This window comes from Gossypium raimondii, chromosome 8 (genome assembly GCF_025698545.1).
Source record: "Gossypium raimondii isolate GPD5lz chromosome 8, ASM2569854v1, whole genome shotgun sequence".
Classification (NCBI taxonomy): domain Eukaryota; kingdom Viridiplantae; phylum Streptophyta; class Magnoliopsida; order Malvales; family Malvaceae; genus Gossypium; species Gossypium raimondii.
This window is the reverse complement of record NC_068572.1, coordinates 3,206,519-3,275,589: the sequence shown is the minus strand read 5'-3', so window position 1 is coordinate 3,275,589 and position 69,071 is coordinate 3,206,519. Positions and strand designations below refer to the sequence as shown.

Sequence of the window (69,071 nt, the reverse complement as noted above, 5' to 3'; positions counted from 1 at the left end):
TAGTGGATCTGCAATTAAGAGTCTTTCAACTTTCAAGTTCAAACGTCGATTTGGACTTGGTGAGTATCCTGCAAAGGTTTGGATAGGCCTATGATGGTATCAAAAAAGAAGGTGTGAGAAAATACGAGTCAAGATGGATATTTGTGTAGTATGCCTCGTATTTACGAATCGACGTTGCGACATGGAAGAGCTAACGTCCCGACAACACAACACTCTATTTCCCGACGAGAAGAAAACGATGTCTCGACGACGCGAAGAATGACGTCTAGATGAGGGACATACGATGTTACAACATGGCGACACGTTCCTCAAGTTTCTCGATTTTCTTCTCCTAGTTAAACTCTGCTATTGTTTCTCAGTTAAACTTTGATTAGTCTAGGGTTATTTTAGTCATGTTTAAACTATGAATTTAGCCTATAAAATGAGCTGTTGTAACCTATATTAATAATCATCATCATATTTGATATTGGGAGAGTTTTGTGAGTTTTAGGAAATTTCGAGTTTTAGCCAGAGTACTTTGTTCTTTCGGGATTTAAGGTTATTTGTTGAGATTATCTCCATCTTGTACTCTTTTGGTTTTTGCTCACTTAGTGAAACATCCTTTGGCCGTGGTTTTTTGTCCTCTTCTTTGGAGGAAATTTTCCACGTAAATATTTGTGTGTTTGATCTTCTCTACTTTTACTTTTATTTTCTTGTTGCATATGCGGGTCGATCCCCAACATTATTGAGTCCATTTCATCATTCACAGCTTCTTTCCAAAAAACTACATCTATTGATGCCATCACTTCATTAAAAGTCTTAAGATTTTTTTCTACATTTAGAAGTATTGATGTTTTCTTTAACATTGTGGTTTTATCTCTTTCAATTAAGAAGATAATTGAATCTAGAGAAACAAAGTCAAAATGTAAGTATTGTTCTTTTCTCATTCTATGACTTCTTAGCTCAATTGGTTATTTTCTTTTATTACCAGTTGTGGGTGATAATTCAATTTGTTTCTCATTTCTTTCATCACAAGTAATATTATCGAATTTCGTTCACCACAAGCAATATTATCAAAATTTCTTTCATCACAAGCAGATTATTAGAAACAAACTTATTTTCAAGAATATGTATGGATTCAATAATAACATTAGATCTCAAATCAAATTATATGCCTTTGAATTTTTGCATAACCAACAAAGACACTTTTAATACTTTTAAACTTGGTTTTCATCATTGACTCATTGTTCCATAATTCATATAGTGATTCTTGTAACTTTTTAATGGAACTCTTTATTAGTAATATGACATGTTGTTAATAATACTTCACCCCAAATATTATTAGGTAACTTAGCATTTAACATCATATGTTAACCATATTCACTAATGGTCTATTCTTTCTTTCTGCAATACCATTTTGTTAGGGTGCATATGGTCTCATTCTTTGATGAATGATTCTATTCTCTTCACAAAACATAGAAAATAAATCTAGGAAATATTCATCACCTCTATCACTTTGAAGAATTTTAATTTTCTTCTCCTTTTTATTTTCAACCAGGGTTTTGAGTTCTTTAAATTTCTCAAGGGCTCCATATTTTGCTTTAATCAAGAAAATATAGGTGAATCGAGAATAATCATCAATGAACATCATAAAGTATCTTTTTCCCTAGATAGTTAACATACCATTCAACTTACATATATCATAATGAACAAGTTTTAATAAATTAAAATTTCTTTCTACTTGTGGAAAAGGTTCTTAGTCATTTTAGATGCCACGCAAATTTCACATTTATCAACATGATCTTTCCTACAAGATATATAACCATGCTTGGACATATATTTCAAAGATTGATAATTCAAATGTCCTAGTCTAGCATGCCGTAAAAAAGAAGTTTGCTCAACAGTATAAACAAAAGCAATAGTCATATTATTAATACTTAGTTTGAACATACCATCACATGACTAACCTTTTTCAGCGAATTCAAAATTCTTAGAAATAATGACTTTATCAAATTCCAAAACTATTTTGAATCTGTTCTTACACAAAAGATGTGTGGATGCAAGGTTTTTCCTAATTTCAAGAACATGGAAAACATTAAGCAATTTCAACTTTTGTCCTCAAGTAAAATTAAGTTCAACAATTCCTTTGCATATGACCTTAGCACCACCATTATTTCCCATTAAGATCTCTTCTGGTTTCTCACGCTTTTCATATATATTGAATTGTTCTTTGTTGTTGTACACATGAATAGTTATAACAAAATACAGTCACCATTCAGAAGATTTTGTTGCAGTAGCCATATGAGCTTCAGCAACCATGCCAATTTGCATTTCAGATATCATTGTAACAAGTTCCTTCATATATTGTTCAACAAGATTGGCTGAGTTTGTGCTTACTAAACCAAAAGTAGTCTTATTTCCAAAATTTTTGAACCCACAATCCCAAATAAAATGTCATTTCTTTCCATAATGGAAGCACATTTTATTAGTCTTCTTTTTCTTGGTTCGATTGATTTCTTTCTTCTGAATTCGGGGTCTTTTTTGTGCCTTCCCATTACATTTTTCTTAGACGAAGTTAACACTCGAACCAAGAATAAGTGCATCACAAGTTTGATTTTCTACCTTTGTAAGTGAGTCAAAAAATTCTATATAGTATAGGATTTTGGAGAATGTTGCATCTTTTTCCTACATCCATTCCAAAAAGGTGGCAATTTGGATAAAATTGCATTTACTTATGGTGAATCAGAAATATTGATTTCTAGTTCACTTAACTTTGAAACTAGAACTTGCAACTCATGCACTAGATCCATGATTGGTTTTGTATCAGTGATGGTAAATTGAAAATACTTAAATGCTAAAAACTTATTTGCGCCTTTCTTTTTGTTTCTATATAAATTCTCAATTGTTATTCAAGAAAATTCCTTTGGTGTAGTCATGTTTATGTAGAGGCCATAAATACAATTTATGAGAGAATTCAATATGTAACCACAGCAAATGCACTCGTCTTCTTAGCATTTATTTATTTCTTTGATAACATCATCCGAGTCTATAGGTATTGTTTTTGGTAATGATTGTATGTTTGGATCAAGGACATAGAAGATCTTCATTACAGTTAACATGAATACCATCTTATCTTTCCACATTGTATTATTGGTTCAATTGAATCTATCTTCCGTGATCATGTCTTGATGGATCTTCAAACTCGAAGTTAATTCGACCTCCATGAATGTAGCAAATAAAGGTAGTCAAAATAAAGCCGTAAGATTAATAGAAAAACTTGTGGTGCAATAAATGAAATTAAGAAAAAAATAAAATGAGACTTGAGGCGTAAATCACTTTCCTTAAATGCTTAATGCTATATCTACTCCCTTTTGTTGGTGACAGGTGGCACGCATTTGAACTTTTATTGCTTAGTGCTACATCCCCTCCCTCTTGTTGGTGGCAGATAATTAGAGTTACAGTTATTGAAATTTTTAAAGAGCTCGAGCTAATGATGTTATTCGACCCATTGTTACTTAAATGGTTCTTTTAAGTTTTTCTTTTTAAATTTTTTTACATCCAATTATACTAATTTCTTAGAAAAAAAACCCCTTAAATTTTAAAACTTCAAAATATTCAGAAGTTGATATTATACTATAATGTAGTTATATCATTCATTTTAACAGTAATATCTAGATTTTTGAAGCAGCAAATTACAATAAGAAATACAGATAATTATATATACACCCTCCAATCTCCATTGATATTTCCCTTATAAAAAAAAACCATGCTTAATTGTTTGCCATGATTCCTTACATGACATCTTAATAATGCTGTAAAAATTCATTTACATACAAAAAAAATTTTCCCATTCTTTCTCTCTCATTCCTTTGTGTGCACAATAAAGATGAAGATTAAGATTAAACCAAAGAGAGTTTTAGACGCATGGCTTTGAGCTTTGAGGGTTTGGTTTTCTCTTTCTCTTTCATTTATGCTTGTGCCTGAATTCTCTCTTACGCAATTTCAACTCTCTTTCTCTGTCATTTTTCTTCCCTCCCATTGAAGCTTATTCAATCAAATCAGATAAAAAAAGGGGTTCTAATTGATTTAATCTGAACGGTTCGAGATTTAAGGGTTTACCCTTCGTTCCCAGAAAGACTGAACTCTCTCAGGTTTGAGAACGACGATCGATTTTTCTTCCCTGCAAATGCATTTATCATTCTAGATTTTGATTGGGTTTATATGAAATCGGACAATTTGATTATTTGTAAAGTATAAGAATTTAAGGTATCTTGGTGTTTGAGTTGTGACATAGATACAATTACATTGTTGGTTTTGAGTTAGGGTTTTTGGGGGACCTGAGACCATTGCTTTTTTTGGTCTCTCTATGCTTGCTAAGTTGTTTTGTGAATTGGGTATTTGAGCTTGAAGGGCGTATGTACTTAGTTCCATGTGCACTTACAGGTTATAGGGTTTAGTTGCTTTGAGGTTCAAAGGATTTTGGTATTGGAGTCCTTTTTAGATTTGATTAGGAATGACTCGTAGGGTGCGGCGCAAGGTGGCAAAGAAAGGGAAGGACGACGCTGTTTCACTAAGTTATCTTGAAATTGAAGTTGAGGATTTAGGTCTTGAGAGAAATGGCAATGTTGATTGGACAAGCTTGCCTGATGATACAGTGATTCAATTGTTTTCATGTCTGAATTATCGAGATAGGGCAAGCCTGTCGTCAACCTGTAAGACATGGAGAGTTTTGGGTGCTTCTCAGTGTTTATGGAGTTCATTGGATCTTCGTGCTCATAAATTTGACACCGCAACGGCTACATCACTTGCTTCTAGGTGTATGTATCTTCAAAAGCTTAGGTTTCGTGGGGCAGAGTCTGCCGATGCAATAATTCATCTTCAAGCTAAGAATTTGCGTGAAATAAGCGGTGATTACTGCAGGAAAATAACTGATGCTACTCTATCTGTGATTGTTGCCCGGCATGAGGCTTTGGAAAGTCTTCAGCTCGGGCCAGACTTTTGTGAGAGGATCACTGGTGATGCAATAAAAGCAATAGCCCTTTGCTGTCCCAAATTGAAAAAGCTCCGGTTGTCTGGAATAAAGGATGTTTATGCTGATGCAATCAATGCTTTGGCTAAGCACTGTCCAACTCTGGTTGACATTGGGTTCCTTGATTGCCTAAATGTTGATGAGGCAGCATTGGAAAATGTCTCATCTGTTCGTTTCCTCTCTGTTGCTGGGACATCAAATATGAAATGGGATGTGGTTTCGCATCTCTGGCACAAGCTGCCTAAATTGATTGGGTTGGATGTTTCTAGAACTGATATCGGATCAGCTGCTATTTCTAGATTGTTATCCTCATCCTTGAGCTTGAAGGTTTTGTGTGCACTAAATTGTCCGGTTCTTGAAGAGGAAACTAGCATTAGCACCACCAAAACCAATGGCAAATTGTTGCTTGCCCTTTTTTCAGATATTTTTAGAGAACTATCTTCTTTATTTGCCGAAACTTCAAACAAAGGGAGGAATATGTTTTTGGATTGGAGGTGCTCAAAGAACAAAGATAAAAACTTGAATGAGATCATGACTTGGCTTGAGTGGATCTTATCTCACACGCTTTTGCGTACTGCTGAGAGCAACCCACAAGGTCTTGATAATTTCTGGCTTAAGCAAGGGGCAGCATTATTGCTAAGCTTAATGCAGAGCTCACAAGAGGATGTTCAAGAAAGGGCAGCCACTGGACTAGCAACTTTTGTTGTTATTGATGATGAAAATGCAAGCATAGATCGTGGAAGGGCTGAAGCAGTTATGCGAGATGGTGGCATCCGGCTTCTTCTGAACCTAGCAAAGTCTTGGCATGAAGGACTTCAATCGGAGGCTGCAAAGGTTATTATCCTATTTTGAAAAATTACAGTTCACATCACAGTGCTACTGTTATCATATTCATTTCTTTTAACTGAATTGCTTATTCTAGTGATCATAGAATCGTTTGATGCTTTCTGCTTAAATGAAGAATTTGCTATTCACAGCACTTTTGTGCTTGTTATCATTTTCCATCTATTTTCTTAAATACTGAGATTGCTAGTTTATTAAATGAAATTTTAGTTGATTTGGACTTTGTAATGCCATAGGCTCTAGCAAACTTGTCTGTCAATGCCAATGTCGCTAAAGCTGTAGCTGAAGAAGGAGGAATTAATATCCTCGCCGCATTGGCAAGGTCCATGAACAGGCTGGTTGCTGAGGAGGCAGCTGGTGGGCTATGGAACCTTTCTGTTGGGGAAGAGCACAAGGTTTTATGCTATACTACTATTCAGTGCTTTTTCTCTAACCTGGGAACATAAGTTTTCTGTTTGCAGTTCTAACCACATTTTCTCTTAAAAAATTAGGCTGCAATAGCTGAAGCTGGTGGTGTCAAAGCTTTGGTCGATCTTATATTCAAGTGGTCCTCTGGCGGTGATGGAGTTCTTGTATGCTTCTCCTTATGTGATGTGTTTGCTTGTGTACTACGTTTAAATATCATGTAGCATCAAGTTCACTCATGATTGAAGTTGCTTTCAGGCTATAGTTTGTTGGTTGGATCATGATTTCCTTTTGTGTTTCCAGGAACGCGCAGCTGGCGCTTTGGCAAATTTGGCAGCTGATGATAAATGCAGTATGGAAGTTGCCATTGTAGGTGGTGTGCATGCATTGGTGATGCTTGCTCGTAACTGCAAGTTTGAAGGAGTGCAAGAACAGGTGCCATTACTTTGAATTCAGTAGGAACTTTGAACTGTGCATGATTCAATCACTGCATTTCCTTTGAATTGTTTCTATTTGAAATGGTTAGCATGGCTTTTTCAATTATTTGATTTTTGATAGGTTATTTACACCCAGTCACAACAACTATCTAATTTGTAAGAATGTTCTAGTTTGATGAAAATTTCTGAGTACCCTTATCAATGTCATATTGCATTCTTTTGATGTTAAGCATGGTGCTATGCAGATGTGCTTAATTATGCTATCTAATTTGTAAGAATGTTCTAGTTTGATGAAAATTTCTGAGTACCCTTATCAATGTCATATTGCATTCTTTTGATGTTAAGCATGGTGCTATGCAGATATGCTTAATTATGCTATGCATTCTTCTAGGCATGGAAATAAGTAATCTTGTAAATTAAATACTGATGGCTTCAACTGTCTACTTGCTTGTCTTATGATTTGTATTGGAATCCAGTCTTCTTCTTTTTCAGCATTCAACGATTACTCATGTCACATTCGACATGTTTGTTGAGAGTTTTAATTTCATGTCCAAATATGCTAGGCTGCTCGTGCCTTAGCAAATTTGGCTTCTCATGGTGATAGCAACAGTAACAATGCTGCTGTAGGACAAGAGGTTGGTGCTCTTGAAGCGCTAGTTCAACTTACACGTTCTCCTCATGAAGGTGTCAGGTAGCTACAATCATGTATTTGAGCTGGCTCCTTGTTCCAGCTATTAGATTTTTTGGTGTAAATAAGTTCAGTGTTTATATTTTGTAGTTTTTGTTTCAGCTTTATCCATTTTCTTTTCGGTCCCAAAATTATGGATTCAGTCTGTAACTCATAGACCATAAAAGTTTTGTCTTAAATGCACAAAATTAGGTTGGGTTTGTTTTAACATGTATGATGATATCTACTGAGTGAAACAGGCAAGAAGCTGCTGGTGCATTGTGGAACTTGTCCTTTGATGACAGAAATCGAGAAGCAATTGCAGCAGCTGGTGGTGTTGAGGCATTGGTATGACATTTTTTTTTATGCTTCTATTGTTTTCTCTGTCGAAGCAGGGGTAGCCTCAGGTACCATTATGTGCGGCAAAAAGTGAATAATTTTTGTGTTCTACTAAAATACCTCCCAAATATCCTTAACTCTTTTGGCCTACAGGTTACAATAATTTTTGCTTAGACATATTCATTTTTTGTAGACATTTAAATCATTTAGTATGTTGCCAGCATTGAAATGCAGATCTACCGGATTATGTTTAGATATGGAGAGGATGTGCCTTGGTCATCTGAGGCTTTCTCTTTCTTGTATCCCGTGGATTCAAACTGATACCTTTAGTGTTTCATTTGTTTTTTAACCTTCCCTTGTGTGGTGTCATGGTGCAAAATTCTGAATCCTGAAATATTAGTAACTATAGTGAAGTGCTACCGAAATTACGTAATGTTAAAGATTTGTTGAATTATGTTCTTTGCTTCACTATAATTCTTTGGAAGAGCTCATGTGAAGAAAACTTCTGTTGGTAAGATTTCACTACTTCATAAAGGTTTTTATTTATTTTATTTTGTGTAGGTTACTCTTGCCCAATCCTGTTCAAATGCTTCCCCAGGTCTTCAAGAGAGGGCAGCTGGTGCTCTTTGGGGATTGTCAGTGTCAGAAGCCAATAGGTAATGCATTTTTTACTTTTGAACTTATTCAAGAGTTGGTGACAGAAACCCTGGCTTCTGAGCACATTATGTGAGAATTTTTTTAACTTTTGACCCACATGGGGTTTTATGCATATGGCATACAAGGTTTAAAACAACAGGAGCAGAACCACTCTTATTTTTGCTGCCTTCTTGTTCTTTTCCATTGTACACTGCTGTCCAAATCCTTTGCTATTATCCAGCGCTTGGCCTTGCCAAAGTGGGATGATACTATCAGATACAACCCTAGCATATTGCTTTCGTTAACATGCATTTTTGTGCTAATCATTATTATTCTGGACAATAATTTCTTCGTGCTAATGGTGCAACCACATTTTTCTTCTTGTTCATGAATTTTTCCTAGAAAAATATTCTCATTGATCATGCTATGAAACTCTAATAGGAAGAATGTTCATGCTATTTATCTTTGGTCTTTGTTAGCATTGCTATCGGACGAGAAGGAGGTGTTGCACCCCTGATTGCACTTGCACGCTCTGACGCTGAAGTAAGCATTTCATAAGCCAACCCTTGCAGTTAGTGTATGATCTAAATTTGTCAGGTGACATCTCAATTGATTTTAACTTATGCTTTTGCTTTCAGGATGTTCATGAAACTGCTGCAGGGGCTCTTTGGAACCTTGCTTTTAACCATAGTAATGCACTTCGGATAGTGGAAGAAGGTGGGGTTCCTGCGCTTGTTCATCTTTGTTCTTCATCATTATCCAAGATGGCACGCTTCATGGCTGCATTAGCACTGGCATACATGTTTGATGGGAGGTAAATATTTCCGTCTTAATTGCATAAACCCAACACGCCTTTGTTGATTTTTATATATCTAAATATTTTCTCAGGACCTTGTCACATTAAGTTTACTGTATTCTTTTTCTGTAATATTTAGTTGGTCTATAACGTTTTAGCATGCCTTATCATGATGAAATCTCTGGTTAAAGGCAATTTTTACCAATGTCTGAAAAGTCAAACATGTATAATCTCTATCCTGAAAAAAAAAAGGTTAAATATCACCAAGCAACTAATGATTTATTATGCATGCACAAGATATCATATAATGCGAAAAAGGGACCTAAAGCATTTTGATTCTAATTCGCTTCAAATGATATTTTTAGCAGAATCGATGAATTTGCACCAATGAGTTCATCATCAGAAAGCACATCAAAGAGTGTAAGCTTGGATGGGGCTCGAAGAATGGCTTTGAAGCATATTGAAGCTTTTATTCGTACTTTCTCCAACCCACAAGCATTTGCTGCGGCTGCTGCTTCATCGGCTCCAGCAGCCTTGGCACAAGTGACCGAAAAAGCTCGTATTCAAGAAGCAGGGCATCTGAGATGCAGGTTTCATTCCCTCATCCTTTTCCCTCCTGGTTGCATTCCAGATTCATTTGTGCTTTTCACATAATTATTGTCACAACTTCAAAATTAAGTTGCAGAAAGAAAATGGCCACTATAGACGTCAACAAAGATACACCGTTGTAAATTAATAGAACGAAATACTTTATGCTTTTAATAAAATTAATAAAAGCTAATCTCCGATATGGTATTTGTCCATCTTTGTTGAGATTGATTAATCATGTTGTTTCGTGCTGAGTGACTCTAAGTTGATCTCTATGAATTAACATGACTTCTATATTCTTTAGTGGGGCTGAAATAGGAAGATTCGTCTCGATGCTTCGAAATTCTTCTTCAATACTCAAGGCATGTGCAGCATTTGCTTTACTCCAGGTAAACTATGTGACTACCAATTTCTTTTGGGCCCGAATAGTCCCAAAAATCCTCTTCTTTCTGAAGTAAAATAGTTACAGCAAAGGAATCCTCACATGAATACTTTTTCAGTTCACCATTCCCGGTGGTCGACATGCAGTGCACCATGCTAGCCTTATGCAGGGTGGTGGAGCAGCAAGGGTTCTGCGAGCAGCAGCTGCAGCAGCAACGTCCCCTATCGAGGCCAAAATCTTTGCGAGAATTGTACTTAGAAACTTGGAGCATCATCACCAAGTAGAACCATCCATTTAAATTCAGGAACCAACTTAATTATTAGTCAACTCATGAGTTTCATTAATTTTATATGCCATAAATTACATTTCTAAGGTCTTCTCTCTTTGTCTGTAACCTTTTGGAATATAAGAACTATCAAAGTTCTTATTTTTGTAGTTCATCATTTTTGTGTGTCTGTATTCATTGCAACAATATCTTTTATATATATATGAACATAAATGTCTTTTGAGGGCTTAAAATTGTTTCAGCTCCCTGTTGTGTCTGTATTAGCTATCTTGGAGAGTTAATGACAGCTTCTTTTGCACTTCTATTATTTCTAGTAATTTTCTTTTAAAATTGTTTTTGTTGGGTTATTTTATGAAAAAGTTCCATTGAACTGTGTCTCCCAAAAAAAATTAAAAATGTGAGATAATAAAAAAAAATTTCTTTCCAAAAATCAGTTCTCATACTTCCAAAAAGTGTGTTTTTTTACTTTTCATCTGGTTTAATTTGTACGATTTGATTAAATAAATCATTAAAATTATAAAAAAATCAGCTCAATCTATTTTTAACTTGGTTCAATCAGTTCGTACTAATGTCACGGGACTAGACTATTTTAGCCCGTGACACTAGTTCACAATTTAAATTATCTGATGTCTCTCTGTGGACTAATACCTCGGCCAATCTAGTCCGGTTCAAACAACCATGACTCTAAATCTCTACACTTTGTATATTTGAAATTTAGTCTTTCTACTTTTATTTTCAGGAATTTAATTCTTTTACTTTTTAGATTTAAAAATATGCTTTCAAATTATATATAACCGCGTAACATTTTAATTGAAAAGTTAACTATATTAACTATTTGAATTAATCAATAAAATTATAAAAATATAAAGATGTAATTATGTTAAAATTAAAGTATAAATATTAAATCTCAATTTTAAATGTATTAGGACCAGAAAATTAACCATTGATATAAAATGAAAAGAAAAAAAAGAAAATAAGCTTGGTGGGTGTGCCACGTGTCAGCATAAGGTATATAAATAGATATATTTAAATTTTAGCATATTTTAAGGACTAAAACTGAAATTATACCACTATTTTAAAATCTGACAAAAGGGTGCTTTATTTGTTTTTTGACAGATGTCGTAAAAAAGCATGGTTTGAACACTAGTTTAATATATAATCATAGATAATGGTAAAAAGCAAACTTTGACAATGTGTTTACCAACAGATATATAAATAGAGGCAGCTAAAACGTTTGTATTAAGTCTAGTAATTAATTTTGTAAGTTTATTAAAAGAGTAGATTCTGACCACGAGTTTTAAAATTGTTCTATGCCCAAGGCGAGTATCGAACTCTCAACCATTAACTAATGGTAAAAGAGATCATTACCATCTAATCTAATTCCCATAATTTAATTTTAATTAGAATTTTATATTAATGAAAATCTTTTATCATTTCACTACAAATTCAATTTATTATAGACTGTCTTTTTTATTTAACAACAAATTATAACATTGAAAAACAAAAATGGAGATAATATGTTTGACTTATGAATTGAAATCTCCATTGGAGTATATATATATATATATGTATGTATATACAGTTATTTGGATAAAAGTGAATGTCAAATAAAAATATGTATTTTATACGAGTATATTCAATTAATATTTTGATTGTTTTGTTTTGTTTTTGCTATGTAAACAGAGTTGTTTGTCTGTTCCATTAAAATGATACTTACTTTTATACATTTTGATGTTCGAATCTGTATCCAACATTCATCAGGAGCATTTATTTTTTGAAAAATGAGATCATAATTACATGTAAAAAAATTAACTTCCATCATCAACTGCAATTTTATTTATAAAATATATATTTATATGAATCATAATTAATTGAACAAAGCACTTAGGATGATTGAAGGGTTTCTGTCTGTTCTTGAGGGCTTCAATCCTTAATGGATGCTGCAAGATAAAGGAACCTGTAAGTATTGAGTTTTGATCATACAATAACAATACCATAATTAATAGGGTAAATTATCAAAAGTTACTTTTGTTTGCCTCATGTTACATTTTAGTCACTTATGTTTAAAATGTTACGTTTTAGTCATTTACATTATCGCGTTGTAATATTTTAGTCACTGAGCTGTTAATTATCGTTAATGGTGTAATGGTAAGTTGACGTGGCACGTTAAATCATCATTTCAAATAAAAATTTTAAGTTAATTTATACAATCGGTCTCTATATTTTTTGTTTCGAGCAATTTAATTTTTTCCTTTTATATTTTTTAAACTTTTCTTTTTTTTTCCATTCTCTTCTGCTTCTCCCTCTGTTTTCCTCCATTCTCCATTTCTTTTAACGTAGTTTTTCTATGTTTTCCATTTGCTAAAACTAATCCCTATACTTTTATTTTTTTAACAGTTTAATTTATTTGAGTGAGGCGAGCTTGTGGATTAGTTTTAACAAATGGAAAATATAGAAAAACTATGTTAAAAGAAATGAAGAAGGGGAGAAAACAGAGGGAGAAACAGAAGAGAATGGAAATTAAAAAATAAAAAAATTAAAAGAACATAAAAGAAAAAATTATATTTTTCAAAATGAAAAAATATAGGGATCAATTGTAGAATTTAACCTAAAATTTTCATTTAAAATGATGATTTAAATTGTCATGCCAGCTTACTATTATACCGTTAACGGTAATTAACGGCTCAGTAACTAAAATGTTACAACACGATAACGTAAGTAACTAAAATGTAACATTTCAAACAAAAGTGACCAAAATATAACTTGAGGCAAATAAAAGTGACTATTTTAATAGTTTACCTAACTAATATTTTAGACTGTTTTATTTAAGAATTTGATTTGATTTTCTTGACGTTATTAGATCATTGTCGAATATTTTAACATATCAAATTTAAGTATCTTAATCCTTAATTCAACCACCGTACGAATTCAATTATTTTTAAAAAAAATTATTTTTAGTTAATATTAAAAAAAATCTATTCGAATTCAATCTAAAAATTTTTTTTTTTTTAAAAAGCCCTTACTCGTGGCTGTTGGTGTTCTTAGAGATTGGTTAATTAATTGAACATTGCACTTATTAGGAATAGATGAGGCCACTGTTAGAGTAATCAATGAATGTGACTAAAAGCACGCGTTAAGCAGTTAGTCAGTTTTGGTGTCAGTTACAGCACATGCTACACATGCTACGTACTTGTATAAATACTTAGCCAATCTGCATGGTTAAGATCAAGTTAATGGAAGAGAATTATTTTCCCATATTTGCTGTTCTTTGTATAAGTCTAATAGCCACATCTTCCTTAATACTGGGGAATCCAGCGGCGGCCTGTTTGATACAGCTACAGGCTGTTTGCTTCTCGGCAGTGGTGACGGCGATTTTCTCGAGTTTCGCCAGCCCGCCACAGCAGAGTGCCGAGGGATAACCTGTCCTTGAGGTCAGGTAAGGAACACAGTAAACTAAACATTCATCCACTTCGTCACAACTTACGACGGCCGTTTCTCCTGGCTCCGCCATGAATTGCACCATGGTAACCACCACAATAACTGAGATCACTAAACCCTTCATCTCAAGCTTTCATCTTCGTGTAGTTTGTTTTAAGCTTGTGCTTGAGTTGCTGAATGGGAATTTATATTGGGTAATGATATGTATAGCATTTTGGTGACATTGGCATGGATAAAATATGTGGGCCACGCTCACAAATGACAGTTAAATTTTTGGGTAAGTCTCACCTAAGGTTATTAAATTAGTAGTAACTTTATGCTTTGGTCACTTAACTTCAAAAAATAACAAAATGGTCACTGAATTATTCAAAAGTTTTTATTTAAGTTCTTGGGTAATTAAGTTTTTTTTAAAAGTTTGGCTAGTGAACTCTAAGCAACAATTCAACGAACAGTGCAGTGGATTAGTATCCATTGACAAGTTGAAAAATATACATTAAATCCAAGTCGACCTGAAGGTCAATATCAAATATTGTAGAAGAAAGTTGTTTGGATTTTGCTTCTTAGATTTGTGACATTAAAATTGTTTCAAGAAAAAAAATTGAACTATTGAAGTGAAAGGGAAGATGAGTTTTTTATTGGTATAATCAATGCGAAAAGAAAAAGCCATACAATAGCGGTTTTAAAATCATTAATGACTTAAATGAAAACTTTCGAAAAATTTAATGACTATTTTGTAACTTTTTGAAGTTGAGTGACGAAAACGTAAATTTACTGATAGTTTAGTGACCATGAATGTAATTTACTCCTTAAATTTTGCCTCTAAGTGAATGAGATAAAAGAAAGTTGAGAAATAATCACATGACATCAGGGGTGAAGCCAAATATTTTTTTGGGCGGGGAGCGGAATTAAGTTGTATGTTTTTACGATAGTAAAAATACAATTTCACCATTTTAATAGCCTATATCTTTATAATTTTTAAAGGATTAAATTAAATTTTTATCATTTGGGAGGACCAAAGTGTAATTTTACTATTACTAATTTAAAATTTTATAAATTATAAAGTAACCTGAATGGAAAATTTTCACTTTAGGAGGGTCGGGCCCCTGCCAACCCTCCCTGGCTTCGCCACTACATGACATTCTAGGAGATTGAGTTGTACTTTAAAACCGTAAATAGCTGAACTTTGCTAGGTAGAGTGGAAAGGAAATTGAGGGATGGAAAATTGAAGGGTAGAAAACTAGAAGGATGAAAAACATAATTCTTCTTTCTAGAGGTGTGCTTGGTAAGAGAAATGGTTGCTTGGTAGAATTGAAAAGTGAAAGGAAAAAAATAGAACATTTAAAAAATGCATAATTCTAAACATACATTTCTTTCTATTTTCTTTTCAATTAAGCGTACTCACCTAGGACACCTTCAAAGCTGAATGGTTGCAACATAAATGGCAATAACAACTTGTGAGATGATGATGATCATTGTAGGTATTGTTTGACGTATGTTACTTGCAGCAGTATTGAAGACAAGCTTTGTGGAGATATCATTATAAGCTCTTTATCAACCCCTTTGCTTTGCAACTTGACATTTCACTTTTTCCTTACACTGCTCACACATTTCCCATGAAAAATTAGATTTGAATGATTATATTCTTACTCGTTTGATAACATTGTATTAGTTTGGGTTTTATCAAATTGGATCGGTTCGGACTTTCAATTTTGAATAATTTTAGTTTAAAACAATTATAGATTCCATCATTTGAGTTCAAGTTGACTTAAATAATTACAAGTTTGAATAAATTATCTCATTTTGAGTTATTTGATTATTTCGGACTTGATCAAATTGACCAAATCCAATTTAAATTGCTAAATTTTTATGATCAAGTTTGAATTTTTAAATTCGAATACATTAGATGGAATATTCAAAACAGGTGTTAAACATAAATGTTATTTAAAAAAAAAAAAAACTGGATAAAATTGATACTTAATACTCAGAAGCAGATTCAGCTTAGTTTGCAATTTTTCTTTTGGTCCATAATTAGATTTCTGCTAAAATGCCCAAAACCCAATTTTGAAGAATTGAAGTTTTGTTTTCAGAAGATTAAAACAAAAAAAGAGAAAAGAAAAAGAAAAGGAAAGAACAACAACGAATAAAATCTTTGTTCCTTGTGTAGTATCAAATAAAAAGCGCGTAATATCTTTTAAATTAATTAGATGTATAAAAATAGAAAGCAAAAAAAATCAATATATTAAACTTCACCAGGTAATATTAGACATGAGTACATAACACAAACACGACATGAAAGAATAACATAAACATGACACAAATACACCAACGTTAGAATTTATATATAATATAAATTATTAAAATATCAAAATTTATATAAATATAAAATATCTTAAATGACCTAACAAAACTATACAAACATAATATAAACACACATTATCACTCAAAAAAGCACATACTTAAAGCTTATGAATTAAATTATCAAAAAATTTACTTACATGATTTCCACACAACTTTAAATTGGTCATATGACTATTTTTCTTTATTTTAAAAATGCCACATAATCCAATTTAACATAATTCCTTTTATGATGTTATCCAAAAGAGTAGAGGAACTAAATCCCAGTACTAAAAGCAGAGGGATTAAATATGCAAAAAATATAGGGACTAAGCCGTAATTAGAACAGATTTTTTTTTCCCGTGCACGCTAATGTACATGATTCATCCATGCATATCAACACCATATGTACGCAACATTAACATAATAAAACATGGTAGCTAATAGCTATTGTACATGTAGCATCGCTATCAAATTTGGGAATATGCGAGAAAATTAGTCGCACTTTTTTCCGTATAGGGACCAAAACAAATGTAAAAGCAAAGCAATTCATATGATTACAATTAGCTTTAGGAAATTCTTATTAAAATAAAAACCAAACACAAGAACAACACCATGAAGCCAAGCCACCGGTAGATTCATGAACCCATGGACAGTTTTTTCAATGGTGTTCTCAACCACCATTGAATCAGTGAAGAACAAATAAGAGTTACCAAAAACTACAAAATGAAAACGAAAGGAAGATAGAAATGAGAAATACCATGAATCCCGAGCGTTATAAAAGCAAAGTGGCAGCCAGAGAATGATCAAAACTCCAATGCCGTATGACGCAAGTCCAAAGCAGCTTCCACTCGGTTTCCTCCCTCTGGGTGGTTTGAGTTTCTCAATGGACCCTAGAATGGCCGAGTCATACTGCACTGTTGCATTCAAAGATTAGATCAGGCAGCCCCGATAAACAAAGTATGGGAAACAAGAACGCTCAAGTCCAACTTTTCTAACATAATGGAACTATCAGCCATACAAAGCAATAAGCAATGATATAATCTTCATGATGCAGCATGAAGTGCATGATTAAAAAGTGAAATAACTTGAATTTGTAAATCTTGGATATCTAAGTGTTCTAAATTTTGGGTCTGTGTTTTGTCCTATCTTTCCCAACTCAATAGGAATAGCAATGGGTTTACGATATGCTAACAATTCTGAAATTATAACGCCACAATTGTCAAATTCACTACCAAAGCAGCACTATCACTGCCTGAAAAGCAGAATCATTGGTTACTGGGACTATCGTGAACAAAAATCTGGTTGGTCTTCTAAACGCCGTCCAATAAGTTGCATGTTCTATCTTCAGGACATCAGATGCCTTCTCCTGCATTTTCTCCAAACCGTTAGTTATCAACAAATGCAGTCAGTTCAAACAATGCACTACAATTAGAAGTTCTGTGAATTCAATAAATAAATATAACTCTACAACTGGTGATAACCAACCATCCACAGCATTAAAGAATGGGTAAAATAGTGACCAAAATCAAACTGTGGAAGACTTAAAGAAAAGAAAAAGCAGAAGATATCATGAAAAGCGTAAAACCTCTTCAGTAAAAATATTATTCAAGGATTAGAACGAAAGTGGATTAAGTTGAAAAAAGTATTAACCTCTTGTGTCGGCTCTGGTCTTCCTCAAAGTCCATCATTCCACCAGGTTCAGAGTTGATTTCATTGAGCCCTTGGAAGCCAGTATTGGCCTGCTTGCAGTCTGTAACTTCTGGCACAATATAAGCCTCATCGACCAACATACCTCGATATCGAACGAGTAAAGTCATGGCATGCTAATCCTAGATCCAGTTAAGCTCACTCATTTGCATCTTAACAAGTTGCAGCTTTAAGCTCCAAACTTTTTCTGTCTAAGCATTTTTGGAAGAATTAAAGAACTCTCTTTCCCATGACCACCCCTCCTACCAAAACAATTTCAATATTTAAAGAGATGCATTCATGTCTACGACTAGCACATTCATGGAAAGTCAAACTAGTTCTGCTATCTTCAATGCTTATATAGAATTAGTTTAAAAACTAAAAACACAACAATAGAAATAATGATAACACTTTCAGCTGCATTTTGCATCTCATGCTTTGTAATGGTCCAATCAATCTATTTAAGGGAAAACTGGGTTCAACTGACCTTGACGGAGACAGCTTTCTTTACTTCCAGCACCCTATCTTCAAGCTCCTTTCGGTGTTTCTTGTCCAACTCACTCATTGTATCAGCCCATTTTATCTTGTCTTGAATTGTGACAAGTAAGTTATCTGACGTAGCCAACCTAGGTTCTCATCCATAGATAGATGGTAGTTATATAAGCTGATATCAATCAAATTTGTGTTTGCATTTCTATCAAACCTTGTTGAACTAGCCAGCTCTAATGAACAAAGCCAAAAGCTAATATGACATCAGACAGTAGCAACTATTAATGCTGCAAGCACAGAGGTCTTAATCACACATTTAATTAGAACCAGGATGTTACCAGTTTGATAGTGTTTGTATCATACTTCCAAGTTGTCCTGGCCTCAAATCCCTCCCAGCAGCAAATTGAACCTTCAATAGCATATATGAGAAACATTAATAAGCAGGGGAAAAGAAAGGAATACAGCAAAGTATAAAAAACTTCAAACTTGAAGACTGCAAATTGATACCTCAAAATATCTTCGCAGCTGATCCAGCTTTCCTCTAACTAGACCCTGACAAAATGGTTGACAAAGAACGAAGAATCAGCAAACTTTCAGTTCAGTAGTGTTACTCCCTTAAAAAGTCCAACAACCCCTAAAAGCTAAGTTTGATCTCGGGTTTCAGGGCCAAACACCAAATGACAGTTCAGATAGTTGTAGGTACATGTCTGAAGGGCAAAACATATGAAATGTGAAATTGTATTGAAGAAGCTTATTTGCCATGCTGTGTTTGATGCAGAGCCACCTTGAAACTAACAGGCATGATGCACTAGCAGGATGATTCTTTCAGTCTGTTGAATGAAAATCATCCTTTAAAGACAAGTGGTATAGAGAATCACACTAGGAGACTACGTACAGCATACATGCAGTCATTGATTAGAAAATCTTCAAGTTCACGGACATTTGTGACATCTAACTCCAGCATTAGCTGATCATAAGATAGTACCTGAACAAGATATTTAAAAAGTACTATTTAATAAAAGATAAAAGAACTTGATGTAAACCTACATAATAATCAGCATACAAGGATTCCAATCCCCACGAATTTGACATTTATCCCTTTACATTAGAAAGTGAATTAAATGAATTCTGAAAAAGATTAAATTTTCAAGAAATGCTAAGCAATTTGTTCAATCATTTTATGAACTCAGTTACCTAGAGGACAGAGATTTAAAAGTTGCATGCTTGTTAAATGTCAAAATGTGCTATAATGACTAAAACAGAACTAGACTGAGAAATGGCATGTGTAGAAGTGCAAAGGCGTCTTTCTAAGCTGATATGAGGGTGAATCTAGTCATATCTAGGTTGTAGGCATTTCAGGGTATTGTTCTAAGGTGAATTTGGTTTTATCTAGGTTGTAGGTGTTTCGGGGCATTGTTCTTAGGTGTTATGTTGTAATCCATGATCTTGTGTTCAATACCTTTATTAATAAAATCTACTTCCTCATAACTCAAAGAGAATACCTTTTTTGTCTCAGCAAGTGTAAGGACAGTAAGTTGCTTTAACTTGAGAACTTGATCTGGGACCAGTTGAGGAAGCTTACAGCTATTTCCTAATAAAATAGTTGCAAAGTTTATCGCATGACGATGTGCAGAAGAAAAACATGAACAATCAAGTCTAAGAAATATATAAACATCAAATAGTTTAATTAAGTAAAAGCTGAAAAGGCATTCTGCTGCCTACTGTGCCAGGAAGAATAAACATTACTGACAAACACTATCAAAAGGAAGACAATAAAAGTGATGAAGAGAAAGAGTTTGGGGGGAAAAGTCATTTTGTCAATCTGGAAAAGTGATATTCAAATTTAATGCCTTTCCAATCAATAGACCTCAAAATTTCCATTTAGATAATAAGCTCAGTGCATTTTCAAGAAGATTAGTGGAAAGATAGTTTACAACTTCATTAAATGAGGTTCAATTCCATTTCCCGAAGCTCATTTTCATCATATGTTTAAATAGAAAGCTGCAGTTTTAGTCATGAGCAACTATAAAATTAAAATACTTAACATTTACTAGAAGCAAAACCCATATCCCTTTGGGTGTGATTGGTTGGGTGGAAAATTGGAAGAACGGAAGGAGGGAGTGAAAAAGTGGGAAGAAAATAAATTTGGAGTGTGGCAGAAAAGAGAAAGCAAATAAAATAGAAAACCAGTCCTTCCAAATAGGGATGATGAGAGGAGAGAAAACGTGAGAGAGGTATGTTAGTTCAAAATTATGTATTTTTCAAATGTTTTATTTTCTTTCCTTTCATTTTCCAACTCTACCAGGCAATGGATGGAAAGAAATTATTTTTTCTTTCAAATTTTCCATCTTTCCTACCAAGCACACCTATGGAAAGAAAAATTATATTTTCCATCTTTCTATTTTTCTACCCCTTCAATTTTCCATCTTTCCAATTTTCTTTCCACTCTACCAAGCCGGGCTTTAATGACCAATTTTCATGTTTAAACATCAAAATCAACCAACATGGGAGAAAACACATTTCAACCTCTTTGTTATTCGGTATTGAAGTCTAAAACGTACACAGTAGCAACACATTTACTACTAAAAATCTTAAATGCAGGAAAGAAACAAGTGCATTGAAGGCATTACAAACTTCTAACCAAACAGTGGCTCAGCCTAAAACATGGGTTTTTCCCCAACTTACTCTTATAATCGCTCCATGTTCCATGTGCAAACAATCGAAGCACCTCAAGGTGCACCGAATTGTCAGTTCCTTCTAGCTGCAAAAAGTACATTGATTTCAAATAAAATACTCGTAAACTAATGCCTCTGAACAAAAGCTTAACAAAAAACAACTGAACAACTCAGTAACCATTGAATAGCTAGGAAAGAGTATGATCAAACCAACAGTCATAAATGAAATGCCACATGAAACTGATAAAACAATTTGCCACAAAAATTTAAATTAAACAAACAACAAAAAACCCCTACAATATTCAAACCTAATTCCATTGTAACATCAAAGAAAGCAACATGGTTTGCCGAATAGTGTAAACCAAATTTGAAGTATCCTTAACTTTCCGCTCCTTAACTTTCCGCTCCTTTTTCTCACTAACCAAACAGTGCGATCCTACTCCAAAACCTCTTCAACAGCTAATAAACTATGTACACAAAAAGGAAAATTGATAATTGACTATGGTTTTGATTTCTTAGATCGAAGATGGAACAGTCCCTAACCTCAGCGACAGTGGGCACAGCAAGAATCTCAGAGAAGGCGAAAAGTGAAGGATGCGACGTCGCTTCAACGACAACGGAGCCAAGGGCCGAGCCCTTCTGAGCTGATGCTTGCTTCACGAAATGATCAATTACCTCTGCTTGTTTTTCCTCGATTTCCATCTTCAGAAACAGCCTCCCAAATCACACACAGAAGGAAAATTAATAATTAAATAAATTTAATTTTGAAAAATGTGAATGGAAATTAAGAGTTTGGATTGGTGCTGAAGTCGGTTGATTAAGCGACGGAAAGCCTTTAAAAGTTTGAATAAATAAATAAAAATGCTGAATTTTTTGTAGAATTTGTGGGATTTTGATAGTTTCCTGAGAACTAGTAAAATGGCCCCCGCGTTTTGAGACCGGCACAAAAACAGTTGTTCAATTTATTTATTTATTGCCAAAGTTCCTGAAATTGTTTAGTAATATATTTACAAAAAATTGGTATAAAAATAAATAATATTTTGATTTTTGGAATGGTAAAGTTAGGATAATAATAGGAAGTTTCGCATTCAAATTTTATCGATATTTTTTTTGATTTTACCTAGAATGATGGTAAATGTTTCTCCTACCTTACCTAGTGGTTGAGGGTTCAATCATCGCCTTTGGTATGGAGCTGGTTTAAAACTCGTGGCTAATATCTACCTCTTAATAGGCGTACAGTATGTAGAATATTAGTTACTGAACTCAATCCAGTAAATACCTTAAGAAATAAATAAAAAACACATTCATAGTAATATTTATTATTTTATAAAAAAATAAATGATTTTTAGTAATTTTTAACTAAGCTAAGACTTGTTTGCTATGGGTTGATCCTATATGATAACAAATGGGTTAAATCATAAGTTATCATGTATTCTCATTATTGCATATAATTTCTAAAGGATTGCTCGAATAGATAATTGTGTTAACAACTTGTAAACACAGTTCGTAATATTAGTTTTATAAATTTGACATGTTGGATGTATTTTTATTATTGTTATGGGATTATATAATACTCTATGTTGAACAATGTATGATTTGATTTGTCATAAGTTCTATTTGAATGTGGTCTTATAAGTGTAGCGGATCATGATGTGCGGCGTTTTATTAATAGTTTTCACCTAAAGTAATGTGCACAATCATATGATAAAGGTTGATAGTACATAATTTAACAACAAACCTTATCAAGTATGAAAATGGGGTGTTGAAGTTTACCTGTCATTTACTCGCATATAGGCTTTGCTTGATATAGTGGAAAGAAAATAAGAAAGATAGAAAATTGAAGGGGTGGGAAAATAGAAAGATATAGTCGTGTTTGGTAGGAAAAATGAAATAAAAGGAAAAATAAAATATTTGAAAAATGTATAATTTGAACTAAAGTATACTTCTCCTTCTTATCATTCAAATTTGAAAGGATTAATTTTTATCTCCTTCTTATCATTCAAATTTGAAAGGATTAATTTTTTATACATTAAGATAAAAAATTATTTATCCTTTTATTTTCTTTCCCCCACTTTTTTTCCTTACTAAATACACTCAAATTTTATTTTCTTTCCACTTTTCATTCGCCTTCTTTTATTCCCCATTCTTTCTATCAAACCAAACAGGCTCTTAAAGTTGGAAAAATTAAACCTCTCAGGAGTGAATCTAGAATTTTTTTTTTGAGAGACAAAATTCAATTGTATATTTTTATAATAATAAAAATATAATTTGATCGTTGTAATAGACTATATCTTTATAATTTTTAAAAAAATATATTAAATTTTTATCATTTTTTAATATCAAAATATAATTTTACGATTATTAATTTAAAATTTTATAATTTATAAAACACCTAAATAATTTTTTTTCCATTTTAGGAAGGCTGCCCCTCCCAACGCCTTGAATTCGCCACTAAAACCTCATATACAAATATGCGATTGTTCGCGTTTTCAAGTAAAGTACTCATGTTTGCACATGATCATGCGTCATCTCTAATTTCAACATTTTCACTTTGACTACATGTAGTGATGAGCGCATTTGAAATTGAGTTGTTTTAGCTATGCTCTCAACTTATATTGATTCTCATTTGGCATTGAAAATTTCACATTTCTTCTAGTCTGAAAAGTTTGTTTCACGTGCTAGTAAATTTTTGGTTGTGACGAAAAAGAAAAAGAAGAAAAATGAATATTTGTAACTCGATAAAGACTAGGTATATGGATTTCAACAATTATAAATGTCGAGTTTCATTCAAAGCATATATTATAATTAGGTTTTTAAATTTAATTAAAGAGTTTAAAACCTATGAGTATTGAGGTATTACTCTTGTATTATTTAGTATGAATATTCGTGGTTAAGATTAAATATAGGTCTTATTTGGCAATTAACGGTAGTTGATTGTAGTGACCGATTTGACCAACCGATTTTATTAATTGTTTATTTAAAAGTGTTTGATAAAACTTAAATGATAGTTGAAAGTGATATGTGTAAAATGATAAATAAGAACGTGTTATATTTTATTATTAATTATTTATTTGTTTATAATACTTTTATCTTTATTGGGTAAAATTATTTAAATAAAACACTATTACCAAAGAATTCAAATATCGTTGTGGAAATTAATTAGTGAATATTTTTAATTTTAAATAAACAAAATTTGTAAGTTTATTATTTGCAAATATTAACTTTGTGAAATTTGATAAATATTAATAGTGTATCAATATGATTGTAAACTATATTCTTAGTGATAATTATGTCATGTTATTAGTATGTAAACTAGTGATAATTATGTCACACTCTGAAAAATTTTGTCAAGTGGCGTATTTCAATTAATATAAAGTTGCATAAGAAATCATTTTACACAGGTAAATTAAAAATAAATTAAAAGAGTATATAAATATTGAAGGATGAATGTATTCAATTAAAAAATTCTTGCGGCAATGTTGATTTTTTTTAGTTTTACTTTGGACGTTGGAGATGAAAGTGAAAATGGAATAACGAAGGCTACTGATATCTTGACGCCTCTATTAGGTTTAAGAGCATGTGGCAAATGAAGTAAATTTTTAGCAAGCATAGTTAGATATGTCATTCCACATATCTTATTCTCAATTAGTTGTTGAAAAAAAGTTATCTATCCTAGAGTTTTTTGTTTTGAATGTTTTAAACTCAACAAGCTCTTACAAACCTTTATTCACCAAACATTACAATTAGATGGTTTGATGATTTAATCCTCCATTTGTGCCTAAATTAACTAAAAAAAACCCAAAATTTTGTTTACCAAACACCCCCATAGATTCATGAATTTAATTTGTAAGGAACTTGACACTTGTATTTTTCTTATATTCATTAGAGTTTAAAATCTTTAATGATTATGAATTTAATTTGAAAGTAAATTACCATTCCATCGGCAACATCGAGTTCTGCTTTTGTAACAACTTGATTTTCAGTGATGTCAGAAACAGTGGCTTTGAGACAATAAATTTTGACGAAATACTTGGTATATATTATTTAATTAGTGTATTCATGAGGTCTACAGGGTCATATTAAATTTTGGTTGAAATTTTTATTGTTTGGATAGTTTAATAAGTAAAAAGGATTGAATTGTAAAAGTTGAATAGTTAAATTAAAGGGACTAAATGGATAGTAAACCCATGGGAATTTAGTTAGTGGAATTAAATGATGATTTGCATAAGTGAATGGCTTAAACAGAGGTTAATTAAGGTTGATTAGGAAAGTTGTCAAAATTACAAAAATACTATAGTATATATATTAAATTAAACATAAAAAAAATTGAAGAAATTTCTCATTTTCTTCATCTTGTTCACGGCTAATAGAGGAAAAGCTAAGGTTTTTCCTTTTGATTTTCAAACCTTGATTTGATCAATAACATGGGGATAATCGGGGAAAAGGTAAAACTACGAAATAGTCCCTGTAATTTGAAATATTCTGCAAAACAATTCGGTAAGTTCGTATATTTAATTATACTCCTAAATGCTTACATTCTTGTTAAAACGTTGTTCATATACTGGAAATACGCTCAATCGAGCCAAACCTTACTGTTATACTGAATGAAGCTCAATCGAGTAAATCATACCTTTATACTGAATGGATGCTTAACCAAACAAATCCTACTATTATACTGACTGATGTTTTATCAAACAAATTCTAATGTTATACTAAGTAAAGCTCAAACGAGTAGAAACCTACGGTTATACTAATGAGAAGCTCAATCGAGCAATGCATATGATTATACTAAGCTACTGAATTGATTGTAATTATTGCATGCACCCGCTGCTCTAGCTAATTGTCCACCCCTTCCAAGTGTGATTTCTATGTTATGTATGGCCGTGCCTAAGGGCATATTAGTTGAAGTAGATTCTTCTTTTTGATCGATCAATCAAAACCCCTTCCCAAACTGTACAAGCTTCTTCCAAAGCATACGGCTTTCTGGATGTAGATGATGATAAAATTGTGTGGATTGGAAACTATGTTTAATGTTGACCAAATCTATATTTGAATTGAAAGGTTTATTAACTTCTAAACGAACTTACTAAGCTTTGTATAAGCTTACCTATAATTTGTTCATTTTGTATATTACATTTTGAAGGCTAAGAGGATCGGGTCAATGCTAGGAATCACACTATCCGGGAATCTTAGTAGACTTAATTTCTCGGTTTGGTATATGACATGCACTAGGAACCTAAGTATTATTGTATTGAATGTCTAATTTTTGAGTAAAATGTTGTGACATGTTATACACTTGTTCAACTTATGAATTCCTACTTGTTACTTAATATGTTTGAAAGTTTCAAAATATGAAATGGTATGTTATAGGTTATTTTAGTACATCGGAATGGAATGGGTGTATATTAAGAGATAAACGTGTTGTGGTTACAAGTTGAGAATGGATATATAATTATGTTGTGAATGTTTGAAGTAGAATTATATCTCTTGTACGTGTATTTGAAAGTATGTGTAGGTACCTATTCTTAAAGGGAATGAAATTGGCTATGAAATGAGTAATTTTGGGCTCACATAGCTTGAGATATGGGCGTGTGACTCGGTCATATGTCACTTGTTTGTCATCTGTATGCAAGTCAGTGAGTTACACGGCCTGGCACACGGGTGTGTGGGGCAATTTCGAGAGTTACACGGCCTAGCACATGGGCATGTGACACAGCCGTGTGACCCTACTCAGAGAGTTACACATGTGAAGACACGGGCTGGGACACGACCGTTTGTCCCTACTCAGAGAGTTACACAACTTTAGACACGGGCGTGTCTCTTAACTGTGTGAGGTACACGGCCGTGTGTCCCCTGTTTTCAAAATTTTCTACTTTTTTCCCAAACTTTCTAAATTGATTCAAATTGGTTTCGAATTGCCTTTAAGTTATTTTTAAGGCCTCAAGGGCTCGACTTAGAGACAGTATGCATGTGTATGAATGGTTTATGATGTGTTTGAATTACTGTATGATATTACGTTTAAAGGTATTTGTTTGTATGGTAATGCTCTATAACCCTAATCTAGCGACGAATACGAGACAAGGGTATTACAGCTTTGATCAGGCATAACTTCTGATGCATGTCGAGCATTGATGTTTTTGACACGTCTCGAGAGAGGATAACCAAGTTGTTGACCGTATAGTTAAAATGGATTCAAACGAGAAAGAGGATCTGCAGGTGTTCAATAATCCTCTTAGGGAGATGCTAGCAATCATTTATTACGATAAAGCAAGTAGTGTTTTCGCTCAGTTTAATATAATATAATTCATCTGCTTTGTTTCTTTACACACACACAAAAAAAAAAAAGATACCATAAGTATCTTTTGGATACTTTTAAAAAATTATCTAATCGATAAACAAGATTTTTAAAATTGGATGAATTGTTAAATCAATCAAATAGTAAGTTTTCGGTTTGACGGTTTCAATTAAATAAATTATAACAAAATCATAAAAGTAAAAATGTATTAAAAATAGATAATTGATTCCATCGTTGGTTGGATCGGTTTTTAACTTGGTTCAATCGGTTTCGAGCTATATTCAACTGATTCAATTGATCAAATTGATCCGATTTAAACAACACCAATTTAAGGACCTCTTCTAAAGAAAATAAAAGAATTGCTATTTTTTGTCAAAAGAAAAAGAAATACTATTTTAATAAATAAATTTCTTATATACATATTTTAGTACATAAAAATTTTTAGATTATTTTAATAAAAACCCAAAACTCAAATTTTTTATTACAGTGTACAATATTGGATAAATATTTTAATAAAAATCCAAAACCCAAAATTTCTGAATAATTTTACCAGATGCTGGCGCGTCAAATTGCGAGCTAAACCAAATCTCGGGCGAACCCTTCAATTAAAACCTCGAACTTTAATTTCTCTCGTATAAAAAAAAAATCGAACCCCCCTTTTCTCTATTGCTTTCCATGGCGAACTCGGTGGCTGATTCACGTAGCAACAGGGCAGCGGTTCAAGCCACCAACGACGATGCTTCAGCCAGTAAACTGTGAGTGCTATTCCTTGTTTCTTTTTTTTTTTTTGCCATGTTATCTCCATTGTATTTCGCCCCCTTGCAAACGTTAATTTTCATTTATTACTTTTTCTCTTTTCGTTATTTGAGAATATCGAAGAAAAAAAAATTAGGTTCGGAACTTTTGAATTTTATTCGAAACGGTTTAGCATCGATCTTTGATGCAGCATTTCAATGTGCAAGAGATGATTCTAATGAACAATTAGATTAGAAGTATTTTTTGTTCTGAACATTTCTTGATTTTTATTTTTGTTTTTTGTGTATATATACATATGGAGATATCGCATATACTAGTGTAATACTAAATTAGTTTTGCATGTACGATTTATATTTGTTTAATAGGCTATTTTATTTTATGTTAGTTTTGAATGATTTTAGGATGTATAATTGGTTGGATGCAAAAAGTTTAATAATGAAAAATCGTATTCTGGATTGATATGACAGAGATGTAGGATAGATTTGAAATTTTACTTGCATGACGAGTCCAATTATATTTGTAAATCCAACTATTGGTTTGTGAAATAGAATATTAATCCTATAAAATGATATCAAAATGTGTAGAACTAATTTAGTTTTGCAGTACTGTAAGTGGATGCTTTTCTATACACAGTAATCTGAAAAGAAGTATATTTAACTCATTCAAAAAACTGAGGGGCATCACTTGGCATTTGATTTCTCGCTTCTTTCACACTGTGTATTTAAAGGTCATGCGTTAAAAAGGGATACATGAAAGATGACTACATCCATTTGTTTGTTAGAAGACCTGTGAGGAGATCTCCTATTATTAACCGTGGTAAGTTTTGATTCATTTGAATTTCATTGCGATTTTTTAACGAATTTAATCTTTATGGATTGTTATTCTTTTTTTAATGAATTTAATCTAATGGATTGCTTTTTTCAATGAATTTAATCTAATGGATTATTATTATTTTAATGAATTTAATCTAATGGATTGTTATTCTTTCTTTCTGTTTTATTTGGCTGTGTATTTTAGGTTATTTTGCACGTTGGGCTGCTTTCAGGAAGCTTCTATATCAGTTTCTTGATTGTGAGGGATCTAATAGTGAAAAGGGTAAAACAAGGAGGCAGATACTATCACTTGGTGCTGGATTTGATACCACCTATTTTCAGTTGCAGGTGCCTGATTTTTCTTGTGAGTTGGATAAACTCATAACATAATACAGACTTATGAAATTTCTACCTTTATTGTTTAACTTGTGTTGAACACTTGTAACTTAAGTTTTTCCATGCTTCTATTTGTTGGCATTAGTTATCTGCTTTGTTTATTTTTCAATAATTATCTAGAGAAAATGCATGTTCCCTTGTATTTTTGCTGCATGTTTTGTGTAGTTCTTGAAAGATTTGATTTACCTTATGGAAGCCTGAATATTAACAAGTTTAATTGTGCTTTTTGTTTTCTTTCATTCACAGGATGAGGGAAAAGCACCGTATCTATACGTGGAACTGGATTTTAAAGAGGTGCATTTTTGAATTTATGATTGCAATTGATTTGTGCAATACTGTGCTTTAAACAGTGATTTCTTACTTTAGGTAACCAGCAAAAAGGCTTCCCTTATTGAATCCTACAGTCAGTTGAGGGACAAAATTGGTGCAACAGCATCAATCTCGCGAGGTAAGTTGCCCCGGCTACTGGGTTATTGTACGAAAAATTGCTGCTATTATTGTTTTTATATATCAAATTCCCATTTTTCTTTTTCTGGTTTATGTGGATGCTTAGTGCTATTACCAAGAGTGCTTTTTCCATTGTACATAAACTTTAACATTAAAGATGCCATGCAAAACATGAAGCAGAAAATTGTCCCTTTCAACCATTCTGTGAATAGCTCATATTTGGTTGAGTATCTATTTGTTTGTTAAATATGTTTTTTTGGGAAGTCATATGTCCATTGCATCTAGTAGATGTTTTGAGGATTTGATGGCAGATTTTATATATTATAGTTCATTGTGCATCAACAAACTTTTGATTGAAGGAATCACAGAGCTAGCTTCTTGTACTCTATAGTATCTTGCTTTTGGTGCATTTTGGCACATGCTTCGTTGTAGAATGATACAGAGTTCATATATTTGCAGAGAATGGAGAAGTGCTCAGTGATCACTACAAGCTACTTGCAGTTGATTTGCGTGACATTCAGAAGTTGGATGATGTCATATCATTGGCAAATATGGATCCCAGGTATTTCATGAATCGATCCTATTCTTTTGCACTTGTTAGCATTTTTCTCATCCATTTGGAAGCTGCAAATAGTTGATATCTTTCTGGCTATTCCGTTTTGCATATATAATGATTGTAATTATGAGGGTTTGCTGAATTTGTGTTCTTTCCCTTGTTTAGCTTTTAAATTTGTATGTTATCTAGCTATTTTCATGATCTTTTGTTCCTTTCTGCCTTTTATGGGTGGAATCTATTTATTATTTTCATGTTAAGGGTCATCTGATATTGGTATCAGTCTGCCAACATTTATTATTGCAGAATGCGTTTTAATATACCTGGATCCAGATTCAAGCCGTTCTATTGTTGGTTGGGCATCAAAGACGTTTTCAACAGCAATATTTTTCCTATATGAGCAGGTATTGTACTTTTCTGAAACCTCGACAACTTTAGTTCCTGTCTTGTTGGTTGTGGTTTCTTGCTTATGTTCCTTCCTTGACTGCTGCCGTGCTTTCTGTGTCCATGCCTGAAGAGAACTTGATGAATCCGCCATTTATTGTCCTTGTCAACAGATTCATCCAGATGACGCTTTTGGGCAGCAAATGATAAGAAATTTGGAGGTGAAAACATCTTACTTTCTGGATTTCATTTATTTGGAGTTAGCTTGATTCTATGAGTGAATTAGCAGTTTCTCCGCTGTTTGCGTGAATTTCTTTTGAACCCAGAGCCTCTTTGTAGTTTGTTCTTATTTTACACTTTGTTGATGTTAGGAGGAAAGATGTCTGGCTAGATAGGAATATGGACATCAGGTTCCCCTTACAGAATGCCATTTTCCCCCTCTTTTCTTTCTGGTTGAAATGCAAGAAACTTTTAAGGAATTGAGACATAATTGCAGTCAATACCTTTTATTTTAAAATTTTGTTTATATTACCAAGTTTCATATAAAGCGTGAAGAATAATTGATGAGATTTGTGAACGTTCCTATAAGGAAACACTTATGATACTAGAACTCATGCCTTATCGAGCATGTTATCCCCCTTTCTAAAATTGGTTTATTCTGCAGCAGCAGATGCTCATCATACATAATAAGGGTTTCAATGAAGCGAGCTTAGTAATTAGTCAAGTTGCAATAAATGAGGGAATGCAGATGAATGTGTTATCATTCTTAAGTGCTGTTAATGCCAGAAATGTGAGGCTTGGATGCCTTGATACCAAGTTATAGTAACTTACTCTAGTTATTAGTGAAGATCAATAACTATTAGTCAGCATTTTGTTGCAGAGTCGAGGCTGTGCACTTTTGGGTATTGATGCTACACCAACTTTGCAAGCAAAGGAAAAACTATTTCTTGATCAGGGATGGCAGGTAAACGAGTATATCTTGTCTTTTTAATTCAACTTGATGCTATACCCTTTTTTTTTTTATGTTTTCTTAATTTGACTGAAATTGTGTGGTCTGTTCATAAGGGGATTTAGGATCAGGTAGATCATATATATTTGTCAGTTTATTTATTTCACGATATACTTTGGCTGGGTGCCTTTAGAGCAGCATTTCTATGATGGTAAACTCATTAATGCCTCCATACCTAAAAAAGAAAAAGTAATGCCTGATATAAAAACCTAGTTTTGGCTATATAAAGCTAAAAATCTAGCAACTGTCTTTCCACTTCTTCTTTTTCTTCCTAGTAACTGCCAGTGATGAACTTTAATATGTAGAAGTGAAGGCATCATCTAATAGAAGTAATATTTGTATATTCTTTGTCCCTTTTCTTCTTCATTTTGTTTTCTGGTCTTTTTTTTTTTTAAATTTATTATTTCAATTGTCTTTTATGTTCTTTGGTGTATTTCCTGGGATTTCAGAAAGCCGTTGCCTGGGACATGCTGAGAGTTTACAGTAAATTTGTCGACGCCAATGAAAGACGAAGGTAGATACTGCTTTATCATTATAAATAATTACTTTTCTTATATGTCATCGCCCATCGGAGATTTAGCCAGTGCAGATGGCCATTTGCCTGAACTTGATGGAATTTACTCATTATTTTGAACTAGGTTCTGTTCTGATGACTTTTTATTATCTGTTAGCTAAGTTTGATATGTAGCAGTATCATGAACTTGAAAATAAGAATTAGATCATCTTGTAGTTATTTATTGCTTTCTGATTACGTAAACCATCTGTGGATTTGTTTCCTGTGCATGTTCCTATGGTTTTGTTGACCACTTTTATTTGATAGATATTCAATTGCGTAGGCAATGACCTGTTTAAATGGCTTAGTAAATACGCAAGTTGTAACTTCAAATTTGACCTTTAATTTTCTGTTGAGGGTGAACATATTCTAACATAATATAACATAATACTTCTATAAGTTCAAATCCGAATCAGATAATGAATTCCTTTGTTTTGTGTGCCGTGCATTACTGTAAAGAAGAATGGTTGTTTCCTTTCTTTAAGTCGCCATTCTTTCAAGGTTTTTGAGAAGATATAAAGAGGAATCCCTTCCAATTTCTTTCTTCACATCTTTAGCTCTTTTTATTTTACTTTAATTGGAAAGCTTGCCAATTTTTTACCTTTCTGAAATATTTTGAGAGGATCTCTTATATTTGATTTTCTGGTGTTCAGAATCGAGCGGCTGGAATTGTTCGATGAATTTGAAGAATGGCATATGATGCAGGTAAGTGAATCTTTGGTTCAAACTGAAAGTTAACGTAGGAGTTCCTAGAAAATAAGACAAAGTTGGTCTTATGTTACTCCGAGCTTTATTTTTCTTGAAGAATTTGTCTGAATTTGAAAATGGATATGAACAATATGATTATTAACGATCCTCTAAATATAGGGAAAAAAAAATTAAATGCACTTGTATCCAACACTCATAATTGACTCTGAGTAGCATAGATTTGGTGTGTGGGTGTTAGCCTGACATGTGACGAGGCAAGCGGTGCACATACATGATCTATGCCTCTCATCTGTTGATTAAAAAGTTCCATGCATACTACTATTGTGTTCACCACTGATTTTGTTTGAAACTGCTGGTTTTCAGGAGCACTATTGTGTCGCTTATGGAATCAATGATGCCATGGTATGTCCACAATTTTTCATTGGTTTTACTAGAGTATTTTACAGCATGCATGAGCATCGATCTTAGCATTGCATTCTTCGAACCTAAGGTGTAAAAGTCATTTGTGTTTGCAAGTTATTCAAGTTCAGTTTGAAAAAGAAAACCCCTTAAATTCTATTCAATCTCGTTGTTGAGTTCGAGTGACTTGAGTTTTCAAGCATTACTTGTATTTGTAATTTATGCAATGTTGTTTGAACCGGACTAGACTGGTGGGTTGGACCAGGAACCAGTACAGAGCGGTAGAATCGGGTAAAAAACTGGTTGAACAGGGTGGTTGAACTGGATTTTTTAATTTTTTATTATTTTTTTGAATTTTAATAATTTTTTAACTGGACCGGTTAGGCCATTGTCCGGTTTAAAGAAACATTGAATTTAGGCTCATGAGTTCAAGTTAAGCATTTTAATCGGAATTATAGGTCAATCTACTCAAGCTTCGTCTTCGGAGTCAAATATAATTTTTTTTTTCTCAAATTTAAGCAGCTTGGGATTACCAATATTTTATTTACTCATTTTGATTGCGATTAATGTGGTTTTCCTTTTGACACTTGCTACTTTTTAATGGTGCAGGGGTTGTATGGTAAATTTGGGTTTGAAGATGACGAGCAACATGCCTCCAACACCTCTTCACCTGCATCACCATCTCCATGAAATATACAAAGCAGCTCCACATCGTAGAAGTGGAGAAGCACGTGTGACTGACACGTGCCTGTGTAGCAAAGGGTAAGAAAAAAAACTGTTTAAACACTGAAAACAAGTTTCAAAAGGGTCTTATATTTTGATTTGCGGTGCATGCTTTGTTGAGTATGCTTATGTGTAACATGTTTTTTTTGTGTGACCTAAAAGAAATGGGCTTTATTTTTTCTGCTTGCTATTTTGGCAAATAAAGAACTGGTAGGTCTCAACTGTCCAAAAAATCGTTATGAGTAATTTTATATGTTTGTATTTGAATTATTTTTTTGGTTATAATTGTGTTTAAAATATATATTCATATAATATTTTGTTAATTAATGTCTATAAATATCAGTAAAGTATTAATTAGTTGTAATCTTAGTGAAGTTTTTAAAAATTCACTAACAAAAGTAATTCATTACTATATTATATATAATTTAAACTATTATTAGTAGCTGTTGGTTATATTTTTATTTATATGTTTTAGGCATTCTGATTATAGAATTCTCACAATATCAGATAAATTGTAGGTGTCTTGAGTTCTAATTATGTTTGGTTGTACGAAGATATTAATTATTGGTATCGATGACTAATTTTTTAACTTTGGTACTCTCTGAAGAGATAAATGGTTGATCATGAGAAGTTGATGAATCTCTGTACTCCATTTGTTGAAAAAAAGTGTTTTGTTTCATTCAAGTTAGCTCCACAAATAGGGGTGACGGTAGAAAAGAATTAAACATAATGAAAATTGAATTATAAATTTTTTAGGGAGTTAAAAGACAATTTTACCATTTTGGGAAGGTCAGGATTATTTTCTCCTCAACGATCATCACCTCTTCCGCTCCACCTCCCCCTCTCCTCGCAATGACTGATCTTGTGTAAAGATATGCTATGCATATATATTAAGGTAAAGTACATTTTTAGTGAGATAATGCAAATTCAAATTTTGAATATGATGTTATTGAAAGAATGGTAATAAGCTCTAAAAAGATTTTTATTTATTATAAAATAGACAAAGAATACCTTAATTATACAAAAAAAAAAGAAAACTTAATTTATTAACTGGTGTAATTATTATGTATTAGCCTAGCAGTAGAAGTGTTTAAGAAAAAGAAAATTGAGTAAATGGCATCAAATGCAATTAAAATAATTATATAATTTATTATTTCTCAAAAGAAGATTTAGAATAAATTATTTGATGGACTTTTACCACCGCATTATTCATGTTTCATATTAATTGACATTTTAACAATTTTTATGCCATTAACACACAATTTTGTTAATATTTTTACTTTAAACTCCGAACCAAAATCTTTGAACCCTGAACCTTGGCTCAGAACTCGACTCATGAATTCCAAACCTCGAATTTCAAATCATGAACTACAACATTAAATCTCGAACGGTTAGGAGTTTGAGTAAAAAAATTACTAAAATTATATATCAATGACAAAAAATTTATTAAAATATCATTAAATAATTAAATAAAAAATATACATATGATGGGAAGGTCCATAAAATAATTTCTCTAAGAGTTATTTTTTTATATTAATTTAAGCTAATAAATAACTACCTGGCAAAAAGATGATTACCATAATAATAAATTTTTAAATTTTAATTTTTCTGGCAAAAATAAAAAATGTAAAAGATAAATCACCGTATCTTCTTTATCCTTTATCTAGTAACTGTAGGGTTTTTTGTTTCTGTGTTAACCTCGCACCATCATTAACCACACCAATTTCTCCTAATTATTCATCCAATTCCCATTTCATTCAATCCAACACAGAAACTAATACATATATTTGTTTGGATAAGCCAAAAGGCTTAATCCAAGCCTCAAACAAACTGCTCCAGCAGCAATGGCTATCCTTGCTTTCCCCTTAGTCATTTCCTTTCTTAAGCCCAACGCTCCTTACTTCTCTCTCCTCCGTCTCGCCAAGCCCAATGCCATCCTCACCGCGCCTCCGCCGCCTTTGAACCGCCGCTACTTCCGCCGAACAACCGCCGCCTCCGCAGTTCACACTTCTTCAGTTCAGCAGCAGTCCTCGACAGATGCCAGCGATGAGCCGAAGAAAGCTTCTGTTCTGACATTTCAACAAGCTATTCAAAGGCTCCAGGTCTCATAACTACTACTTACATTATATTGATGACTGTTTTCACTCTATTAGTTAACTAATTATTAATTAATTAAAGTATTTAGTGACGGAAACTATGTATAATTGTTGCTAATTTGATAGGAATATTGGGCGTCTGTTGGATGTGCTATAATGCAATGCAGCAACACCGAGGTAATGTAGCAGTAATGGCCTAATTTCTTTGCTGTGATTGTTTTATCGTTTTCTTCTTACTTGCTTGAAAGTGTTTTTGTGGCGGATTTTTTAAGTTCTTTTCATTTGCAAGCTCATTTAGCATAATTGTCCTTATCATTATATTCTTCCACTTTTTTCTTACTTTTATTTCGTTGGATTTTTCAATTATTGTTAATTGACGGTCAGTATTCATTAAGGTTTTGTATCTAATGAGTAGGTTGGAGCCGGGACTATGAATCCTTTGACATACTTGAGAGTTCTTGGTCCAGAACCATGGAATGTTGCGTAAGTATGCTTATGGTTGCAAGTTTCTTGAACTTAAATAAATTACTTATGCATTTTAACCCTTTGTATTTTTGAGTCTGATTTTCATGATTACATTTTTTTCCATTTGGGTGTGTTTTACATGTCTCATGTCTGTCTTAAATAGAATGGGGAAGGCTTTGATGTTTTTGTTGCAAGTTTTTGGCCAGTGTTACATGGACTTTCGTCCATCCATTTTCAATTATGTTTTCTTCTATTTTGGGTTCAGGACTTAGGGTTTAGGGTTAATTGGACTTTTATTTTATTTTATTGAAAGAGCACATCTATAGTTAATTTCTTGTTCAGATACTGAATGGCATCTACCATGCATCATTGAACTTTTAATGTCCAATTACTAATGGAGAATTTGGAGTTCTCTATTGAAGGTATGCGGAACCTAGCATCCGGCCAGATGACAGTCGTTATGGGGAAAATCCTAACAGGCTCCAACGCCACACTCAATTTCAGGTTTGTGCGGTTTATTGAATAGGTTGGGTTTATGATAATTTAATGATTTATCAAGCTGTTTCTTTGCAGTCATTTTGTAGTTTCCTTTATCTTTTCACACCTTTTTCCTTGACTGTTTTCAGGTTATACTAAAGCCTGATCCAGGAAATTCTCAAGACCTCTTTATTCGTAGCCTTTCAGCATTAGGTATTTAGTTCACCTCCTTTTCTTCCATTCTTGATATACAGTGGTGAGCTTTGCTATTTAGATGCTTGTTTCTACTTGTAAGTTGCCATAATTTTCTAATGCTGCCATTGCTCTCATTTGTGCTAATCTTATTCATTCGATTTATTTTTGTGGAACTTGCTATGGTTTGTATCATAGCTTCATTCTTATGCAGCCTAAGGATTGTATTAGCCCAAATATGGATTGAACCAAGAGGGGTGGGGCTGAATTGGTTCTAAAGAAATTTTACAAATTAATGAACTTAATAAACAGAAATGACAAGAATAAAAAATGATTAGTAAAAATAAATAAGTTGAGGGTTAAGGGATAGAGAATCAAACACTCGATACATAAAGGTTTGGTCCTTTAGGTCAGCACCTACGTCCTGTTTTCTTGGCACTTATTTTCCAAGGTGTTTCCCAAATTCACCAATGAGAAATTACCTTTGTGGTTAAGGTATAACCTTACAGTCTCTATCTTCTATGCTTAGATAGAAACCTTTAATCCCCTTAAGAATTCTACCCATATTCTTAAGTATGATTCTTTCAAGATCACACAATCCCATTTTAAGATATGTTTGCAAACAAAATAAATCTTCTAGTAGAAGAGTGTTAGCAAAGTTGAAGATAAGATAAGGAAGAGATAAAAATGAAGAATATGAAAACAATATAGATCAATGCTTGTGAACAATGTATGCTTGAAGAATATAAGAACTTCTAGCTTTTTCTTTGATTTTCTTAGAGTCTTTTAGTAATTTTATATCATTTTTTTTAATATACCTTGGTGTTAGTGATAAGAATTTCTGGCCTTTTAATGCTTGTTTGTATGTATCAGGTATTGATGTTAGTGAGCATGATATACGGTTTGTTGAGGACAATTGGGAGAGCCCGGTAATATGATTATTTTCATGGTGGCTTTCTTTTATGTGTATGTATGTTTTCCAATCTGCATACTTTCGTGTAATCAGTTAGAACCAGCTGCCTTCTAACTTTGAGCACTTTAAAACTATGATATTTTAAGCATCAAATTGGTGTTATTGTCCTCACATTCTTACAGGTACTGGGTGCATGGGGTTTGGGCTGGGAGATCTGGATGGATGGTATGGAGATCACTCAGTTCACCTATTTCCAGCAGGTTTGTTCTTTGACATCTACATGTGTCCCGTTTTTCTTTCTGAAAGTTGCGACTACTCAGACTATGAGCTTGTTCCTCTCTCTCTCTCTCTCTCAGGCTGGAAGTCTTCAATTGTCACCAATATCTGTTGAAATCACATATGGCCTTGAGCGCATACTTATGTTACTTCAGGTGAATTTCATAACATTGTTCATCTTTCTTCTCTTCTGCTTTATTTTATTCTTTTAGTGTGCCTAAAGTTACTTCCGTTACATTTTGCAGGGTGTCGATCATTTTAAGAAAATTCAGTATGCTGATGGGATCACATATGGTGAACTTTTCATGGAAAATGAGTAAATTTTTTCACCTTCTTTTCAGAATTCTTTTAGGTCAAAGAGTTGTGTTGAAGGTCCATAGCTTGATACACATTGATTCCCCAAAGAAACCCAAACTTAGATTATCTTCTTTAATTTATTATTCCTGTTGAATTCATCAGTATCTGCAGCCTAATGGTTGGAAATGCTTTTGTGTTACTGTTAATGTAAAATGCGAATGATTGTTTTATTGAATTGTACTTTCAGGAAGGAGATGAGTGCTTATTATTTAGAACATGCCAGTGTTGACCATATTCAAAAGCATTTTGATTTTTTTGAGGAAGAAGCTCGTTCCTTACTTGCTTCAGGATTGCCAATTCCTGCGTATGTTTACTACTGTTTCAACCTTTTTATAGTCCTTATTTTTTCCTTATTTATTTTCCTTTCAAGTTAACATTTTCTCAACAACATGCTAGGTATGACCAGCTTCTGAAGACATCTCATGCTTTTAATATCTTGGACTCTAGAGGCTTTGTTGGAGTAACAGAGCGTGCTCGTTATTTCGGTCGCATGCGCAGGTATGATACTTTTCTGCCATTATATCATTTTATTCATATTGGAAACTGATGAGATACAGAAGGCCCAATATGTTAAGCATACTTCCTATCCTGTATATGTAGAGCCAGTATATGAAACCTTTGGATAGACATACTATTTCTACATTGTATCTATGTCTACAACAGAAAAATTTATAAGATGCACGGACTTCATGATTGATAGATATTGACCCCCCCCCTTGAACAAAAGAAATTGCTCTGTTTATTTAATTGTTTTTCCCTTTCATTCTAGTCTCGAGCATGGACTGCATGATTGATAGATGATTAATCCTCCCCTTGAACAAAAGAAATTGCTCTGTTCTTTTAGTTGTTTTTCCTTGTTCTAGTGCTGCATCTCTCATGGTGCTTGTCATTGTTGGTTTATAGTTTAGCCCGTCAATGTGCTCTACTCTGGTTAAAGACACGAGAATCTCTTGGACATCCTTTGGGTGTTGTCTCTGAATCTGTTGACCATGTATGTCCTAAAGAGGTTCTGGAGGCAGCAGTCAAAAAGGTTAGTCTAAATATTTCTTCCCCCCCCCCCCTTTGTCATAGCACTTCTTAGACTATTGGGAGCTTACTTGTAACTAATGTCTTATTTCTTTGTTTTTGCTCTTTCAATTTTTATGTAGTTATATGGATCCTAGATACGTGCCAATTATAAGATTTGGGAAAGTTATCCTTGCACAAACAGCCTACTTATAGTGCTGTTGTAGCTCAACTTTGGGTACACCATTGTTGTAGACTTTTAGTTTTGGCTTCAGTCTTCTGTTACATGTCCTTTTTGAAATGATGATGTATAGTTTTGTATTGCAATAAGCCAGACCGCCCCAGTGCATTGGTGCTTGGAGTGCTAGTGATGGGGTACTTCATACAAGTGGATTGGTGATGCCTCCTTGTTCCCTCTTCTTATAAAGCTGGAAGCATAGAGGCTGGAGGCATTCTATGTTAACTGAACATAGCTTAATGGAAGAAGTCTATGTTACATTGCTCTTAACTTAATGTAAATATGTCTTCTATAAATGAACACATAACTAAGACACATATACCAGTCGATGCTTTTATAAATTTCCCTCCAATTTTTTTTTTTTATTTTCTATTTTTCCAGCTTAAATGTGTTATCTTCTTGACATTTTCCTATCCTGCACCTGTGGACAAAAAATGCTCTAGATTACCTCCACCATTGTTGTTGTTTTTCCCCCAAGTCCAAACATTTTCTTTTGTTCCTCTCTGGTTGAAACTTGGAAATGTTTCTATTTATCCAGCTCTAGTTTTTCCACGTTGAAAGTTCTGTTAAATGCTATTTCTATAGTTTCTTTTAAGGTTCTCGTTTTCTTGAGTGTTTGATAACCGTATCTTTAAATTCAAAACACAATTTCTACTGTTTTTTCACCTTCATTAATATCTTTTGTTTATCTTAATTATGTTTTACAGGTGCACCATGATCCAAGATTGTTTGTTCTTGAAATTGGGACTGAAGAGATGCCACCTCATGATGTAGTTAACGCAAGCCAGCAAGTATGATTGATTTTTTATGGAGCATTCATCTTTCTCTTTCTGACATGTTGCGTATTTGATTTATATTTTACCGGCCGTTTTATATGCATCTTTATCAATGGGATGGGCGCTTGCTTAATTTAATATTTGTTGTTGACTGAACATATGGTTCTGGTCATTGCAGCTTAAAGATTTACTGTTGCAGCTACTTGAAAAACATAGATTGAACCATGGTGGCATTCAGGCTTTTGGCACTCCTCGCAGACTAGTGGTACAACTATATGTGTTTTGCGTGATTTTGTAGTCTACAGTAGTTCTTATTTTGCATGTCTATTTAAATACTGTCTGTTTTGGGGATGCTGCTGTTAAGAAGTTGAGTTTGTTAAACCTTGAATTGTGAGTGATGAACTGGGGTTATACATGTAGACTTGAAAGAGTGTATATAAAGCTGATTGCACTTGTAAGTTTTAATGTGTAACCTCATTGTCAATATATTATTTGATGTTTAAGAATCTCTTATGTTAGCTGGTCCAAGTAACCCATTTTAAATTAAAAAGACTAAGTACTCTTGAATAATATCATGATGTATAACAAGGCATCCCGTGTGGACATACCTAAAGTGTATTATAGGGATGCATTTGTCAGAATTGTTAAATGTTTATTGTGATGCATTTCAGATTGGTAACATATTAATTTTTATTGTTATGTCTTTTATTTATTTAGTGGAAGTTCCTCTATGAGCATGTACACCAGGTAGATGCTTAAATTCTTTTATATGTTAGATAACCAAGCCTTGTTTTGTCGTTTCAGATATCTGTTGAAAGTCTTTGTCCAAAGCAAGCAGAGAATGAGCTTGAGGTTCGGGGACCTCCCGCTTTGAAAGCCTTTGACCCTCAGGGAAATCCTACAAAGGTTTTGGTCGCCTCTTATTATGCTTTGCTATATATTTTTCTGCTGAGAAGAAGGAAGTATGATGTTTTGTCTGGTGATTTTGGTTGTTGGGCTGTATAACTTCAGTAGTGAAGATTCTGGCAGTTCCCTTGGAGTTTTGCATTTTTTCTTTTTATTTTGGTTTCTACCTATATGAAATTTGTTGTTTACTGCAGGCTGCTGAGGGTTTTTGCCGCAGATATGCTGTTCCACTAGATTCTTTGTTCAGAAAGGCAGACGGTGAGTCAATTTTGATTCCTGCATAAGGCTTGAGTCTCAGTATTCTGTGCTTCATCTATTTTCTTAATAAAATTACTTAATATGACACGTTACAACTTACAATCATGATAAAAACATCAAATAGGAAAGAAAACAACAGGCATTGCGTATTTCTTCACCAACATTTATTATGATCTCCTAAGTTTCATGTCATGTTGTAAAAGAAGTGATTCTTTTTTTTTGGTCAAACACAAAAATGCTTCTTACATTCCCACTGGTATAAATTTCTCAAATTCAGAGCAATGAATTGTACCTAATTGGTATAAACAATTGTCTTGCTGTTACTATATTAATCAAGAGAAATTATTTACCTTTCAGGTATATTATGTACTTTATAACAGTCCTTGCCCTTACATTAGTGGAACAAATTATTATAGGATATCTTTGGTACAGCTCCATGCAATATCTTTTCATGTTTAGATGGTATCATTGCATTTGCTTTATCTGCAAAAAGGAAAAAAATTCTGTTTTCTGCAAAAACCTGATCATCTTCCAATTTAATGGAAACTGGTTTGGTTGCATCTAAACATAATCTTTATTTTAGCCTGAGTTTGTTCCCGTTGTCAGTGAAAAAGATCATGGTTACTTATGGATTTGTTGCTTTATTCTTATAATAAATGCTTTTCAGGGAAAACAGAGTATGTTTATGCCCGTGTAAAAGAATCCGCTCAATTTGCTTTGGAGGTTTGAGTTCTGATCTCTCTTTTGCTTTCTATATCATTGAGTTTTTCTCACCTTGATAGTCCCTTTCTTTTCTTTGTTATTTCATTTCTCTTTTGAACTGCCTCATTCTTACTAGGGCTTCTATGACATTTTGATTTGTTTATCTTTGTAAGCATCTTTTGTGTCCGTTAGGTTTTATCTGAAGAATTGCCCAGAATGCTTGCTAAAATAACTTTCCCAAAGTCGATGCGCTGGAACTCACAGGTACTTCTATTATTTCTTTTTTCTCCTTCATTCTCGTCTATGTGAACATTAGCAATGCATATTCTATTCAAGGCTTGTTTGTTCTCTGTTTTTGTGTTTGCATAATTGTTTGAAACATAATCTGAGGATAATATGTTATTCTTACCAGTTTAGACATCTTAAAGAGCATGCTATTTTTCCTTTCTTTTGTCCTTTCTTAAAATAGGTCATGTTCAGCAGACCTATTCGTTGGATTATGTCCCTCCATGGAGATGCAGTGGTTCCATTTACATTTGCTGGGATTTTGAGGTAATTCAGTTATAATTATATATTGCTAATATAACCTCTCCTCCTTACTAACGGTCAGATGTTACTTTCTGCTTACCATTTTCTTTTTTGATATGTAGTGGAAACTTATCTTATGGTCTTCGTAATACTGCAACAGCTACTGTCATGGTATATATGGCAACTTGTTTCCGCCAGTTTAATCTGGTTTTTATATGAAGTACTGAAAGATTATTTTTCTGTGGTATCTGTAAGCATTATGATGAAATAATGAACAATCAATCTCCTTTCCAAATGATTATTTGATCTAATTGATTTTGTCTCACTATCGTTTCACAATCATTAAGTGGACAGAGTTAAGCAGATGGAACCTAACATTTTATTTTAAAGTGCTTATGGAAAACTTATTGGAGTTGCACTACTACGTTGGACATTATGAAACATCATGTAGTGCTTGTGCCACTTCTTTTATTAAGCTTTGAAATGCTTTCCACAGGTAGAAAGTGCAGAATCTTATTGTAGTATAATGAAGAATGCTGGACTTGGTATTGATATTGAGGTACTGACATATATTCTATTTATCAGGATTTTGATTCTATAAACTCCTGTTTTCTTTCTTCTTGGACTTTAAAGCTGTACTGAATGTCTATTGACAGGATAGAAAGAAAACAATTTTGGAGCGCTCACATTTATTAGCAAAAAGTGTCAACGGAAATATTGCTTTTCAGGAAAGCTTGTTCAATGAGGTAATTCTTGCAAATATCAATTGCTGCTCTCTTTGTTGAATTCTCTTGCAAAGAGACTTGTTCTTACAGTATATTAATTTACCAGGTTGTTAATCTTGTTGAAGCACCTGTTCCTGTGCTCGGAAAGTTTAAAGAGTCTTTCTTAGAGCTTCCTGACGATCTTTTAACTATGGTAAGCTGTTGAGAAATCCCGTGTGACTGTTTTGTTGGCTAAATTTATACGTGACTTTTTTTCCCCACATGCGATTGTATGTCTTTCCAGGCTCTTTAAGTTAACTGACTGATCTTATTGCATGCTTAGGTATTCTATCTGACGGATTATCTTAGCAGTAGGATGATATTTTTATATGGACTAATGCTATGCACCAACAAATGCAGGTTATGCAGAAGCATCAAAAGTATTTTCCCATTACTGATGATAATGGAAAGCTGTTGCCCTACTTCATTGTGGTAAGAATTGCTTTTTGAGAAAAGTTGTCAGTTTGCTTTTGATGGTTTCATCAGTTAACATTGTGGTTTATATAGGTAGCAAACGGAGCAATCAATGAGATGGTGGTGAGAAAAGGAAATGAAGCTGTTCTCAGGTTTTAACTTATTTGTTACTTTTTGTTCACAGTGAAGTGAATAGAATTAAACATAGATCCTTGTTTATGTTCTTCCATTAAGGGTTCATAATTAGAATTTTTGCATAGAATGGATGTTTTAACCCAAGATGCTTGATCAATTGCCATCTTGGTTGCTGTCTTATCACCTGGAGCTAGGCTTTTTGTTAGCAAAATTTTCTTTACATCTTTGTTGATCCTCGATAAAATCTAAACAGGGAGTAAAATTTTTATTTATTTTTGCAGAGCTCGATATGAAGATGCCAAATTTTTCTATGAGCTGGATACAAATAAAAGATTTAAGGATTTCCGTACTCAACTGAAGGGGATTCTTTTTCATGTAAGTTTTTTTCTTTTTTTAATTTTTTCTATGTATATTGTGAAACATAGATTACTTGTTGCTAGGATTTTTTGGTGATGTCTAGAATTTCTTCATCAAATTTGAACTCAGAATGTCAATTTTACCTTATTTAACATTAAAAGGTAAAGGTTGGATGAAGTTAGTACGTAGTATATAATTTTTATGGGTGAACATCTGAACATTGATATCAAAGAATAAAATGATCTGGAAGTGTCAAATGATGTTAACCCTTAGCTGTCTGTTGGTCTTTCTCTCTCTTAGGATTAGATTGGGACTAGGCTGTACAGAAAGGTTAAAAGTACAATAACCTTTATAATTTGATGATATGAAATGATAGGAGAAGTTAGGAACAATTCTGGACAAGATGACACGAGTTGAAAGCATGGTTTGCAAGCTAAGCATGGGCTTTGGATTTGAAGAAGATATGCTTCTGATTATTAAGGAGGCTGCATCACTTGCAATGTCAGATCTTGCTACTGCTGTTGTCACTGAATTTACTTCACTCTCTGGCATAATGGCCCGTCATTATGCTCTTAGAGATGGCTATTCAGAGCAGGTTGTTTCTTCCCATCTCTTTCTATGCTTGTATGAAATATTTCATACTGCTCGACTTCTATGTGCTCTTTACCTGTAGTGAATTTACCAAGCATCTGACATTTTTGGTACTTTTGTTGTAATAGATTGCTGAGGCCTTGTTTGAGGTAACACTTCCTAGGTTTTCTGGAGATGTGCTCCCCAAAAGTGATGTGGGAATAATTCTTGCAATAGCTGACCGGTAAATTTTCATCCATGTGTTTGTTACCCCTTTCTTAGTCTCATTGCTTGCTGTGCATGCATATTAGAAATATAGCTAATTGAAGTTAACGAATGCAATATGCCTTTACAGTACAATTTCTTTTTTATAAATATCAATGGTCAGAGGTCGGATTAATTAATGACTTTAAGCTTAAACTTCTGCATTTTGCTAGCCGCTTTATGAAGGGTTGAATGATGGCAAAAGAAAATATATAAAGCAAAACCTCTCTCAATGTGTATATAGTATTTGTTTATTTGTTGAGTAAAACTAAAACCTAATTACTGTCCCTACCGCACTCCTTTCTTTTGCCATGGAAGCTTTTGAAGGTCTGAAGAAGCTAAAACAAATTAATGAAACTTGAGCAACTAGTGTTCATGAAGTGGCTGCTCTTATGACTAGAGTCTTAGCACTAGGCTTTTGAAACTTGCTCAAAGGAAATGGCTATTAAAGAAAGTGTAGCCTTTGGTTCATAAATGTAAATGTTCCTAGATTTTTAAATTTCGTCTTTCTAAATTTCATGAAAATGAATAGGAGCTTAAATTGCTGCATCTTACCCCTACTGCCTAAAATGCCATAATATCTTTAACAGATTAAACAATCTCTAAATAGCGTAGGGATATGATGAAGATCTGCAATATGTCTGGATCTTACATAACATGTGTCCTTGATAATTAAAAAGCCCCCAACCCCCCAAATCCCCTCCACCGATACTGATAAGTGACAGTCCAAGTTCTTTATCTTATGTACGAGTTCATATGAAACTATTTCTGTTCTTTCTGCTTACTCATTTATATGGAGTAGAATTCTGCTTCTAAGTTGATTAGATGTTTTTTTCCCCAGACTTGACAGTCTTGTTGGCTTATTTGCTGCTGGTTGTCAGCCTAGCTCCACTAGCGATCCATTTGGCCTAAGAAGAATCTCTTATGGCCTAGTAAGTATTTGATCTGTTAAGCACATAAAACTCTTTTAAGGCCATAATATATTTGCTGTTATAATATTAAACTTGTTAAGTGCAGGTCCAGATACTGGTGGAAAAGGATAAAAATATGAATTTGAAACACGCTCTGGAACTTGCTGCTGATGTTCAGCCCATTAAAGTTGATGCAACCACAATAGAGGATGTAAGAAGCAAGTTCTTTTTCTGTCAGAATACAATGTCATGTTTACTTCCTCTGTAGTGATTGCCAATTCCACTTATGTGATTGTACATCTCTAAATGCATCATGTGATGTTAGTCATAAACATCAATTTATGATGTGGAACTTAATCCTTTTTTCCTTTCCTGTTTCAGGTATATCAGTTTGTTACACGAAGACTAGAGCAATATCTGGTGTGTATAAATTTTTTGTGTTAATGATTTCTTCAAATTATCTTTGTTTGGTTAAATGCTTTTAACGATACTGTGAATGGAAAAGTAGGGATGATGTTTAGTTAGCCAGTTTATTTCAACCTTGGGATGTTGCTTATTCTGTGCTTAAATATGTTTTGAGTTTTTGTTAAAAATAAAATAAAATAAAATGATTTTTGGATTTATTACTTCCAATAAAATATATATTATTGTCAATTACATCTGAACCGGAAAACCTCCAATTTAAGAATGAAACAAAAGTAAAGTTAGTGTAGGTTTTGCCAACTATCATGCCACTAGAGAACTTTATGCAGATAGGCTGTATTCTTTTTACAGGTTGATAAGGGAATAAGTCCAGAAGTGGTTCGTTCCGCCCTTGCAGAGCGTGCTAACTTGCCTTGTCTAGCTGCTAAAACAGCACGGAAAGTAAGTGAATCTGGTTTCAATTTACTTGAAGTATTCGTTTATTATGTCTCTCAACAATGACCAGCTATACCTATGATAGTTTTGTCCGAAATGAGACTTATTGATGCCCCTCAATTCATAACTGACACTAACACGGGGCCATAGTAGGAAGCTATCTTTGTGTATTAAATGACTGAAGAACACCCAAAATAATGTTCATTTTAATACTAAAAAGGGATTGTCTGAATTATGAAGACATTTTTAATGGATGGGAAAAGCCTGTTAATTGTTTAGGTGATATTATTTCTGATATTCTTGCTGCAGGCTATTCACACTTTATTTGTGTATCGCTTGAATTTACTTGTTTTTGATAATAAATAAAAAAGGTTTGCTCTCTGCGTAGGAGATAGATTAAGGTGTTCCTGAATTAAATGCATTTCTGCAGTGACTGATATTGTCTAGTTGGAATGTATTATGTTTTCATTTTATGCTGGAGTCTCGTACCCTGAGCTGCCCTTCCTGTGCGTTTGTGTGTTTTGTTTCTTTTTCCTTGTTAGGGAGCTGCCCAATGTTCTTTTGATTTTTTTCGTGGCATGTTGATAAAAGATGGAAAGGCCCCCCTCCCCCTCCCTTTTGATTTTCATTTCTCACCCATTTCCAGTATCCTCAAATATTATATGATAGCATATTAAAATAAATGAATGCAGTTGGAAGCCTTGTCGAAAGGAGATCTTTTCCCCAAGGTCGTAGAAGCTTATTCTCGTCCAACTAGAATTGTCCGTGGAAAGGAGGTGGATGCTGATATTGAGGTACTGTTACTCCCTTGGGTACACCAAAGAAATACCAAATAGCTTTAGATCAAATTAATGTGCATGTTAGTTTTTACCCCAATTTGATAGTGAAACTCTGTATTAAGATCTTGACTGAAAACTGAAAATTGCTGTTCTCTCCCTCTTAGTAAGATTTCTAGTTTGTTTAGGTCCTCAAGATACAACAAGTTATCACAAATCTTTGATTGATTCATAGAGATGCATCACTTGCAAGTTCTGGAATCTAATGCTGTTTAATCGTGTTCATTAGGTGGATGCTACTGCATTTGAAACAAATGAAGAGAGAGCATTATGGGACACTTTCTTGTCTGTTGAGAACAAAATTCACCCTGGTATTTTCATCAGTCTATTAGCAGCCTGCAAGTTGTCATTTGTATAAAAAATGGCACTCTGATTTAAGTTGATCGAATAACATCTTTCCCAACTAACCCGGATATCTAACTTTTTCTGATAATGCAGGTATCGAGGTTGATGACTTCATTGAAGTATCCTCAGAGCTAGTACAACCATTGGAAGATTTTTTTAATCAAGTTTTTGTGATGGTGGTATGTTTGTCTTCACATCTTATTCGTGTTATTTATAATACATAGTTTGTTAAGGCTAAAGGAGAAAATACCGCTTTAAATTATTTCAACCACCATGCTTTTCTTTAGAATGTACTTTGACAATTTTATTTGGGATGCCTCGGCATGTTTGGTTATTTTAAGTTATTTGATGGTATTTCAAAGAAAGCTTTGCTGGTTAATTTTGCCTTAGTATTACACTAATACCACCAATTCAAGGTAAAGTTTAAAATTGAGTTAGATTCAAGTTCTGAGATCAGACATTTTGCTTTAAAAGTAACTTGCTTTGAGCACTTTTATGCTATATTATTTGGGCTCAGCTGTGGGTATCAGAAATAAGAATGTGTCAGACATGGGTGTCGGACATGTTTACTTTAAGAAAAATAGTGAGTTGGGGAGTAGCATAGCTTTTAAGCTCAAGTTGGTTAATATAAAACATTAAATAAAACGACTTGCAAGCCTGTGATCTCATGATTAAGATTGGATCATATTCTAGTGGTGCAAGAGCATGCTTGACCCCCCTATCTGTTTCAGTTTAAAATAATGTTTTACTGATACGTCATGTTTATGTGCAGGAGGATGAAAGAATTAGAAAGAACAGGTTGTGTTTGCTTAAGAAAATTGCAGACCTTCCAAAAGGTGTGGTAGATCTCTCAGTTTTGCCTGGATTTTGATCCAACAATATATGTACATGCTTCCATTGGAGTAAAGATGAGGTGAGTAGGAGTTGAATTTATTTTCTGGAAGTAAGAGTCCAACACTGTATCAATGTACCACATTGCTATTCCTTGTGCATTGATGTGTAAAATAATAGTTTTGACATCGCAAAGCTTATAAAATTTTGTTGGCATACATTGGTTTTCCATCCCCTAATTCATTTCCTTAAATCTACCCCTCATATATATATATTACATTTAGATATAGATATATATGTATGCATGTATGCATGTATGCATTGCTGAGATTTTTCATTAGTCTTGAAGCACTTAACTCCTAGAGGCAGGGATATATCGTATAAACTTCAAAGGATCTTCCAAATTCGTAGACTGACCTGTCCAAAAAATCCATTTTACTATTAAAAAAGTTAATAAAATATTTAAAAATGTTTTTTTTAATTAATTGAATTTGAGTTGGGCCAGTTTGTGGTACAAAAATCTTTGTCCAAGTTCGGTGCTAATTGGGCCAAGCCTATTGAGTAAGGTTTGGCAAATTTTCTTGTTCAATTATAGGGTAAACTATAGAATTAGTTCCTTAATTATTAACGTGTTTTTATTTTGATTATCTATAGAAATTTTTAATTTTGTCATTAATGTTTTTGTTTTGGTTACTCTTGAATGGTTAACGAAAATGGTAACGCGGTTTTTTTAACTGGTATAATTCTTAATATTTATATATTTTATCAATTTAATTTTTATTTTAAATGATTCAATAAATTTAATCCTTATTTGCAAATTTTATTAAATTGATCCTTAAACACATAATTAAATATAAAATACAATTAAATTATTATATATTATGAAAAAGTACAAAATGTAATATCATGTTTACCTCAAAAACTAAATAAAAATAATATTATATATTGTGAAAATATTGTTACTTGCGATGAGAGCATCAACAAAATTAAATGGAATATGAAGAGTGCATATCACCATGGTTAAGCCCTCTTAATGAACCACTGCTCCCCGTTTGAGATGACAGTGATGATGATAATTATGTGGACGACGATGACGGTGATAATGTTGATAATGAAACAGGCTTGAACGTAAACAAGGCATGCCTTAAAATAACCCACTGAATTAAAATTAAATTTTCAACCCGAAATAAAAAATCTAAAAAGAAAACTAAATTTATGACCTACGATGAATTAAAAGGAGATTTCATGTAGGAGAGAGTTTGAGTGAGAAGAAATGGAAATAAAAATAATAGGGATAAAATAGAGAAACGAAAGAGATAAAAAAATCTGAAGTAAAAAAATTATAAATTTTTCGAGTAAATGTTAAAGGTTAATTATTTAAAACAATGATCAAATTAACATAATCTATAAATATTAAAAACTAAATTTATTATTATATTAATTTTTAAATTACCATGTCATATTTTATTTTGTTATAATATCTCTATCGCAAAATTAAAAAAGTAAGATTAAGCCGATTGAGTCTTAGCTTGATTGACATCGGTATTATTGTCCATGCAGGAGATGTAAATTCGAGTATGCTGAAGCGCAATATCATTCTATTTAAAGGTTGAAGAAAGACTATAAGTAATTTTAAGCATTATACCAAAAATAGCTGATCAATTAATGTTAAAGAAAAGTTAAAAGAGCTAATAGAATTGGATTAAAAAAATGAAGACAATTAATTGGACAATGATTTTAAAATTCTTTATAGTTGAGTGAGAAAAAAAGTTAAAAAAAAAAACTATACGTTTGTATATAAAAATGATCAATGAAGTCAGTTTTAAAGTATCATAATTCATACCAAACCACTATAAAATAGAATTGATTACAGTTAAAATTTCTCTCCTCTCGCGGCTAATATAGGGTTTTTCTCTCTTCATTATATTTTCTATCTCGCAGATCTACTCGTCCCAACATTTGTCTGATTTTGCATGTTATTAAAATACTAAACTATGGAAATATTCTATCTTTGAGAGAAAGGGCTTGGAGGGATTAGTTTGGGTGTTTTTTTATTGAAGAAAAATGTCGAGCTCCAACCCGTTTGATTTATTGGGTGATGATGATACTGGGGAGCTCTCATTGCTGATCGCCGCTCAGAAAAAGGCTGCTGCCACCGCCCCCTCCAGCGTCCCTAAGAAAGGGCAGGCTCAATCTCAGACGAAGCCGCAGGCTAAGCTTCCCTCCAAGCCTCTCCCTCCTGCTCAGGCTGGTAAGCTTCCCCTAAAAAAGGAAGTTACCGTTCCAGCTTTATTGCTTCAATGTTGTAGCAGAAGGATTTCCATCATTTTATATGCAAAAATTGAATCATTTTTATGTGTTGGGTCTTTAGTTTAATTGGTTGTGTAATATTAAAGTTACCCTTTTTAATGGGTTTGAATGGATTTATTTTAATATATTTGGGTTTCATTTATGGTGTAGAGAATAGAATTTGATTGGTTATTTCTATGATAGTTTACACAAGAAACATAACTCGTATGAATATAGTATATAGCAATTCATGTATCCATTCCATCATAATGTTTGAAGAATTTTGCATTATTATTATAGGTTAATAATTTGTATTATATAAGATTTGGGACATGGTGAATGTGTTGTGATTCCTATAGCTTTTTGGGATTATAGTTTATTTATGTGCATTTGATTTTTTTTTTAAGTGAGGGAGGCGAAGAGTGAAGGTATTCGTGGTGGAGCCCGTGGTGGGCGTGGTGGCAGTGGTGGATACAGACGTGATTTTGCCAATGATGAGAATTCATTCAGCAACAGTGCTGAACTCGGTCAAGGTGCACCTGAAGATGGTGAGAGTAGAAGGCCCTCTGAAAGGCGTGGTGGCTACGGTGGTCCTCGACCTTATCGTGGTGGTGGTCGCCGTGGTGGTTTCAGTAATGGGGAAATTGGAGATGGGGAGAGACCTCGCAGGGTGTATGAACGCAGTAGTGGGACTGGACGCGGGTAAATGAAGTCTTGTTTATCTTTATCTTGACATATCCTGCATATTAGTCTATCCAGATCTTGGAACTCATGCTTTTCATTTGCGGTTCTTGTCTATAGAAATAAGCTCGAACGTGAAGGCTTTGGTCGTGGGAATTGGGGAACTCAAACTAATGAACTTGCTCGGTGAGCTATCTTTAGTGTTTAAAAGTGTCAATGATTTGAACCTTCAATAGTATTGTAAAATTAAACAAAATCATTACTTAGTTTTGTTCTTCTTTCATCATTATACGCCTTTTAGGGTGACTGAAGAAGTTGCCAATGAAGGTAATCAGAATTTAGGTGATGAGAAGCTGGCAAGAGATGGTGATGGAGGAGATGCTGACAAGGAGAGCCTTACAAATGAACTTGAAGAAAAAGAACCCGAGGAAAAGGTTGATTCACCTGATAATTTATCATTTTAGATTGTCATTGATGTCTACCTATGTTGTTGAATTTGTGGTGAGTGTCAATACAAATATGAGTCCAACAAGAGTATGCTTGAGTTTTTCCAAATGCTTCCATGTATCTGGAGAATCATACCCCTAAACTCATGTTCTAATATATGTAAAGCATGGATACTTAATGAACATGAAGAGTCGGATTAATATAGATATCCGCTATCTTTTCTAATTGTCATACTAATAGGTGATGACTCTTGAGGAATATGAAAAGCTGATGGAAGAGAAGAGGAAGGCTCTGCAGGCACTGAAAACCGAGGGAAGAAAAGTAGATGCCAAGGAGTTTGAGTCAATGCAACAGCTTTCAAATAAGAAAAGTAATGATGAAATCTTCATCAAATTGGTAAGGCCCCCTTGATTCCTTCGGGAGTTCTATCATCGACGACTTATTAGTTTGCAAATATGTATTGACTATTAATCATATGTGCCTTCAATTGTCTACTACAGGGATCTGATAAGGATAAGAGAAAAGAGGCTTATGAGAAAGAAGAGAGAGCTAAGAAGGTATTCGTACATCCTTTTATACAACCCATGTTACAATTTTCCTGTTTTTCGAGTTTCATGTGAGCCAATATTTAAGTTCATTGGACTGCAGCACACTTTGTGCTTTTTTAATTTTATAGACTTGGGCACTTGGCAAACTTTGGATGATTATTTTGTAATTTATCCATAAGTTATAGCTTGCAAATGTGCTCCTTTCTCTTTATAGTGATTTTGTAATTTAATTCCGAAAAATGTCTTTATGGCATGTACTGATCCTTATTATTTACTTGGTAATGGTTGTAGTCTTTGAGCATTAATGAATTTCTGAAGCCTGCTGAAAGGAAGAGGTACTACAATCCAAGTGGACGCGGAAGGGGTCGGGTTCAGGGTCAAGATCAAGGTCGCGGGCATAGCTCAAGAGGGTTTGGTGGAGGAAATGCAAGAAGTAGTATGGCAGCAGCACCTTCCATCGAAGACCGCAGTCATTTCCCTACTTTAGGTGGCAAGTGAGATTTCTCTAGAATCCCACTAACTATTTCCATGGCTTTATTTTATTTTAATTTCTATGTACTTTTTGGTTTTGGAATTTTTGGGTTCTTCAAAATTTTGGGCAGGAAATGAACTCAAATAATCTGGTTTCCTGTTGCCAAAGGGTGTCTTGAAGAACTGTTTATGTTTTGAATGTATATTTCAGTTTTTTTTCTTGTAGTGTTGTTATACTGTGATCTTAGCAGTATTTTACTGCCCCACCCCTCTCCCTCAAAAAAGAAATGCTAACTAGTGATGCTCAGTTTTGTATTTTCTAGTTTCTAAAGTTTTGATCAGTATTTAAACCAATTATCATTTACACACTGTTTTCAATTTTTACTTCTGTGTTTCATAAATAACAGTCTAATTTCGTATGGCTCTTGGCGAATGTTTTGATTTTCTTCCAGATAGCTTTGTCACCCTTCAGGCTAGGCAAGGCCAAATTCTGTCCCATCCATTCCAGTGGTCTTGGTTGAAACTACAATAGTAGTTATTATTTATAGGGTTACTGTTGATGTTAATGTTCAATTACTAAATTGTGCATTGAAATTTTAAGCTAAATTCATGTTAAATTAAGACAAAAAAAATTAAATATTAAATTAGAAAAAATATAAGTATCAAATTAAACATTAAATATCAAAATAATATACTTACTAATATTTTTATGCACTTGTGGTAGTGTATTATAAAATCTAAGCTAATTGGCACGTATGAGATCCAAGAGTTGAATTGATTATTGGTCTCATCATATGGATGACTGGTAAGGCCAATTTCGTACTATCAGCCTGGCTAGTGTCGTGGGACCAGACCATTATCGTCCTATTCCAATGCTGAATTGAAACATCTTTTTGCCTACTCATTTGGGTGCTTGATTTGACAATTCTCTCATCTAATTTCACGATTTCTACATCATGGTAACCTACCCTGTCTGCCCTTCAAATAGCTTTGAGGTTGTGTTTCGGCGTATCTACCCTATCTACCCTGACAACTTATCTAGAACCAACGATTTAATCAATGTAATATTTGTATTTTTTTATTTGTTCAAATTCGTAAATTTACTTAAAAATCGTAACTCATTTATCACTATCCAAATTTGAATCTGAATTAAATATCCGAATTTCAAATTTAAGATTTTAATCATCTATCTGAGATAATATTTGAATTCAGAAAAATCCGAATATGAATTTTTAAAAATTTAAAACCAATCATCCTTGAATCTGTAAGATAATTGATTCCGAATCTACAATTCTAATGTGGATTTGGATTCTGAAACCGTTATTCAAATAAGCAATTCAAATACTTGGAGGTGTCTATTCGCATCCATTTTAAATCAGTAGCGGGTAACAATTTTAACATCCGAATCCACAAAAAACGAATCGGATATCCACGAATACCCAAACCCACAATTCAAATTGTTACTCCCGATTACCCTCCTTTTGCATAACGAATGCAATGTCTACACATATATAACCCAAAATCTCTTCTTTAGTTATTTATTTTTGGACGTGAGACTGAAACATCCTATATATCCCTAGTTAACTAGACACTGAAACAGAGACATTAGAGAGGACCATTAGTAGAATTTATCGCTCTGGACTGATTTTCTTTCGGATGTGGATAGCGAGATTCACGAGGCTAAAACAAGCATGCTCAGCTTTCTTCCTAAGACTATAGCCCAAAACAGAAAACCCTTTCTTATTCTAAGAAATCAAAAGGGAACACCAATTCCACTTGTTTGAAATGCAGCACATGTATCTAGCTTAAAAGACATTAGAGAGGACCATTAGTAGAATTTATCGATCTCTGGACTGATTTTCTTTCGGATGTGGATACTGAGACTCACGAGGCTAAAACAAGCATGCTCAGCTTTCTTCCTAAGACTATAGCCCAAAATCAAAAACCCTTTCTTATTCTAAGAAATCAGAAGGGAACACCAATTCCACTTGTTTGAAATGAAGCACATGTATCTAGCTTAAAAGACATTTGGTTAAAGGCAGAAAAGGGCAACATGTTCATTCATAGCATGCATCCTGGCTCTTGCCATTCACAAAAGAAGTATAGTTAAAGAAGTACCTTTCAACTATAGTGTAAGAAGACTGTACGAGGGCAGTTCTTCCAGACGTGTTATATCTTCCAGTAAAAACTCCCTTTCCAGTTGGTGACGCGTGGCTTTCATCACAGTCTGTAAAACCAAATACCAGAGAAAGAATGATTTGATTATAGGAGAGCAGGTCTATGGCACTGTGAAAACCAAACAAAAAACAGTCATAGACAGATAGATGGATAATTCAAGCTAGAAATATTTGAGGTCGCCTTCATTTTAATATCATCCTAGGTCCAAAAAGAATTTTCTGGTTCAAGAAAACTTACATTGAAGTCCATGTAAGATGCACGCATAGCAAGCCATTGATGATCCATTAGCTTGAATGCGATACAATAGAGAAGGTCAAATGCTGATTCGTTTTCTATTCAAAGGTAAAAAACCAACGCTAATTTACTTTAAAAGGAGTATAATTAGATTGGAGAGTAAGGGCTAGCTTAGCAATGCTTCTAAGAAGCACGTTTGAGAAAAGCTCAAATTTTCTGCTTCTGTGTTTAGCCAATTTTTGGCGTTTGAAAAGCATTGCGTCTTGTCTAGGAATGCTTTTATCTCAAAAACGTTTTTTTGTCCCAAAAGTGCTTCTTAGAAGCATTGCTAAACTAGCCCTAAGTGACTTGGGAAAGAAATAAATTTCCACAAAAACATTATAAACATAGAAAGTGCAAAAACTCGGAATAAACTGGCATTACCTGAGAGGAACTTCAAGAAAATTGCTCCAACCATTGTTCTTGGTTTGACTGTAGAAGTGAAGCATGCAGTTTTAATCAATTAAAAATATGAAATACCAATCCTAATGGATGCTTAGGAAATAAAACAAGAATTTGAGAACATCACTTTTATTTTCAACAATACATTACCTGCTTCAAGATCAAGCATCTGAATAAGCATGAATGTAATGTTCACACCGGCCACGGCAAAGGGATATTCCCACGCTGACCGGTCACCTTCCTGCTTCCAAAGGAGATCCTTGAAGGATTTCTGCATTGAGATGTTCAAAAACACCTTAGCATTGGATGAACAAAGACCAAAAGATAAAGTAAAATTTATTGAAGTAGCAAAGCAAGATCATAACTAGATTTTAAAATGTACATGAAATACTTTCCAGAAATCATAATATATATACCTATTTGAAATACCTGTAATCATTGCATGTATATAGCAATACAAATCCAAGTACGCTTAATTTTGATATTGCAAAAATCGCCAAGGAAACCAAACACAATGACCATGCAAAAACAGAAGAGAACTACGAAAAACAAGGCATTGTGGGTTAGGCAACACAAGATAAGTAAAAGTACATACCGGAAAGTGCCTAGCAAAGAATAACAGGTTCTCCAATGATATAAAACCACCACCCCTGCAAGATACATCCAATAATTAAGATGTACTTACCAATATGATAGTCATTTACAGACAGAGATATGGACAGATAAAAGGGAACTACATTACCTAAAATCTGTCGATGGATCTTTCCCTTGCCACCCCATTTCCTTCCATTGTTCGGATATTAAGCCGTGTAGCTCTTCTTCTGGGAAGACAGCATTCCATAAGGCCCTTAAAGCTTCCTGTAGAGAAGCAGCAATAATGAATGAGATAGTTATAGATTTAGAATTGCGGCGTAAGTGTAAATAGCATCATCACAAACTGCTACCTGATGCTCAGGGATTGAACTATCGTAGGCAATATCTATACGGTTCTGCAGCCTCTGCAAGCATTCTTCCTGACAGCATAAATGCCAAGATTAAATGTTCCAGTAAATGCAAGTAAATTTTGGATTTTTGCAAGAAAATAAAAAACATGAAGCTTGAAAGTCAAAAAAGGAGCATGCCATTTTCAAATACTTCGACAATGATGGAAAACAATCCCAAGAGTCAACTAATGGGAGAGCAATTTCAGTAATAATAGAGTTTAAACGCAAAGGTTGGGTTCAGATGATAGCAGTAAACTTGGGAGAAATCATACCAAGTTGCAGGGAAGGTAAGCAAGAGAACCTATTGATCAGATCGTAAATACTACCTCAGAAGGGGTTAAATCAAATGATGGACGAGCATCACTCTCTCTTCTCTGTGCACAAACACAAGAAAGGCCTCTGCTCAACCATGCTGCTGATCCTGCCACAACCTCAGCTGTAACAAAAAGAAATAACTCTAATAATGAAAATGCAGTTGCTATCTCTTCATTCAACTGCTTTAACAATTTCAAAATTACCAGTACCAAGCACAACCTCATCTTCAAAAAGATGGTTCTCTTCAGCAGCTAATAGAAGCAAAAATAAGACAAATGGAAAAGGAAAATAGGAGAAAACACCAGCCAACAATCTCCAACCAAGATTAAAATAGAAAATGATAACTACACCCCACCAAGGAAATTGTAAAATCTTCATTGTAAGTAGCAGGCATAGAATCATTAAAGCAAAAAAAAGATTGAGTCCTAAAAACTGATATACTAAACTTTTGAACTATAAACAAAATAAGCATGCAATATAATCTGATGGAAAGAGATAAAAATTGATATATGAAAACTTCATCAAGCATGAATCTTGCAACCTTAAACTGCACAAACGAATGGCTTCAATAAGAGAGGAAGAATCTAGTTGCTTGAAATTTTGGATTTAGATTTCATTTACTATACAAATTGAGAGAACGAAATTAATATGTTATGTATAAATTAGTTGAAGTTCAGTTAGTTATATTTGAAAGGTATAAAAATATGAAAATGATTTCAATTCACTATTAGATAGACATCTAAAAAATCCATCAATGTTGCAGTTACATGTGTTTTAACACACAATTACTTCTTTTATTTATTTATTCTTATAATCCAAATCCCCATAGCCAACCTAAGATAAATGAGAACGGAAAAGCACACCTAATTCACTTGGTACCAACCGGATCACTTTCTCTACAGTTATTATTTTTCTATTTCACGCAAAAAGGTTTGAAACAAGAAGATAACAGTCAGCCAAGCAATTAAGCCCCCCCAATCTTTAGAGTATGAAGTAATTATCAAATATACACATGAAATACCACAAAAAAATATATTCAACAATTCAGTTAAAATTTTAAAAAATCCAAAGAAGAAACATCTAAACAGAATATCAGAAAAAAAAAAAAAAAAAGGAAACTCACCAAAACAGATTTGAGCATCATCGCACATTAAGTTAGAGATTGTTTTTGGAAACACTCAAAGCTGACTATACCTCGCAGTTTAAATTGCAGATTCGTAATTTATTAACCGGAAAAGAAAAAAAGTAAAAGTAAAAGGAAAGACGTTTTCTAGCTTTAAAAGACTAAAGAGACGACTCTTTAAAATATTATTTCTTTTACTTTTTTCTCTTAAAAAGAAAACAAAGCGAAACACGGAAAATAAAAATAAAAAGAAAAAGCGGATTTAAATTAGAATTCAGAGCTTCATTACCAGAAGTTGAATGACATGAATTTTCTCGCTCGAGACCTTGAGAAATCCTCCTAACAGCTACAAAGGAACCTCCTCTATCGTCCATTATCACCTCTTCTCTTTCTCTCCTTTCATATATAGTTCATCATTTCGATCTATTTATATGTTTCTTCTCCAGAAATAGCTGCAAATAGCTTCTTCACAGTTAACGACTGTAATCAACGAGACAAAAAGAAACCGAATCAAACTTCTGCCATTTAAAGAAAATGAAAAAACACATTCGAAACAAAGGAATAAGGTAAGAAAGTGAGAAAATCAAAGCCAAACAGTACCAAAAACAAAAGAGCGAAGCCTTGCGATGAACCGAAACGCCGAATGCAGCTAAAATCAGAACGAAACCGACCACAACTGAATCAAACAGAACCGAAAGTTTGATTTCGCCGCCACGAAAAAACGCCGATGAAGCTAAAGGTGAAGCTCCGATCAGTAGCTAACTATAAGGCAAAGAGCACTCTCTCCCTTTTTTTCTCTCCCTGTTGTTGAGTGTGCTAGCTTCGCTGTGGTTTTCGATTTTCTAGAGAGAAGATAACGGAGATTACGAAAAAATAGGGGGTTTAATTTTAACTAGTAACGTCTCCCTTTAAATTATTTATTAAGATATTATTGATTTAGTTAAAATATGATATAAATCCTTATGCTCTTTAAACTTTAAAATTTAAAATTTTTATTTTTATTTTTATTTTTATTTTTATTTTTATTTTTAAAATTTAGTTTATTTATTTTTCAAAATTTAAAATTTAGCTTCAATCAGTGAGATAATTTTTAAGAGACTAAAATTAAATTGTATATTTTATAATAGTAAAAATATAATTTTATTATTTTAATAGTCTTATTTTATATTTTTAAAGGATTAAATAAAATTTTGTCTTTTTAAGAATAAAATGTAATTTTATCATTACTAATTTAAAATTTTATAAATTATAAAAGGTTTAAATGAACAAATTTCATTTTAGGGACAGACCCTCGCTCCGTCACTAGATTCAACCATTTAAAAAATTAAAAGACTTTTAATATTGTTAATATATGTAACTGAATTTTGAAATTTTAAAAAAATAAAAAATATAATAATTAATTTTAAAAATTTAAACTTAAGGACAAAATTGCGTTTAACTGCCCAAAGGGGGGAATTTTGTAGCGGGAAATGTAACGGTGGATGGGCTTAGAAGTGTGGATTATTTGGGTTTAATTTAAGTCGGCCTGAAAGCAGTAAAGGGATTTATATGTAAAAGTTTGGTGTTAAATTTTATCTGTACGAATATTAAGAAATTAGTAATATTTATTATTCGATAAATTATATGTAACTAATTGATAAAATGAATCAATTTAAATTCATATGTTTATTAATAGTTAGATTAATTTTAATCTAAACAAATTATTATAATTAATTCTTGAGAAATTTAATATAAAGTAATTAATTTCTCATTCTTTCAAAAAATAAATAATGAAATTTATAATCAAGTTAGTTTTAAAAAATTGAATTTGATTTGATTGGTGCTGGAGTTGAATTTGAGTATAATTAAGTTTTTTATTGTTAATTTATATTTTGTAATTAATGTTAAATTTTTAATTTGAGCTAGTACAAATAGAGTTTGAAATTAGGGATATTGTTTCAAAATCCTACAAGTAGGTTAGGTTAAAAATATCAAAAAGTAGGCTTAGGGTGACAATTACCTTGTATCAAAATAATAAAATATTTTTTTAGAAAAAATATGTGAGAACCTTAATTTTGAATTGAAAATTTTCAGATCAAATATTAATCATATGAAAATTAATGCAACGTTTACTTATTACGAAAAAAAATATTTAACATATATATTTTAAAATTGATAGAAATCCATTTGAGGAAGAATGGTGAAGTTTAATACGAATGGCGCACTTTTGTTGCAGTACTCTAATGCTGCTATTGGTGGTATTCTTTGAGATTCAACAGGAGGTTGTCGGTTTGGTTTTGCTATTAAGGTTGGTGTATTTGACCTTTTTCAGATTGAAACACGAGCTATATATGAATAACTAACTCTAGTTTGGAAGAAAGGATTTCGCAAGATTATGACCGAAAGCGATAATGCATTGTTAATTGATATATTTGGGAATGGTTATGTGGTTGGTAATAATCTTTCTGAATTTCGTTTAATACATGATTTATACAAGCAAGATTGACAGATTAAATTTCAACATGTCCTACAAGAGCATAATAGACTGGTAGATTACATGGCCAAAATTGTTCCTAGTGATCTTAACAGGTTATCGGCTTTTGAAGACCCACCTAATCTTACTCAATCTTTGTTTGAAGAAGATGCTCATCGAGCAACCGTTAATATAGGCTCCCATCAGCCTTATTATAACTAGGTCCTTGAACTTGTGTATTTTCTACCAAAATAAATAAATAAAATAAAGAAGAATAATTACAGGACTTGCAAGAAAAAGAAGATAGTTCAATGAGGTACTACTAATATAGATAGTTCAATGAGGTACTACTAATATAGAACTTAAAACTCTTTGTTTTCTTTGAAACCATAAGCACCGCTCCAGCTCTTTCCACCTATGCTTGCTTTAGATTGTCAACCACCTGCCACCAGTGGTTGGTTGTCCCTTACTTTTTCCTGCTGTCTTTTTTATGCCTCCTCTCAGTTTAATAACCCCTTTTGGGGGCCTTGTTTGAGCTTTTGTGGCTCGTTTCTCTTCTTTTGAGCGGGCGTTTGTTAAGGAGGGATCAGTGCAGTGTTTCGGTGTTGGTGATGTCCTCCACTTTAGGTGAGAGTTTTTTTGTTGCGACTTTCGGATGGTGGATGGATGGTGGTGCCAAAAGCCTCCAGATATTGCTTTGTTGTTTTGTTTTCCGCTAGATCCAAGATCTCTGCCGCTTCACTGTTTGGTTGCTAATCAAGGTTAAATGTCATCGATGGTTGATTCTGGTCGGTTTGGGGTGGCTCTGAGCCTCCGCTCTCTTACGATGTCTCCCAATTGGCGATTGAGGATGCTTGACTCCGTCTCGTGCTTCACTATTTTTCTCCTTGTAAGCAAGGTCTTCAGTGAAAACGGAGGTCGTTCAATAACGAAGATCATCCGTACTAATATTTTTCGATAGTGGCTGAAGCATAAATGAAGGGTTGATCGCTTATGTTGGGTATCTTGGTTATTGGGAACCATTGTCTTAGGCTAAATGCCAATGTTTGCTCCATTTGTAATGACTCTTGTTATATGAAATGAACCTCTCTTTACGTCCAAAATAATAATAATAATGATAATTACTACAAGTAAAAATTCTTATAAAAAATAAGACATCTTCAATATAAAAAAAAATCATTTTTTTTCCCACAACCAGGCCATATAAGTGATCAAAATTACCAATTGTAAATAGTTTATAGCTAACTAATGATTAAAACATGTCGAAAAATAATACTTCAACCAAATATAACATAAGTTTTTTAACCAAACAAACTTAATTGATGAGTTCGGTTAAATTACACTATTAGTCTCTATACTATGTGTACATTGTGTATATAATCCTTAAATTTTAATTTGATCATTTTAAACTCTGCAATATTCAAAATTTGAAATTTCAATTATGATAAAAGATAACTATTAAATTCATTAAGTTCTATTATTTCCAAAATTTCATACAATAAACATATTATCGCATCGCGTAATTTCATAGCAATTTGTCATTTTCACATGTTACTAAAATAAGTCAGTTAATGTACTTAAGGGCTATCATTTGTATCAAGATTAAGATTTTAAAACTCAAAAAGTATAAATACAAAGAATAATCAATTTAAAGAACATGGACTAAATCTACAACTTTTACATATGGTACATAACTAATAGTAAAACTTAACTAAATGAATTTGATTGTTATCCTTCAGGTCAAGACTAAAAATTTAAATTTTGAAAAAGAGATTAAAATCGATTAGTTCGATAAATGCATTACTTGACATTAACTAAATTAATATATAGAGATTAAATCTACAAACTACACATAATACAACAATTGATAATAAAATTTAACTAAAAAATTATACTTATTTTTATCTTTAATCGATATTTTTAAAATATTTGAGTTAAAGTAGAGTTTGGTGAATTTTTATGATTTAGTTTGGCGTACTTTATTATGGCCAATTAGGTATTTCCTTCACCCACATTATTGCATGTATATTGATATAAAAACAAGGTTGTGCTTTGTTGATCTTTAGGTGGCTCTCAAACTTGTATGTAGATTTCGGGCCTGTTCTGCACTGCTTAAAAAAAATATTTCTGGCTCCAAAAGCACTTTTGAAAGAAAGACTGTGTTAAATAAACTGTTTTTGGCTGAAATTTTTAACTTGTTAGAAGTGCTTTCAAAATCACTTCTGAAAAGTAGAAGCTAAAATTTATAGCTTTTCCTCTCCCAAAAGCACTTTTAGTGCTTAATTACTTTTTCACCCCTCTAATAACATAGTACTTTCCATTTTTTCTTTTTGGTGCTTAATTACAAATGTGTTAAAATTATTAATTAAAAACAAAAAAAATATTTTTTAAAATACTAATTACAAATATTTAATCATGGTTATATTTAAATATTTAAAATATGGTTTATATATTCTAATTAAATTTTATAAATAAATAATATTTATTGCTTAAAATATTTAAAATTTATATTTCATATATTAAAATATTAACAACAAGTTATAATAATTTTTTTATATTCTTACTAAAATATAATAATATTAACTAATTTAAATATTATTTAAATGCATATTTGTTACTTGATAATAACATGTCTAAAATGGACATTTTATTTCTCAAAAGCACTTTTTGACAGCAATGCTAAACATTTAAATTTTAAACCAAATTTTTCAAAAGCACTTTTTCACAGCACTTTTCAAAAGCACTTCTCAAAAGCATTGCCAAACTAGCCCTTCAAAAGAATAGGTGATAGAGGAGGCTATAGTAAGTTTGGTTCCGCTCGAAATATGAGTTTAAAATCTTATTCAAACTCACTCATATTTATAAATGGCTAACCTAAAATCATTTTAGCCCTGCTCATATTTCTCTAAAATTTTAAAAATATTTATATTATTTTCATTTTTCAATTTTATAAATTTATACGATTTTTCATTTATTGAAAATTTATATATAGCCATATTGATTTTTTAATGTTTACATAATATAATATATTAGAACTTTAAAATGGGCGAACTCGGACTTTGAATGTTCAAATTCAAGTTGTAATACCTTAAAATTTTAGTATTTGAGAAAGGATAAATATTTAAAAGGTGAATTAAGTATTGGGAGAGAAAGTATGAATAATGAAATTTAGTAAGGATTAAATTGTAATTTTTAACGATGAAAGACTAAAAGTGTAAATTTACTATTTTTTAGAAAAGGGTGAAATTTGAAGAAATGTTTTTTTATGAACGTGATATGGATATGTATTGAAATGAGGAGGGGAAAATGGAAATAGAGGCTAAATTAAATAAATTGAAAAAGTAAAGGAGTAAAGTGCAATGTTCCCATTTTATGGAAAAGGAATCTGAATGCAATTTTTAATCTTAATTGATATTTAGGGACATAATGATGGGACTAAAATCTCATAACTGATGAGGTGGAAATTTATGGAAATTAAAGTTGAAAAATGTCGAAGATTGATTGGAAATTGAAAATAAAATGATGAAATTGAAATAAAAAGAAAAGTGTAGAACTTTCTACCCTTTTGGGGAGTGAAACAGCAGCAAGCATCAACTGAAGAAAAATAAATATATAAAAGGAAAAGATATATAACAATAAAAGAAGGAAGGAAGAAAGAAAGGAAAAAGTTGAAAATATTTTTATAATAATATTAATTATAAAATAAGGGTATTGTAGTAATTTCATAATTAAATTAGTATTGAGTTTATTCGTGACACCAACTCAATCAACCACTTTATATATAGTATAGATATCATCGTACATCATGGAATCAATTATTTGTATTTACTTTGAAAGTCTTATAATTAATTGACTTAAACTGCATTAGAGGTTATACAACTATGGTCAATATTTTTTTGGCCACTCAACTATAAAAAGTTTTAAATTAGTAATCCAACTTATTGAGTTCATTTTTTTGGTCCTTTTCCGTTAATTGCTATTAAGGCTTGGATGGAAGGATGACATGACGGTTTTAAAATTGGTATAATAATATATTTAACCCTCAATAATTACATATTTTATCAACTTGTTATGATTATAAAGAAATTAACCTTCAATATTTATAAACTATCTCAATTTGGTCCTAATTCTAATAAAATCAACAAATTTAGTCCTCAACTTTTACATATTGTATCAAATTAGTCATAATTTTATATTACTATTTTAAAAATTATATTAATATATTTAAAATATATATTATATTTATATTATATTATATTATATTATATTAAATAAAAATAATTATAGTAATATTAAAAATAAAAAATACCCTTCCCCTCCCTCTCCCCGTCACCCCTTTTTTAATGTTAATATGATTATGTTTATTTAATATTAATATAAAATTATAATTAAATTAATATAATATGTAGAATTTTAGGGCTAAATTTGTTGGTTTTATTAGAATTAGGACCAAATTGAGATAATTTATAAATGTTGAGGGTTAATTTCTTTATAATCACGACCAAACTAATAAAATGCATAATCATTGAGAACTAAATATATTATTATACTAATTTTAAAATTACTAAGTCATCCTTCCATTCAAACATTAATAAGCTAACGGAATGAACCCAAAAAATGAAGTGACAATTTAAAACTTTTTACGAATCGGCTCTAATGCAGTTTACCCTAATAAATCACACCGCCGAACTTTTAATACATATCCACCACCACCAGTTTCCAAAGATGAACAGTCGATATCGAAGTGCAAAAAACCTTGGCCTATGGTTGCTTCAAATTCATGTGACTTTATGGGAACCCAAACTTATAAAGCATCAAAGTATTTATATATTTGTTTATTTTAAGATTTGTAATTATTTATTTTAATAATATCATATTTTAAATTTAAATTTAAATTCTCTCTTTAAAAATATTATAAATTTTACCATTTTATCCTACATTTATTCACTTCAATTAAAAAAAAAGCGAAAAAAGTAAAGGCAAAGTTATGAAAAAGTTTGTATAAACTTTATTGCCAACTAATTATGCCACTATGATGTTGGAGCTCAACAAGGTTGTGGACAAAACAATCCTCATCACTACCACCAAGGTTGCCAATACATTCATACTACATGTTTAAAACGGAAAAAATTATATGAAATAGTGATATCCCGTCATTTGTATCCTTTTTTTCCAATAGTTAATATCACATCAATATTTTCATCTTGAAAAAAAATCAAATCTAAATGAAAATTCTAATATTCAAGATAAAATTGCTGATGTAGCATTAAACTACTGAAAATAGATAATATCCTTATTTTGTACAATCCATTCTCGTTTAAAACATTATCAATTATATTCATACAACCCAACAAGAATTGTCTTTGAGTCGTTAAGGTTCTGACCTTTGTTGCATCGACATTTTGTTTCATAGATTTGTAAATTTTAATAATAGATGTTAGTAGGGTGAATTTAGAATTTGGTTTGAAGATAAATTTAAATTATAAATGTTTTTGAGAGGTTAAATTTTAAAATTTATTATGTATTATTTATGGTTTTATATTTTACCATATATATAAATTTATAGTTCAATTTTATAGAATGATAGAATTGTCCTCGCTCTTGGATGTTAGGATTGCTTTGACCTTAGTGTGGAGAATCTCCCGTTCTCTTAAACCTTGCCTCTTCTAAAAATGATAAAATTCTTTTAAATTTTTAAAAAAAAATAAAAAAATTATAAATTAATACAATGATAAAAATTATATTTTATTAATAAAAGTTCATAATTCAAATTTCACCCTAAATTTTTTTCTTCATCCATGTATTTATATAGTAATCACTTAATATTTGCTTATGTTACCCAACGCGCCTTATTTTATGATTAATTATTTTTAAATTTGATATTACAAAATATTACAAAAGAATATAATTTATTAATGAATATAATTTCAATATACGGGTTATTTTAGTTATATGTATAGCATACAATACATATTTGTAAAGCATTTCTAATAGATTCGTGTGTATATGATTTTATCTTTTATAAATATATATAATTGTTATGTCTTGGACCAAGACTGAATTTTTAAAATTAAAAAAAATAAGATTTAAAATTAACTAAATTAATGTATAAAGATTAAATTCATATTTTGCACATAGTATAGGGATTGATAATCAAATTTGACCTTAATTCTTTTTTCGGGCTCCAATACCACAATATCGCATGGTTATTTCAACTTAACTGAGTAGTTGGATTAAAAATCGATTCGGAGAAAAGTATTAGACCAGTTGACTTGAGAATCAATACAGACTAATTAAATTGTGCTAAAAATCGATTGAACTAAATGGTCAAATCAAATTTTTTTTGTATTTTATAAATTTTTTAATAATTTATTTAATTGAATCTTTTGAACATTAGTGAGTCAATAGCCTAATTAATTTAATTGTTGATCTAGTTCTGAAAACATTGCCCAAGATAACGTGGGTAAGTCAGTGAGAGGGAAAAGCTTAACTTCTGTAATACTAGAGATAGAACAACGCAGGTGAGCCACCACCAAGCTTGCGAGCTGCCGAGCTCCAAGCGCTCCGATTACAAAGCTCTCGGTAATTGAACAAATGTGGACCACCAATTTCACATAAATCAGTTGTTTGATAAAATATCACACTAGAATATCAATGTTTGTGCCTTTCGGGATCTTAACGCCATTGAATTATTCCAATCACAATCACGGTAAGTAGGTAAAGACGAAAGTTCTCTTAGATCACCATTGCATGCTAGAGATGATAATGGGTTCAGCTTTAATAGAATTTTAGGTCCGGACTTGATTTAAAAAATAATATAAAATTTTATTTAAATTCAGATCGGATAAAAATGTTAAAATTTTAACCCAACCCAGTTTAGTTTGCCCGTATTAAATTTTTTTAATATTATTATTTTTATATAATTTTTTTAAAAAATATAATACATCAAATACACTAAAACATTAAAATAAATATTTTTCAACAAATTGAAAATAAATTTAAAAAATTATTTATACTTAAATAACACTAATATAGGTGCAACTTAACAAACAAATACCTCTAGAATAGTAGTAAAATTAACAAAAAAAATAAGAGTTATATATTATTCAAATAATAACAATAAAATAGTAGCAATATAATAACGAAACGACACTAAAACGGTGACAAACCAGCAGCAAAAAGCAACAACTTTTCCCAAATTCAGGTCGGGCCAAGTTCAGGCCAAAAAAAAACTTACTCGAGACTCAATTCGTTTAGAAAATGAGCCTCGTTTTTTTTGCCTAAGCCCATTTTTCGGACTTATATTTTTGCCCAAACCTTCCCACTTTTTGGACGAACCTTCGGGCCGGGTCAGGTGGCCCATATCAGATCTGTTGCAAGCTACCATT

At 32.5% G+C, this 69,071-nt stretch overlaps 6 protein-coding genes across 31 annotated transcripts; 4 read left to right on the top strand and 2 right to left on the bottom strand.

Annotated features, from left to right (window-relative positions):
• Positions 1-3,774: 3,774 nt before the first annotated feature.
• Positions 3,775-10,689, top strand: LOC105790313 (protein ARABIDILLO 1). 2 transcript variants are annotated; one of them, XM_012617862.2, is made up of 12 exons: positions 3,775-5,842; positions 6,088-6,246; positions 6,343-6,423; positions 6,560-6,691; positions 7,257-7,384; positions 7,621-7,708; positions 8,261-8,355; positions 8,815-8,878; positions 8,974-9,149; positions 9,497-9,721; positions 10,024-10,108; positions 10,220-10,689. In XM_012617862.2, the coding sequence occupies exons 1-12, from the start codon at positions 4,493-4,495 to the stop codon at positions 10,397-10,399; spliced, it is 2,763 nt and encodes a 920-aa protein (XP_012473316.1). In that variant the 5' UTR covers positions 3,775-4,492; the 3' UTR covers positions 10,400-10,689. The 2 variants fall into 2 exon arrangements, with proteins under 2 accessions (XP_012473316.1, XP_012473317.1); XM_012617863.2 differs by having other exon boundaries at positions 3,779-5,842; positions 9,500-9,721.
• A 5,879-nt stretch (positions 10,690-16,568) lies between these two features.
• Positions 16,569-21,973, bottom strand: LOC105790312 (COP9 signalosome complex subunit 7). Of its 4 annotated transcripts, XR_001132444.2 has the most exons (9): positions 21,556-21,972; positions 21,023-21,098; positions 19,840-19,928; positions 19,233-19,322; positions 18,845-18,889; positions 18,676-18,746; positions 18,336-18,474; positions 17,813-18,111; positions 16,935-17,528 (listed from the first exon to the last, which is right to left on the bottom strand). XR_001132444.2 is itself a non-coding variant. In XM_012617858.2 (8 exons), the coding sequence occupies exons 1-8, from the start codon at positions 21,712-21,714 to the stop codon at positions 16,709-16,711; spliced, it is 1,032 nt and encodes a 343-aa protein (XP_012473312.1). In that variant the 5' UTR covers positions 21,715-21,973; the 3' UTR covers positions 16,635-16,708. The 4 variants fall into 4 exon arrangements, 3 of the variants coding, with proteins under 3 accessions (XP_012473313.1, XP_012473312.1, XP_012473315.1); XM_012617858.2 differs by lacking the exon at positions 17,813-18,111 and having other exon boundaries at positions 16,635-17,071; positions 21,556-21,973; XM_012617861.2 differs by lacking the exon at positions 17,813-18,111 and having other exon boundaries at positions 16,904-17,076.
• A 5,880-nt stretch (positions 21,974-27,853) lies between these two features.
• Positions 27,854-34,317, top strand: LOC105790311 (leucine carboxyl methyltransferase 1 homolog). Of its 2 annotated transcripts, XM_012617854.2 has the most exons (14): positions 27,854-28,062; positions 28,791-28,879; positions 29,081-29,223; positions 29,518-29,565; positions 29,638-29,719; positions 30,178-30,280; positions 30,555-30,675; positions 30,829-30,876; positions 31,320-31,445; positions 31,536-31,619; positions 32,114-32,178; positions 32,871-32,922; positions 33,289-33,327; positions 33,934-34,317. In XM_012617854.2, the coding sequence occupies exons 1-14, from the start codon at positions 27,983-27,985 to the stop codon at positions 34,012-34,014; spliced, it is 1,161 nt and encodes a 386-aa protein (XP_012473308.1). In that variant the 5' UTR covers positions 27,854-27,982; the 3' UTR covers positions 34,015-34,317. The 2 variants fall into 2 exon arrangements, with proteins under 2 accessions (XP_012473308.1, XP_012473311.1); XM_012617857.2 differs by lacking the exon at positions 31,320-31,445 and having other exon boundaries at positions 27,858-28,062.
• A 1,413-nt stretch (positions 34,318-35,730) lies between these two features.
• LOC105790307 (glycine--tRNA ligase, chloroplastic/mitochondrial 2) lies at positions 35,731-49,739 on the top strand. 2 transcript variants are annotated; one of them, XM_012617837.2, is made up of 36 exons: positions 35,731-36,149; positions 36,270-36,320; positions 36,559-36,626; positions 37,031-37,112; positions 37,235-37,298; positions 38,151-38,206; positions 38,373-38,450; positions 38,547-38,621; positions 38,712-38,782; positions 39,011-39,127; positions 39,220-39,321; positions 39,727-39,853; positions 40,774-40,857; positions 41,021-41,107; positions 41,647-41,748; positions 41,943-42,006; positions 42,674-42,729; positions 42,901-42,972; positions 43,178-43,260; positions 43,359-43,407; positions 43,733-43,795; positions 43,893-43,982; positions 44,068-44,154; positions 44,361-44,432; positions 44,508-44,566; positions 44,831-44,924; positions 45,283-45,501; positions 45,626-45,720; positions 46,582-46,672; positions 46,758-46,862; positions 47,033-47,071; positions 47,426-47,515; positions 48,202-48,303; positions 48,575-48,656; positions 48,784-48,869; positions 49,463-49,739. In XM_012617837.2, exons 1-36 carry the CDS (start codon positions 35,892-35,894, stop codon positions 49,559-49,561), a joined length of 3,219 nt encoding a protein of 1,072 aa, XP_012473291.2. In that variant the 5' UTR covers positions 35,731-35,891; the 3' UTR covers positions 49,562-49,739. The 2 variants fall into 2 exon arrangements, with proteins under 2 accessions (XP_012473291.2, XP_012473293.2); XM_012617839.2 differs by lacking the exons at positions 35,731-36,149; positions 36,270-36,320; positions 36,559-36,626; positions 37,031-37,112 and having other exon boundaries at positions 37,272-37,298; positions 38,151-38,243.
• On the bottom strand, positions 49,711-60,128 carry LOC105790310 (uncharacterized). 20 transcript variants are annotated; one of them, XM_052634989.1, is made up of 11 exons: positions 59,832-60,128; positions 59,521-59,711; positions 58,120-58,229; positions 57,755-57,823; positions 57,553-57,668; positions 57,406-57,460; positions 56,961-57,081; positions 56,793-56,840; positions 56,373-56,423; positions 56,076-56,184; positions 49,711-49,938 (listed from the first exon to the last, which is right to left on the bottom strand). In XM_052634989.1, the coding sequence occupies exons 2-11, from the start codon at positions 59,603-59,605 to the stop codon at positions 49,881-49,883; spliced, it is 822 nt and encodes a 273-aa protein (XP_052490949.1). In that variant the 5' UTR covers positions 59,606-59,711; positions 59,832-60,128; the 3' UTR covers positions 49,711-49,880. The 20 variants fall into 20 exon arrangements, with proteins under 20 accessions (XP_052490949.1, XP_052490960.1, XP_052490957.1 ...); XM_052634997.1 differs by having other exon boundaries at positions 49,801-49,938; positions 56,373-56,467; positions 59,832-60,126; XM_052634991.1 differs by lacking the exon at positions 49,711-49,938 and adding an exon at positions 51,342-51,816.
• LOC105790309 (RGG repeats nuclear RNA binding protein A) lies at positions 51,586-54,191 on the top strand. Its single transcript, XM_012617840.2, has 7 exons — positions 51,586-51,772; positions 52,218-52,512; positions 52,612-52,677; positions 52,793-52,925; positions 53,179-53,334; positions 53,439-53,495; positions 53,778-54,191. The coding sequence occupies exons 1-7, from the start codon at positions 51,586-51,588 to the stop codon at positions 53,982-53,984; spliced, it is 1,101 nt and encodes a 366-aa protein (XP_012473294.1). The 3' UTR covers positions 53,985-54,191.
• Positions 60,129-69,071: the final 8,943 nt, after the last annotated feature.

What these genes read in the sequence shown, in the direction of transcription:
- LOC105790309 (XM_012617840.2), top strand. Translation starts at nt 51,586, where the DNA reads ATGTCGAGCTCCAACCCGTTTGATTTATTGGGTGATGATGATACTGGG. An exon ending in AAAAAGAACCCGAGGAAAAG is followed by an intron (nt 52,926 to 53,178) that starts GTTGATTCACCT and finishes TCATACTAATAG; the next exon opens with GTGATGACTCTTGAGGAATA. An exon ending in ATGAAATCTTCATCAAATTG is followed by an intron (nt 53,335 to 53,438) that starts GTAAGGCCCCCT and finishes TGTCTACTACAG; the next exon opens with GGATCTGATAAGGATAAGAG.
- LOC105790312 (XM_012617858.2), bottom strand. Translation starts at nt 21,714, where the DNA reads ATGGAAATCGAGGAAAAACAAGCAGAGGTAATTGATCATTTCGTGAAG. An exon ending in CACTTGCTGAGACAAAAAAG is followed by an intron (nt 19,323 to 19,839) that starts GTATTCTCTTTG and finishes TATCTTGTTCAG; the next exon opens with GTACTATCTTATGATCAGCT. An exon ending in AGCTGCGAAGATATTTTGAG is followed by an intron (nt 18,747 to 18,844) that starts GTATCAATTTGC and finishes ATGCTATTGAAG; the next exon opens with GTTCAATTTGCTGCTGGGAG.
- LOC105790313 (XM_012617862.2), top strand. Translation starts at nt 4,493, where the DNA reads ATGACTCGTAGGGTGCGGCGCAAGGTGGCAAAGAAAGGGAAGGACGAC. An exon ending in TTCAATCGGAGGCTGCAAAG is followed by an intron (nt 5,843 to 6,087) that starts GTTATTATCCTA and finishes GTAATGCCATAG; the next exon opens with GCTCTAGCAAACTTGTCTGT. An exon ending in CAGCATTTGCTTTACTCCAG is followed by an intron (nt 10,109 to 10,219) that starts GTAAACTATGTG and finishes ATACTTTTTCAG; the next exon opens with TTCACCATTCCCGGTGGTCG.
- LOC105790307 (XM_012617837.2), top strand. Translation starts at nt 35,892, where the DNA reads ATGGCTATCCTTGCTTTCCCCTTAGTCATTTCCTTTCTTAAGCCCAAC. An exon ending in TCAGGATTGCCAATTCCTGC is followed by an intron (nt 39,128 to 39,219) that starts GTATGTTTACTA and finishes ACAACATGCTAG; the next exon opens with GTATGACCAGCTTCTGAAGA. An exon ending in CTGCTAAAACAGCACGGAAA is followed by an intron (nt 47,516 to 48,201) that starts GTAAGTGAATCT and finishes AAATGAATGCAG; the next exon opens with TTGGAAGCCTTGTCGAAAGG.
- LOC105790311 (XM_012617854.2), top strand. Translation starts at nt 27,983, where the DNA reads ATGGCGAACTCGGTGGCTGATTCACGTAGCAACAGGGCAGCGGTTCAA. An exon ending in GTGCTGTTAATGCCAGAAAT is followed by an intron (nt 31,446 to 31,535) that starts GTGAGGCTTGGA and finishes ATTTTGTTGCAG; the next exon opens with AGTCGAGGCTGTGCACTTTT. An exon ending in ATGGAATCAATGATGCCATG is followed by an intron (nt 33,328 to 33,933) that starts GTATGTCCACAA and finishes TTAATGGTGCAG; the next exon opens with GGGTTGTATGGTAAATTTGG.
- LOC105790310 (XM_052634988.1), bottom strand. Translation starts at nt 59,605, where the DNA reads ATGGACGATAGAGGAGGTTCCTTTGTAGCTGTTAGGAGGATTTCTCAA. An exon ending in TTTCTTGAAGTTCCTCTCAG is followed by an intron (nt 56,424 to 56,792) that starts GTAATGCCAGTT and finishes ATCGCATTCAAG; the next exon opens with CTAATGGATCATCAATGGCT. An exon ending in CATCTTACATGGACTTCAAT is followed by an intron (nt 56,185 to 56,372) that starts GTAAGTTTTCTT and finishes TTGGTTTTACAG; the next exon opens with ACTGTGATGAAAGCCACGCG.